The 72,089-nt window shown below is 36.1% G+C and overlaps 1 protein-coding gene and 1 pseudogene across 1 annotated transcript in view; one reads left to right on the forward strand and one right to left on the reverse strand.

Moving 5' to 3' along the window:
- PPP4R3C (protein phosphatase 4 regulatory subunit 3C) overlaps nt 1-104 on the reverse strand; it is a 3,154-nt gene extending 3,050 nt beyond the window's left edge. The window contains exon 1 of the mRNA XM_004063938.5: nt 1-104. This exon is cut by the window's left edge and continues 3,050 nt beyond it. Within this exon, the coding sequence (XP_004063986.1) occupies nt 1-10 (10 nt within the window). The 5' untranslated portion in view covers nt 11-104.
- A 29,678-nt stretch (nt 105-29,782) lies between these two features.
- LOC101153743 (radixin-like) lies at nt 29,783-54,711 on the forward strand (annotated as a pseudogene).
- Nucleotides 54,712-72,089: the final 17,378 nt, after the last annotated feature.

Here is a 72,089-nt window from a genome sequence, read left to right on the forward strand (position 1 = left end):
GGCCTGCCATAGCGTCCTCTGGCCTCGCCACGTCAGGTCTGTTCTCCACGGCACTGCTTCCGGTACAGCATGGAAGCCGCCGTTATTTTCACAACGATGGTGGCCGAGAGGGCACGCCTGATAGAAGACTGCCAATCAATAGTGGCTAGAGGGGCGGAGCCAAGGTTCTGGAGAGGCTAGAGGGCGGCAGGGTTCCCTCCTGTTCCCTCTGGAGGCCGTGTTACCTCTCACTTTCCCCCACGTCAAGCACACTGAATCTTCTCTCCATTGCCCCCCAACACCCCATCCCCTACTGTCTCTTAAAAGCGAGTCTCAGGCCAGGCGCGGTGCGCTCAGACCTGTAATCCCAGCACAGCACTTTGGGACGCCGAGGCGGGTGGATCACAGGAGGTCAGGAGGTCGAGACGAGCCTGGATAAAGAGGTAAAACCCTGTCTCTACTAAAAATACAAAAATTAGCTGGGCGTGGTGGCGGGTGCCCATAATCCCAGCCACTCGAGAGGCTGAGGCAGGAGAATGCTTTGAACCCAGGAGGCAGAGGATGCAATGAGCCGAGATCGCACCATTATACTCCAGCCTGGGCAACAAGAGTAGGACTTAGTCTCAAAAAAAAAAAAAAAAAAAAAAAAAAGCGAGTCTCTTGGACTGTTCTCCATTGTCTAGAAAAATGTCGCTCTGGCAGGAATCTTGTGATTTCCCCAGAATTCTGCCCCAAAAGATTGTGCCTATGTAACCATTACTATACTTGTTAAAAGGAGCTGCCACCCAGCTTACAAATGGAAGCCTAGAAATTAGAATATGATTTTTTTATAAAGGGTTTTGTTTCTCTGAAACATTTTCTCTCATCAGGTATTTGGGAATGGAAACTTAGGAACTTTGATAAAAGAAACTGTAATCACCTGTGTCCTGACAAAGTTCCTATTTCACATTCTATGTCAAGAAAAGGCTGGTCCAAAAAAGCAGCAGGAGCAAGTGGCCTATAGACCATTAGCAAAAATCAGAGAAATGGTATTCAATCTTCCCAATAAGGCTTGGCATGAATCTGTATCATTCACTTAGACATCCTTTGGGGAGGATTGTTTTAAGAAGGAGTTGGTTAACTCCTCTGGTCTGTTAGCTCATCCTAAAGCTCTATCTTTTAGCACAATGGGGAAAACATTTCCCCAAATTTTCCCACTCCATAAGGACACTCGTCATTCGTAGGTAAGGACTGGGCCAGAGGAAAACTGTGAGTTGAAATTAGCCGAGAGAGTATTGGCCATCACAGATCAATTATTTTCTTTTCTTAATAATGATAATAATAACCACAACAACTAATAATACTTGATTACTTATTATTATGAAGAAAGGTAATAACATAACTGATCAAGTCTAATAATACTTGAATGCTTATTATGTTCAAGACACTGACAAGAATGTTGGAGTTACTTTCTTACTTAGTTTACATAATGATCCAATGATATAGGAGTATTAGTAATCTTTTTAGGATCAGGAAATAAACTTAGAGAAGTTAAATAAATTGCCAAAGGTCACACACTAATAAGTTGAGGAACTCTGTGTTCAACATGTCTTTCTGCTTCCAAAATTGGTTTTCTCAGCCATTGAACTATGCTATCCCCTTCTTTTCTTGGCCGTCATTACACTTTATTTCACATTTCTTCCATCTATATAATTTGTAATCAACATAAAATTATCAAGACAAGATGGAAGTCACGCACTTCCTCCTTTAGATCCACATCTGTGTATAGCCAACTGAAAAATAGAAGCTTGGATATGGCAACTCTGTTAAATATAATTTTAATAGTAGCCAAGTTGATTTTTGATGTAGCAGCAAGTTTTGCAGTTTTTTTTTTAAAATATATTTTTCCAAAACATTAACCCTGTTATTGCAAGGGAAAGCTAAGAATTGGGGCACATCAAGCACATTTGGACTTGAAGAGTACCATTTGTAGCAATCACTTCATTTTACATAGCACTGGAGATATGTGATAATTCTCAAGTAGAAAAGAAAAATTTCCACACACCTCTTTTGCAATGTGGCCTACAGTAGAGTATAGTTCAAGAATATTACTTATGACAGTACAGCTAAGGCACTTGGGGAATTGAATACAAAATGACAATTATTTCATGGGAAAATTTAAGTCAATGCCAGGAGACTGCTGGTTTAGAAGCATCTACAAATTATAAATAATATTTAAACATAAAATTAATAAATGACATATGAGAATGATATGTGTACTAAACAAATCTTCTTTCAACACGACAGTATGTGCAAATACACAATATTAATACTGACATGTATGCTAATGGTCTAATTTTTTTTCTCTGCTGTGTTTATATTGAAGTCTCTATCAAAATCAATTATAATACTGTCAATCCCTCGAATATGCCTTCAAGTTCCATTCTCTGAGAGGCATTCAGCACAAATCTCTGTGTCCTCACAATTTCGTCACTGGGAGTTTCCCTTAGGCCAACTAAGGTTCCTTCATCTTAATTAGGTTAACTAAAGTCTCTACAATCTAAAAGTCTCATATTCACATTTCTTAGTGCTATTTCTGCAGTAGTTTCTTTCAGTTCCTGTCTTTATTTGGTGCAATAAGTAGAGCAATGTCCTGTTTTCTTCATCAGTTAACATTATTATTTTTTATTTTTACTGTTTTCTTACAGGGAGCAAAGTAATAAGAATAAAATATTCTAGGAGCTGTGTAAATCCTTTAAATATACATTATTTACTTTTTCATTTAGTCCTCATAAAAAGTGACCTAAGAAAAATATTATTACTACCTTATTAGAGAGGAAAAAGCTTCAAACATTTGAACATTTGGTTCAAACCCCTGTCGTAAGTGATGATGCCAGAACTTGAAACCAGTTCTTTTATAGTTCCAACTCTGCACTTTGCTCTTCCCAATATGCAGTGCTCTCTCTCAGACAGCATATAAATTCTTATAGCAGATGTTTACAACAATGTAATTTTTATTCCAACTATGACTGTTATTTGGTGTTTCTTCATTTTATTATGTGAAGAAAAATATTTGAGGCCAGTTCAAAATAAAAATGTGCAGATTGAGTCTTAAGATTAAGAATTCCTCTTTGGTTTTGCATGCTTGCCCCTCTCACATTTCCTCCCCATGACCATAGGGTAGTAAGATTTAGTTCTTCATGACTCTGTTCTGAAAATAAATAGTTATACAAAGGGATCTTGTAATTCATCCACATCTTAAGACCACTAGGGTTTAATTTTTACACTTGATCTTAGCCAAAAGTCCAAGAAGTGATGGGTTTAATTTTTATATTTCCAGAGTTCTTTAGAAAACAAAAAAAGGAATGAGTCACACATTTCTGAATTTTAGGTACAGTAAAATCCTATGAAATGTTTATACAGTCACGAGCCACATAAAGACATCTAGGTCAACAGTGGACCGCATATATGGCATTGGTCCCATAAGATTATAGTGGAACTTAAAAATTCCTATCACCTAGCTGTCATAACATTGCAGCCCAATGCATTGCCTTGTCTATGTTTAGATATGTTTAGATACATAAATTTTACCATTGTGTTGTAACCGCCTATAGTATTCAGTACAGTGACACGGTGTGCAGATGTGTAGCCTAGGAGCAAAAAGGTATACCATATAGCCTAGGTGTGTAGTAGGCTATACCATTTAGGTTTGTGTAAGTATGCTCTATGGCGTTCACACAATGACAAAATTGCCTAAAGATGCATTTCTAAGAACATATCCCCGTCGTTAAGCGACACATGACTATATATGAAATATTTTGATGTCTAAATATTCTATCTATAAGAGGAGAGAGCATTTTATAGTGGGAAAAACAAAGTGATTTTTGATTTTATGAAATGGCATTAAAATATGGTTATTCAAATATATCTCATCTAAAATTTTCAACTTCAAAATAATTAGTGTAAAACACACCTACATGTTTACTACAAGTTTTCTAGCTAACTTATTCTGTGGAATGTTGCCTTTTATGGCATCTCTTATGGGAATATCTGAAACACAAGGCAAGCAGTGTCAACTCCATCTTTCCTGTGGCTCAGGTAAAAAATATGAAGTCATTCTTGACTTTTCCCTTTTTCTTACTCCCCACATTCAGTCTTCTAATATATACTATCTGTCTGACTTTCAAAACGTGTTCAGAATCCTGCCACTTCTCATCACATTTGTTATCATTATTACTACCAGTGTCAAATCCACCATCATCTCTAGTTTGCAAATTTTTAATAGTCTCTTCTCTTAGCTTTCACCTTTTCCCTACACTAGTGTATTTTCAACACAATAGCTAGAAATGATTCTTTTAAATCAGAAGTCACACTCTCCCACTTCTTCGCTAAAAATTAATGTTTTTACCTTAGAACACAAGCCAACATTCTAACTATAGTCTATCCATCCCAATAAGATCTGGCCCCCTTGATCTACTTGAGCTCTTCCCTGGTAGTCTCTTTCTTCCTTATTCTGCCTCAGTCACACTAGCTATCTTGCTGTGTCTGAAGTACATTGGGCACACTTGCCTCAGGACCTTTGTATCTGTCCTTCTTTCTACCTGGAACACTCTATTTCTCATTATCTATGTGACTAACATGCTCATTTTCTTAAAAAATTATTCAAATGTTCTTGTTTTTCTAGTGACACCTTCCCTAACCCCCTCTTTAAAATTGCAGGGGCCTCCCATTCCAACTCACCCATCACTTTTCTTCGATGTATATTTTCTCCATAGTTCTTAGCATCATGTGATCATTTTGAACTTCATTTATTCTGTTTTCTGAAACCAGACTATCAACTGCATGAAGGCGGTAATTTCCTTATTTTGCACACTGCTGTGTCCCTAGCATCTACCATAGGCATGGTACACATAGTTTCTCAGTAATTATTTGCATTATAAATGCATGAACAAATAAGCATTATGTATAGGATGATTTCCAATAATCCATTTATTTATTCCACAGATAATCCACAGATTGAGAAACCCCTATGGCCAGGCCCTATACCAGGCACTGGAGATGAAACAGTGAATTTGAACTTTATGTTCAGTCCTCTTATGGAATAGCTAGATAGTCTTATCAGGAGATATTTTTAATTTACAAAATACATATGTCATTTCTTCTGATACCTAAATTCCATCTTTTTCGATAGTTTTCTTTCTATTGATGGTAAACTAGGAAACAATACTCTCCTTTTAGTTGCATGAAAACTCGTGTATTGAATAAGGTGGATGTTTTCCTCTAAGTTTTGTCAAATATTTCTTCCCCAACCCTGAGAGAAATCTCAGGTAGAAACTGCAGCTTTTCCATCCACTCTCAAGTGTTGAAAGAACCCTTATTTTCTAGTATTAAAACGTTCAACCCATTTCAAACTTCTGTTTGACCAAATCAAGTTCATGGACAAGACCAGAATCAAGAGGTGTAAAAGTATACTCCACCTAGACAGGGAGATCATAGCAAACTTATATAACAAAGGGCGTGGGTAGAGGGAAGAATGAAGAATTGGGAACAATGTTGTATTCTTTCATAAGCTTGGACAAGTACAACCAAGAACTTCCCTGGGCAAAGAGAGATGTATGACTACTCTATACAGAGAGTATTAGAATATGTGGACAGTTAAAATCTTCTTTTATTCTCAGGTGAAAACATCATCCTGTTATGTGTGCACTGCAGCAGTACTGGTTATTGTCTTCCCAGTGTCTCAGAGGTAAGAATCATGCAAGTATTTTCTTGGATCCATAGGCAGTTTCTGTCAGCATTAGTACATTCTCAGTACTAGTTGTGCGCATGGCTTCCTTGGAAGCTCCAAAATCTGCTCACACCTCATGAATTAAGCAGAGGAAAGAAAAAGGGGAAAATGTTCTTTTAAGCTCATGTAAATTTTAGGCACTGACTTTCAGTGCCATGTTCTCTCTTTTTAATTCTGTTCAAATAGTTACTTCCAGACTCATTTCCAGTTTTGTTTTAAATTCTGTAATTCATAGATCTTTTCTTCTCTATTTGAATAGACTATGTTACTTCCTCTTCCTACCTTGATCATCAAGAATAACATTAGCTCTCTGCTTACTAATTACCCTATAGCCATGTTGTATAAGTACTAGTAATGAGCATAATTTGGAGTTAAAAATGCTCAATTTTTGCCTAGAGATAGAATCATCTTCATTTCTTCAGTACAGTATAAGATATATTTATGTCATACAATATATATTTTCATTTTATAAGGAGCAGTCTATTTCGTCTTAACATTTTTGCCTTAATTCAATTAACATTTAAAGGGGTGCCTTGAATATGTTTGATGTCTGATGAGAAAATTGAATTGAGTCAGAAACAGAAACAAAAATTTCATGATAAATAGGGGAAATCTTAAACACTTTGGCTAGTCTTGATATTGGACACGTTACTACTTGTGTGAAGATCTAGTTCATTCTTCCTGAAAAACAACCTTTTGGCCGGGCGCGGTGGCTCGCGCCTGTAATCCCAGCACTTTGGGAGGCCGAGGCGGGCGAATCACGAGGTCGGGAGATCGAGACCATCCGGGTTAACAAGGTGAAACCCCGTCTCTACTAAAAACACACAAAAAAATTAGCTGGGCGCGGTGGTGGGCGCCTGTAATCCCAGCTACTCGGGAGGCTGAGGCAGGAGAATGGCGTGAACCCAGGAGGCGGAGCTTGCGGTGAGCCGAGATCGCGCCACTGCACTCCAGCCTGGGCGAAAAGTAAGACTCTGTCTCAAAAAAAAAAAAAACAACCTTTTATGTTTTGTTACCGCTTGCTGATCTGCTATCATTTTCTCTTTTTTTTTTTTTTTTTTGAGACGGAGTTTTCACTCGTTGCCCAGGCTGGAGTGCAATGGCTCGGCTTACTGCAACCTCCGCCTCCTGAGTTCAAGCAATTCTCCTGCCTCAGTCTCCCAAGTAGTTGGGATTAAAGGCATGCACCACCCCGCCTGGCTAATTTTTTATTTTTAGTAGAGACTGGGTTTCTCCATGTTGGCCAGGCTGGTCTCGAACTCCTCACCTCAGGTGATCCGCCCACCTCGGCTTCCCAAAGTGCTGGGATTACAGGCGTGAGCCACCGTGCCTGGCCTGATCTGCTATCACTTTCTTAAGCAGGAGGGCTGACATAGTGTAAGAATGTATTTTTGAATTACACATTAAAATCACTCAGAAAAAAATCAAACATTTGTTTACAGTTAATTAAAATTATAATTTTTAAAACTTCTAATATAAGGGGTTTATCAAATACGTAGGTGAGAACAAATATTCTCTAAAAGAGAATTTAGAGGAAAGAGAGTTTATTCCAAAGAACAACTTGCAAACCAGGGAGATACAGCCTTCAATGTAAAATGAAATTGCATTGTAGAAAACAAAGGGAGGATTTAGCTTTCATAGAGAAAGTTCGCACCCAGGTTCCTATTCAGGACCTTTATGCAAATGAAGGATTCCAGCTTGCTTAGTTCCGATTGATTGATCCCTGCTGAGCTCTAATTGGTCAATGTTTGCTGAGTTTGATCCATTGATGCCGGCCATATACTATTGGTAGTTTCAGGCCATGTGAACATAAACAGTCAGCTATGAAAGTCCCAAAGTTAAACAGACATGTGGGTTTTCTGGGAATTCAGAGAGTATGTGTGGGGTCTATAGTGAGCAAATGGCCACTTGGCTCTATTTTAAATTTAGGACTAGTTAGCCACTCAGGATTCCTCTTGATAGATTGGCTCTTTCAGGGCCATATAGGTGATACATACAGTAACATGTAAAACAAAGATAAAAATGCTTAGTACTCATACATATTGCATGACCTTTTAAGTACAATAACTGCATTGATTCCCTATGTTTTAGATGCCTCTTAAGCATTATATTTATCACAAAATGTGACCTTATAAAGTGAATTTTAATGAAGATTTTATGCGTTAAAAATGCCTGTATTTGTGGGCTTGTTGTTTGATTGGTTGGTTGATTACTGAGAGTAGGTAGAGCAGGGTAGTTGTGGTTTACCCATTCGATGTCATTAACACCACATTCCCTGCTTGTGACAACCAAAAATATCTTCAGTCAGGGCCAAATATACCCTGGGTGAAGGAGGCAAAATCACAGTTGGTTGATAATGACTACCAGAAATAATTTTCAGTTCTTATCATCTACTAAGTTTTTAAAATGCAAATAGTAATTCTCAAAAGACAAATTGTATGGTCTTCTTTTCATGTCTGATATAGTAAAACCAGCTTATTTGAATTTTTGTGGTTCAAGATTTCTATTAATCAGGATTTCTTCGTATTTACAGTAAATACAATACGTGATATTTATCATCAGGCCCTTCTCCAGAAAAATAATTAAGAAGTGAATTTGTTGTTTTAGCAATTCCCTTTTGTTTTCCTGCAGTCCGTTCTCACAGCACCCAGAGCTTGCATACTACTTTCTATAAATCTATACTCTTTAGCATTCTACCAGGCCCCACCGTCTCACCCCATCTCACCTTTCTTCCCGCACCTTGTTCCAGCTCACTGTCCTTCGTGCATATCTTTTTCCCTTCTAAGGGTTGCTGACCAGACCTCCATGCCCCTATATTTTCATATCTCCTTCCTCATGGTTCACATTCCATTTAAAAAAGCAGTCCCTCAAAAAATTCTTTGCCCACTAAATCTGAAGCAGCAACCACTTCTCTTCATACTCTAACATTACCCTATTTCAGTTTCTCAACAGAACTTTCTCAATCTAGAATTACCACATTTAGTACTTTTATTGTCTTATTCTGCTCTCATCCCACTCCCCCAGCCCAAAAAAGACAAAGATAGGTTTTGGCCCATCTTATTTTTTTCTGTATTGCATTATCTAGAAGACAATAGGTGTTCAGTGACTATTATGAATGAATGCATCAAAGAATGTGTAAAAATCACCCTTTTGTTATAGTGGAAACATTTCATGATAAAAAGAATTCAATTCCTCCTCATATTATTAAAATCTATCAATTTGGTATCTGATTTCATTAACCTGTTTTTTTTCATGTTCTTTCCTAAACTTATTTCTGGATGAGGATAAGGAGGTTAACAAAGTTGTCTGAATTTCCACAGTGAGTAAATATTCTGAGCTTTGATTTGAACCCTGGTAGTCAGACTCAAGAATCTGTGTATGTAAGCTCTTTGCTACAAGACACATCACCATTCTCTTTCCCTTCTCTTTAAATAGGTACAGAAGCCACATTTTATGTCTACATTATAAAATCATCAAGTTAGACTCTTAAGCATTTGGACAGGCAATATATGTCTCCATAGATCTCTTCTTATCCCCCATCCCCCTCTTTTTCTTCTTAATAGTACACATAGAGGACAATTAGATATAAAGTGCTTCTACTTCATGATCTCTCTCCCTTAAAGTATTTACCCTCAAAGTATAAATATTCTTTTCTTTTAAATTTTACTTTAAGTTCCGGGATACATGTGCAGAACTTGCAGGTTTGTTACATAGGTAAACGTGTGCCATGGTGGTTTGCTGCACCTATCAACCCGTCACATAGGTATTAAACCCCACATGCATTAGGTATTTGTCCTGATGCTCTCCCTCCCCTTTCCCCCACTGACAGGCCCCAGTGTGTGATGTTCCCCTCCCTGTATCCATGTTTTCTCATTGTTTAGCTTCCACTTATGAGTGAGAACATGCGGTGTTTCGGTTTCTGTTTCTGCGTTAGTTTGCTGAGGATGATGGCTTCTAGCTTCATCTATGTCCCTGAAAAGGACATGATCTCATTCCTTTTTATGACTGTATAGTATTCCATTATGTATATGTACCACATTTTCTTTATCCAGTCTATCATTAATGGGCATTTTAGTTATTATGTTTGCTTTAAATAGAGGTGAACTAACTTTAAATTTTATTCTCCTTTTTTTCTCATGCCTCTGACTGTGATAAGCTTTATTTGAAACATTAGTTTTACAACTGTGTGCTACTTTAATTTACCTTCAGTACTATCTTGACCATTTCGCTTTTTGCAACACTTTTTCTTTCCAAATGCATTTTTTTCTTTCTAGATTTTTCCCACTCTGAACTCATAAGAAGTCTTTGTAGACATAGTTTTCATAGCAATTGTTCCTTGCATTCATTGGTAGGGTTATTCTTTGTGATAATCACATTATGGAGCATGTCAGTTTATTCACTCACAGAATATCACTTCTAATGCATAGGAAGAACCATTTCTAAAAATTTTGTATATGAAAAACCGTTTCTAAATTTTTTCATTTGATATTATCTAACTGATAACTTTGTTCTTGCTTTCACACATATAAGCAAATGCCATCCACAGCTATAACTGGATTGCCTAAACTGGTTTTATTATCCTGAACAGTTATTCTTTTTGCTTTAATTTTAAAGACCTGTGGGTATGAAGATGTAACAACTTCCACAGATGGCATTTTCTAATATCCTTCAACTTACATCAGTGAGATTCTTTTTTTTTTCTTTGCCTTTTCTCTTAAATAAACCTTCCTGTTTTACTTTCTTCCTATTCTCTTTTCAATGGCAGGGTCAGAAAATGAGAGCTCACATATATGCTAAATTGCTTTCTTTCATCTGAAGTTAAGTGCCCGTCTTCCCAGGCCAAACATATCTGACCTTACCATGGCATTTATAATTTCTTCGGTAACTGACTATTAATCTACCTTTTTGGGGTTGCATTTTTTTTTAATCTTCACAACAACTAACTCTAGTTTCATATCTAAAAGAGAAATATCATTCTAATATACAGTAATTCTAAATATCTTTACAGAAATCCCCCATTATTCTAAAATTATACATGTCTAATTATCCAATATCAATGTCATGTGTACTTCTTTTGCCTTCAGCAATATTAGCCTGCTTTTCATTTTAATTCAACAATGGAATTAAGAGAGGAAGAATATGCATTTTTTGCAATATTCTTGAGGTTGCTCTGGGCGTATACTTATGGGAGTCTTTGCCATTTATTAAGAATAAGTAGCAAAGGAAAGCAAAAAAAAATGATAAGACATATCCATTCCCTAGGGCTCTAATGTTCAGGCTCAATTGGAGTCCCGAGGGTATTTTAACACCTAAAGTTCTGACTATAAATGTGTCCCTCGGGTATTCTCAGTTATTTCAGGGAAGTGTCAGTTGCTCATTGTACAAGAAGCAATTATCCCCACGCAGAAAATAGTTCAGAGAAAGAAAGGAAGAAACCTAGTTAGTGAAACAAAGGACCGAAAGAAGAAAGCTTACAAGGGAATGAAAATTAAAAAGTACATTGAAAAAAGTGCAATGATATATATTTACTATTTATTTTATATTCAAAAGATAAATACAGACATAGTGGCTTATAGTTATAGTCATCTATCTCTACATTTGCATCCATATTTTTATCCCACCCACATATGCATGCATATCCAGATCCACATTTCTGTCCTTATCTGTGTCTGTGAGAGGATGCAAGCTTGGTTAAGAGCCCAAACACAAAAATAGATACCTTGAGTTGAAACTCAGGCTGTATCAGGCACTAGTAATGTGACATGAACAATATTCTTACTATGTCTTGGCCTCAATTTCTACATCTTTGAAGTGGAACTATTACCTGCTTCATTTAGTTGTTATGGGATTAGAAGAGGTAACAGGTATAAAACACTGGTTACTGGTGAAGTTATTATTTAAACATGTTGGTTCATGTTAAAATCTTACACCTGAATAGCAACAAAAAATGTTCTTTAACATATTATGCTCCTTTTAAAGGCAAATGGGTCCAAGAAATTATAGGCTTTTTGTTCTTATTGGCTCAATGGTTAGGTATTAAATGCACATTTATCAAGTCTGGGATGTGTTTATGCACTGTTTAGAGTTCTGAGAGAGTGACACAAAAGACACGAGTGACTCCTACCTACTTCTCTGGCCCAGGCACTATATGAAGTGAAGGCGGTAAAGGAGAACTTCAAAAAAAAGGGACTCTGAATTGCTCTGGGCCTTGGAGGCTTTGGAAGAGGGGCTGCTCTAAGGTTCCTTTTAGAGCAAGACAGTGAGTGTTGTGTAATAGGAGTCCTCCTCAAGAAATCATGGCACTCCAGGTGATCTTGCCACTTCTCAGTGTCTTATTTTAATTGGTTTTCTTGTGAAAATAGGTCAAGTCACTTGATTTCACTTATAGCTTGGGGCCACAGTCGATTTTTTCATGAGTTACTATTTAAGCAAAATGACTTTAAATTGCTGAGGACACTAGGATTATGTCACTCACTTCCCTTAGAGGTAAGTACTCTACTTTGAGTTGGGAAATTTCCTGCAAGGACATTTTGATCACCAAAGTTAAGTTTCCCAAATCACATGTAATTTTTTTAGTTACTAATTCACTTTTCAAAATTTTATAATTTTGCTAATTGTTACCAGACTAGAGCCAATTTATATTTGAAGATATTTACATGTCTCTTATAAACAAAAGTCACATTCATTTTCAAGGGTCTAACAGTTTTGCAAAGTACATTCTTCCCCCATGAAGGTTAAAGAGCACAGATCAGCAGCTAAGCAATCATATTGGGCTTGTAATACTCAGAGGTTTAGTCCTGGATTTGTTTTGGATTATTAGTGTGTCGCTTGAACAGGTCACCTAACTCCTCTTTTACCTCAGTTTCCTTTGTGATGTGGCTGGAATAATAATAAGACTTCTTTTTTGAAACCATACTTGGAAAATAAAATTTAAAATATTTTTGCATCTAAATTTTGCCATACAAGTACTGAAAATATCAGAAAATGGATTTCATACTCAACTAACGAAATTAATTGCAGTAGTGTTTAAATGCAAACCAACACATTGTCAGTGATTAGACATTTAAAGCTGGAACTGATATTTATGAAAGTTAAATGAAGTTATTTCAAGGATCCAGTGAGTATTTGTTGACTACTTCCTGTGAGCCAGTAAATTTGCTGGTGACTGATTGGTGAATGCAAAGATGAATGCCTACCCTCTGTCCCTCTCAAATCTTATGCCTGGGAAGGGAAACAATTAAGCACATTATAGGGGCACATGGGACAACCTAAACATATCAGGGAAGTCTTCCCAGAGAAAATAATGATTAAGTTGTGACTTGAAGTATAATAGTTAGTATTACAGATGTGTGTGGGATGGGGAGGCGGGTATAAAGGGGACAAGAGGAGAAAGGATTGCAACTAGAGAGGAAAGAAAAACAGGTACTAGATCATAAAAATTATGTAACCGAGACTACTTGAAAAAATGAGTATGGCAGTATCCTATGGGCACTGTGTGGTGAATAGAGAAGGAAAACAAGCTGGGGTCTTAATAAAAAAAAGTTACAGAAATCTTAGTGAGAAATGGTTGTGATCTGAACTGCAATGTTAGCAGTAAGGATAAGGAGAAGTTGATAAATTCAAGAAATATATAAAGGTTTTAATTAACGGAACTTCCTGATTGATTAGAAAGAGGGTGAGCAGGGCAAGTAGACACACAAAACAAAGCAATTACCAACTTGGTGCATGCTGATGCCTTTCAATTAGAAAAAAGGGCATATTTAGGGGGAAAGACTAATTTAGTTTGGATGAGTTGAGATTGAGGTACATATACAGAATATCATAATAATAGAGGTGTGGTTGGGTACAATGATTATTTAATCTTTTCACTCTATGTGAATGTGGCTTAATGATGATCTGCTGAGAGCATTTGGAAGGACTTTAGAAATGATGGACTGAATATTTTCATGCCATGGAGCTGTTTCACCAGAAAAGCTTAAGGTAACTCTTAAGGCTAAAAGGAGAGTTATCAATGCCCAATAAGAAAGAAACACTGCAAAATTGGCAAGTCACTTTAATTTTACCATCTGTGCTGCTTTTTTTTCTTGCAGCATTGCTTTTCTTTCTTTCTAGATTTGTCTCTAATTCTGGAAAATCTTTATCAATATATGAACAGATAAAGACTGTGTTTTATAAGCTGTGAATGGCCAAATTGAGAATTGTTGCACTCATCTTTCTTCTACCGCATACAGTGTTACTTCCTAGGACAAGTTGAAAGTAGGTAACTCATTGAAAGAAGGATGATAGATTTTGTGTTCTCTCATTACTTTTCAATTCCTAGAAATAATGATGAACAAAAGCTGAACTTGTTTCCCCAGATCTCCTGCCTTTCTTTTCCTGAAAGGAATAGATGTATACTATACCACCTCCTGCTTTCATTAAGTAGAATTAAAATGGCATGGTGACTGACCTGGACAGGTCTGGAATTTGATTTCCTTGTTCTGAACAAGAATGATTCTAGGCAAAATGGATAATAGGCTTATTTAGAGTGTTTGTGTGTTTCTCTTGTTTTTGTTTTTGTTTTTTTGAGACGGAGTCTCGCTCTGTTGCCCAGGCTGGAGTGCAGTGGTGCGATCTCGGCTCACTGCAAGCTCTGCCTCCCGGGTTCATGCTATTCTCCTGTCTCAGCCTCCCAAGTAGCTGGGACTACAGGCGCCCACCACCATGCCCAGCTAATTTTTTGTATTTTTAGTAGAGACGGGGTTTCATAGTGTTAGCCAGGATGGTCTCGATCTCCTGACCTCATGATCCACCGCCTCGGCCTCCCAAAGTGCTGGGATTACAGGCGTGAGCCACTGTGCCCTGCCTCTTTAGCTGCCTTACTTGGACTTTATTTTGACTTCTTTCTGTGCAGGCATTTGCCCAGTCCTCTACTGCTAACCCAATGCTCTTTTAAACCCTTACTCTAGAATTTCTCCAAACCCATTTTGCCATCAAACCCTGCATCTACTGTATTTTAGGGGATGATACAGTGTATAGAGAGGGAGGAGGAAACTCTATGGGCTTTTTGGAAGTAATGCGAAATGAGAGGGGACAGTCATTCAAAGACAACTAACAAGCCTAAAAATTGTTCTTCATCTTAAACTTCAAGTAAGCATTCTCTACTATATCTTTCCATTTTTTTTAGAATGAAAATGCCTAGAATATGGATTGTTAGCTCATCAAGTAGGGATATGTGGTCTGGTTGCCATGACCCCATTGATTTAATTGAGTTCACTCCCAACTATGATTCCCAATGAATCGTTAGTCTCATGTGTCCAATTCTGCTATGTCATTCTGTTATTTTGGGGATGGATATTTTTAGGCTTGATATCCAAGAAAGCAGTTTCTCTCCCAGTTTTATGCAGAGCTTAAAATATTGTTAACTCTATACCTCCAGGTAAGGCAGAAATTGCATCCTAAAATAAAGTATTAACACTCACCTCTACTTTGAACAGTAGCAGTTCTAATTATGTAGGATGCAAACGATTAAAGATTATTTTTAAAATGTAAATGTAACCCTCTTGTTTTTAAAGCATATACAAGCTGCAGAGTAGATTTATACATAAAAGGTGCTTTTTAATTTGCCTGCTAAGAAGAAAAAGTTGACTTTCACTAGAGCTATTTAATTGTTTAAGGATAATGAAATATCTGAAGGCATCTCTAGTTAGGTTTAAGAGAAATAAAGAATGTCTCACCCATAAAGAGTTTGGATTACATTTGCTTTCTTTGTGTGAAAGATACATAATTCATAAGCTAATGAGTTGTAAAGGTCTTCTCAAAAGTAAAATTGTATTATCACTCCCAGGGGTAAAATAGTCAAACTATTCTGTAATAACTCATTCAAGTTTATTTTATCATAAAATGTTAAACATAATCCCCTCTTTTTAAATGTACCATGAGAATAATGCCAAGATATATAGAGAACTTAGGAATTATTAGAGCCAAAGTGGAAAGAAATCCTAAGTGATATTTTACATTTTTTGTTTTCTGATGAAGAGGAAATTCAATATTTAAAAAAATAGGAATAAAAACATTGTTTAGCATCTGAAAGATAACTAAAATTAGACAACTTTTACATTTTTTTCAAGAAGTTATTTCCTTTTGCTATTGTGGTCTCATCACTGTGATAAGAGCCTTCTATAATGGCTCCCAGTGATCCTTTCTCCTGGTATTTATGCCTTTGTATAATCCCCTTTATTTGTGTATGGGCTTAACCTAGTGATTAAAGAATAGAATATGACAAAAGTGAGGGGATGTCACTTTCAAGGTGAAGCTGTAAAAGATTGTGACTTTTGTCTTTCTCTCTCTCTCTCTGTTTCTCTGTTTCACTCTCTCTTTCTGGCACTCTCTGGTTTTTCTCTCCTGCTTGTTCTGATGAATCAAGATGCCATGTAGAGGACTATGTAGCCAGAAATTGAAGGTAGCCTCTGGCCAACAGCCAACAAGAAACAGGCCCTCAGTCAAACAGTTCTCCTGAGGAACTGCATCCTGAGTCCAATAATGTAAGTAAGCATGATGGCAGATCCTCCTCTAGTAGAGTTTTCACATAAAGTCACATTTCTCGCTGGCACCTTTGTTTTAGCCTAGTGGTCCTTGAGCCAGCAGATAGATATAAGCTGCACCCGGATTCCTGATCCACAGGTACTTTGAGCAATTAATTGTGTATTGTTTTAAGGCACTAAGATTTGGGGTAATTCGCTATGGAGAAATAGGTAACTAATAAAGTCCTAAACAAATCTTCACTACTATATGCATTTTCTGTGTTTACATTTCCATTATGTGTAAATTTATCAAAGCTCAGTGAAATTTGTTACATAAATTAAACACTTATAAATATGGAATTTGTATATAATTCCAGTAGCCAATTTAAAAGGAAGTGGTATTCATGGTGAATTTCTTTGTTGCCAAAGAGGAAACATAATTTTGAATTTGATGGACAAGTAATTTTCCTCTGCAGCATAATTTTAATCTGAGGTTCCTGGATTCATGGTTAGCATTTTGAATAGGAGAACATTTCTCTGCAAAAAGTTTATATTATCCAGTCCCCTTTCACTATACGACAGCAGTGGGTCTCAGACCTTGTGAAAACAAAAATACACCCAAACAATTCCACACCCACCTAGAGAGGGTCACATTGTTTCTGGATTAGAAGTACAAGAAATCTCTGGATGGCCTATGAGCCAAAAAATCAATGTAAAGTGTTTTGTGCTTATGTGCATTTTTCTGGTGAAAGAGTTCATGACTTTTCATGTGACACTAAACAAAGCTCATGGTCTCCAAACATGTTAAGAGTACCTGGAACACACCACCACATTAACTGTGTTTTAGTGGCTAAACCATTATTTTGACTATAACAACAGTTAGTTGATTGGTTAAATGATTTTTAAATATATTTATTCAACACATTTATTGAGGACCATGCAAGACATTAGAGGTACAACACTAAAAAGACATTCATGATTCTTCTCCTAAGGAGCTTATATTTTAGTAGGAAAATGGATATTAATCATGAAGAGTTCTGAGAAAATTAGAGAATGCTTGGAAGCATATAAGTGGGTGTGCCAGTTATTTGCCTGTTTGCTCTCAAATCCATTCTCTCTCCTTCCTTGTTCTGGTTTACATAACAAAGGTTGATCCTGCAAACAACATCATGCATGCTCCTTTGCTATCTGGCTACTTTATGAGCTTGCCTAATGGAAGGCATGGGCAGAAAATTGGAGAGTCTGAGGCAGAGACAGGCCAGGATAATTTTCTCTCTGCTTCAGGTGGGTCTCTTGGCGGTGGCTCTGTCTCCTCCTGGGCTTTAGCTTCGACTGGGCAGCTACTACCTTTGTGTTTCAGATATCCTTTTGGTGGCCTCAATTCCTGACATCTGGTAACACTGTTACTTCCCTAGACTTTATTCTAGGTCTAGTCATGGTGGCAAATTTCTGCAGGTGCATATCCATGAGTGTTTCATCTTCTATTTATTCTTTCAGCTCATCTAACACCTTCATAACTTGCCTTCTGTATTACATTTCTTCTGTTGACCTACTGGACCCTAACTGATACACCAGGCCACTCAAACTGGTTAGGGAAGGGATGTGTCAGGAAGGCTTTTCTCGAAGATGTTAGATTTGAGCTGAAGTCTGAAATATGAATATGTATTAACTAAGTCAAAATGTGGTTAGACAAACAAGAGAACGTTTCAGGAAGAATGTGTGCTTGTGATTTTCCAAAACTTCAAGGTCGATGTTGTTGAAGTTTGGAGAGCAATTTGGAGAATGGCATGAGAAGAAGTACATAATATGCCAAATTTTACAGGGCTTTAGTCCATGTTAAGAATTTTGGTATTGGCCAGGTGCAGTGGCTCACACCTGTAATCCCAGCACTTTAGGAGGCCAAGGCGGGCGGATCACCTGAGGTCAGGAGTTAGAGATCAGCCTGGCCAACATGGTAAAACCCCGTCTCTACTAAAAATACAAAAATTAGCCAGGTGTGGTGGCGGACGCCTGTAATCCCAGCTACTCAGGAGGCTGAGGCAGGAGGATCACTTGAACCTAGGGGACGGAGGTTGCAGTGAGCTGAGATCACACCATTGCACTCCAGCCTGGGCAACAGAGCAAGATTCTGTCTCAAAAAAATTAATTAATTAATTAATTAAATTAAAGAATTTTCATCTTTATCATAAGAACAATAGGAAGCCTTTCATGGATTTTGAGCAATGTTCAGATGTGTGTATTTTTAAATATGTATTTAAACATTTTTAACATGTGGAGAATGAGCTAGAAAGAAGTATAAGTAGATGCTGGTATAATAGCCAAAAGGCTATTGTAATAAAAAAGTGATGCTAGTTTGGGCAATGTTGGGTAAAATTTTAAAGCTATTCAGATGACTTAGTGATGCTTTGGATAAGGGATAGGTCAGGTAACGGAAGGTGACATAAATGATTGGTCTTTGTCAAAAAGGTGAATTATTATTCATTCACTGAGCTAGAAAAACTAGAGAAAGAATGAATTTGGGAAAAGGATAAAAAGTTCATTTTGGATCTATTGAATTTGGATGTCCTCAGAAAAATAATGGGAAAGTCTATGTGTTAGGATGACTGGATTGGATTTATAATTCATAATAACCTGAACTGGATTTATTTTAATTTTGCTCAGTTGGGTGATCAACTAGCAAAGAGTTGATTTGGACATATTATAGATGTGTCATTTGTGATCTTGTTTAGATGAATGTGCTTTCTTGGTAAGATAAGCATTTCCATTCTAAAATCTTTAAAATGACTTAGTTTTGAAAACTTAGTTGTCTATGAGTTTCTATTATTCACCTTAGTGTTTTTATTTCCCACATTGCTTCACATTTACTAGATGCTTCATAATGTTTAGGAAATTTACATCGAGTTATGCCTTTCTAAATGATACCAAATTTTTCCCCTCCCAGACTAAACTTTTTAATCATATTGCAAATTGAATGAATTTAGAAATGTAACAAATCTTTTAGGTTGTGGTGGTAAATGTGGTCCTATGTTAAAATTTTGATATGACAGAGAAGAGAACATCAAAGTTTTTTACATTTTAGAGGTAATTCAGTGAGTCAAATGCTAATTCCAAACTTAAGTGCTCAGAAAATATGACCTCCATTAGATTCCGTGGAAATGAGCTAATTAAAGCTCATTTAAGAAAGAGCTCTTTTAAAGTTCTTGACATAATTTCCTCTTATCCTTATTCTTCCTTCAAAACTCACCTTTAAATTATGACATTGTAATATTGTCAAAGTATAGGGAATGTAAATGTGGACATCCATCTGAATCAAGTCACCAGAGATATTCAACAACTTCCACAATACCAGAAAGGAAAATCTGATCTTTGAATATGTTGTATTTGGTACTTTGAGAATGCTCCTTTACAAAAAATACTACAAGTTATTTTAGAACAATCTTATTTTTGGTTTTTTGGAACGTTAGAAAGAACTTGAAAATGTAGAGGATAACTTCCCTTGACTGCAAGTTATTAGATAAATTCACATGTCATTTTCACCTCATTAACATTCTAAACTCTTTTCTCTTTCCTTTATGTCAAAAGCAATATCTGTCAAGATAAGATAATCTGTTATTTTGAGATTACCACTCCATATTTACAATAGCTTCTCATTTATGTACCAAGCAAGCCCCCATGCCTGAAAGAGTAATTCAAAATTGTATTGTTTTGTGTTTGCTTGTGTGTTTTTTTGTGTATTTTCATTATATTTGTGTTTTCATTAATTCAGTGGTAACATAAAACCACAAAGAGCTGTCATCTATAAGCTGGCAATTGCTTTTGTAGAGAGCATTTAAAACGACATTGCATTTACCCGAACGTCTTTACTTGTTTCACCCTAAATATTTTATAACACTTTAACATATCAAATTTGGTAAAAATTTATGGATGTCAAATGCAATATCATATCAATAAAAGATAGTGTTCAACCTCAACCTCAAACAGAAGTGAGTAAACTGCCCAACCATCTCTATGCATAAGACAAGATAATAATGTCCTGTTACAAAGAAAAACATGTACATGGGCCTGGAATGTTCACTATTTATGAATACAACATATAATGAAAAGGTAATATTTCAAGTAGTAAATGAATAAAAGTAGTTTACATTTTTGTAAATACTGTGTAATTTGTGATGGGGAAGAAAAGCTTAACTGAATGGCTTAAATAGCAAAAAATTTTAACAAAACTAAGAGGTACTTTGGTGTTAAATTATAGTACATCAAATTAGGAAATTTAGTTGAAAAATTAATCTTTATCAACATTTGAATAGCTTTCTTTCCACTTTACTTTTGTCCAGTTGGGCTTTGTTTACTTAGGTTTAAAGCTTGACAGTAAATGTTATTGTGCACAGTCATGGTTTGGGTGTCTGAGTGGAAGGTGTGGCTAGCTACAAACAATAAAGGTTTCCTTGCTTCCTTCCCATTTATACAACAATTTTATACATTTATTTTATACAGCCATTTATACACCATTTATACACCAATTTTAAGTTTTGAGATGTCATCTCACCTCCACGTAACAGTGTATTTCTCCTTCAAATGGATAGGCCTAAGTCAAGTAGGAAAATGCATAGGGGTTGTGAAGGAAAGGACCTGTGGCCTTCATGGATTTAGAAGCTCTGTTGTTGAATACTCCAGAATAAGAAACATTACTGAGAATATGTTAGACTTTAAATGAATGTATAGGAAAATTCAAGCAGATCTTTCTGATGTTTGGTATTTCTAGATGTTATTTCAAGGGTATAGGCATATTGTTGGCATCTAGGTGCATTCTTTTAAAAATTGTTTTTTGATAATGGTATTAAAGGATTTGAGTATCTTAGCATTGCAGATCACCAAGCATTAGCGATTTCAAATAGAGTTGGAGGATTATTAAACATTACTTGTCTATCAGTTACAGCAAAAAAGCAAAAATGCTGATAGATATAGGAAGGCATTTGTATAGTGTATACACATCTCTTGACAATGCCTGAACTAGTATTCAATAAAATTCAAACATTTAAAAATTATTTTTGTTCTCTTGGTGGTTTTCAGATTAAATTCAAATCCTTCTCCAGTGATTCACAAATCCTTTTATATTTAAAAGTTGTAAAATCTTTCAACCTGAGAAAGCTGATTAAATAATAATAATAAAATAAAAGTTGTAAAATTTTTATAGTATTAACTTGAAAAGATTAGAAAATTTGATCCCTGAAATTACGAATTCCTCATCCCTAAGTTGATGGCCAAAGACTAATATTTCCAAATTGCTAAATAAAATATCTCCTGTATTCTTTATAGATATTAATAATTAGAATCAAATCAGTCTTACTTGGAAACAATGAGTACCTAATTAAATATGGTGAGAATACTGTGCAAGTTATATTTTATTTTCATAAAACATTATTTTCAAATTATGTGTATGTTTTAGATGATTCCCTTTTGTGCAAGAAATATTTCTATATTAGGCACACAGACATACAGTGTGTGCATTATATATAAAAGCAGTTCTAAGAAATCTTAACCTGTAGTGAACTATGTATTGAAGGAGAAAGAAGAGAGGAAACTCGTACAAGGCGGCAGGGGAGAAAGTATGAACAAAGGCAAAATGATTAGAAAGGTACGAATGTAAAAACATTGAAAAAGAATCCAACTGTAAAAAGGATATCAGTAGGAGTTTGAGTTATGTCTTTACAAAGAGAACTGAAATGGAGATATAACCTAATTTGACTAGAAAGGCAGTTTATATTTGAAGGGTTTTAAGTCATGAACACTTAGGATTTTCATAATGAGAAAATAATTGAAATTATTGTGTAGAACCTGCAATGGAAATGATCACACATGATTTCCTTAATTACCAAGGCTTTTATGATATAGTATATTGTGTGTTTGATTTTCACAAGATGACATAGACATAGGTATTCTCAATCTTGGGATTAGAACTGGAAAAGTAAAACTACATTAAAAGCTTTGCTGAATAAAACTCTCGTGCTAATATTTGAGTGCATTCAATTGTTTGCATGCATGTTGTTGCAAACAAAAATTCCACATATTTTAGTAAAATTTACATTATGGCCCTTGGGTACTGGTGAGCTACAATGAAGAAGGGATGGTGAAGAAAACATAACCACTGAAAAGGCAAATTATGGGAGAGGTTCCTTTAGCTAAGTCCTTTCATTCTTAGGTAGTTGATATAAAAATTAATTAGGGTTGAAGTTAAGTATCCTTCTGTATTACATATACCTTTAGTGGTTATATCATCATCTGGGATCCAAATAATAAAGTAAAAATACTTCAAAATGTCTCATTATTCTATAGTATGATTAAAAATACAAATGAACAAGTTGATAAAATAGATTGAATCAATAAACCATTTTAAAGATTAATCTTCTGGTCATCCTTAATTTAGCTTAATCTTTCTACACGAATAATTTTAGGCAATGTTAAATCATAATTATATGACACAAAAAAATCCTAAATTAATTGTTTACTGCTAATCAGAACTGCATGTATTAAGCATTATCTCATATTTTAATATTTGAAGTCACAAAGGGATATGTGGCCAATTAGGAAATATTACAAGGTTTTTAAAAATAATGCATTCTATTAAAATGAATGTGTTGACAGTAGGATAAACCCTCCATTACCTTCATTCAATTGAGCAGGAATTCTTTTTCTCTTTTTTTTTTTTTTTTTTTTAGTGGTAGAAATTCTTTAGCAAAAATCTAGACCGTTATAATAATATCATATTATGTTCCACTGTAGATTTTTTTTTTTTTTGAGACAGAGTCTCACTCTGTCGCCCAGGCTGGAGTGCAGTGGCACCATCTCGGCTCACTGCAACCTCCACCTCCCAGGTTCAAGCAATTCTCCTGCCTCAGCCTCCCGAGTATCTGGGATTATAGTCATGAGCCACCATGCCCGGCTAATTTTTGTATTTTTAGTAGAGAGGGGGTTTCACCATGTTGGCCAGGCTGGTCTCAAACCTCTGACCTCAGGTGATCTGCCCACCTCGGCCTCCCAAAGTGCTAGGATTACAGGCATGAGCCACTGCACCCAGCCAGATTTTTTTAAACAATAAATAAAAGAAGGATACATAGAGTCAAAAATAGGATTTCAATATTTGAAATGAAAGTAGCAGATATGAATGTGTTTCATAACAAAGAGATTTCTAATACTAAGTTTCAGTGTTTTCTCAATTTCATTTTAAGTTTCTTCATTGCTAGTATACAAAAATGCAATCATTCTGCAATTTTATTGAGGTATTATTTATATACCATACATTATCCCATTTTAAATGTTCAGTTCAATGATTTTTTATAAATTAATGAAGTTTTGAAGTCATCACACAAATCTAACTTTTGAACATAGCCATTGTCCCCTTTTCATGTTCTTTTTGTCCATTGTATACCTTCTCGAATGTCTGTTCTAGCCTTTTGCCCACAGTTAATTGGGTTATTTGTGATTTTCCTTTATTGTTGGAAGGTTTTTATATATTCTGGACTCAATTATCTTATCTACTATATGATTAGCAAATATTTTCCCCAGGCTGTGACTCTGAATTTTATTCCATTAATCTATATATCTATCCTAAGGTCAGTTTTATATTACCTAGATAACTGTAGAATTATACTAAATTTTATAATTGGTTAGAGTGAGTTCTCTAAATTCATTCTAGTCTTCAGGATTGTTCTGGTTATTCTGTGCCCTTTATATTGCCATAAGTTTACTACCAACATGTCAAATTTTGCAAAATAGCCAACTGGTATTTTGGTAACAGTAGGGTTGAATCTTTAGTTCTATTAGGATTATTGCTATCTAAACAATAGCGACTCTTCGAATCCAAGAACATAGAATGTCTCTCCAGTTATTTAGATAACCATTAGTTTCCTCTAGTAACATTTTGAAGTTTACAGTGTACTCATTTTGCTATACTTATATTAATTTTACACCAGTTATTCTCTTCTTATTCTTGCTATTGACAAGGACAATGTCTTCTTAATTTCTGTTTCTGATTTTACTTTTGTTTTGTTTTGTTTTTGAGACGGAGTCTTGCTCTGTCACCCAGGTTGGAATGCAGTGGCATGATCTCGGCACACTGCAATCTCTGCCTCCCGGGTTCAAGCGATTCTCGTGCCTCAGCCTCCCGAGAAGCCGGGATTACAGGCAGGTGCCTCTACACCCGGCTACATTTTTGTATTTTTAGTAGAGGTGGGGTTTCACCATGTTGGCCAGGCTGGTCTTGAACTCCTGACCTAAAGTGATCCGCCCACCTTGGCCTCCCAAAATGCTAGGATTACAGGTGTGAGCTACTGCGCCTGGCCTTGATTTTACATTTTTGATATAGAGAAATTGAATTGATTTTTAGCAACTTTATTGATATGTAATTTATATAGCATAAGATTCACTGTTTTTAAGTGTTAAATTTTAATAAATATACAAAGTTTTAAATCATCTCAGAAATCTAATTTTTAACAATACTACCACAGCAAAGAGAAACTTGAACCTGTTTGCAGTCACTTCTCCTTCACACTCACAGCCTTAGCCAACCAGTAACCCATTGTATATTTTCCTTCTCTAGGCATTTCATGTAATTTCTATTTTTGAGTGACTTCAGTCACTTATCTCAATGTTTTTCTGGTAGTTTCATGCTACTTTCCAACTCTAGTGATTTGCCTTTTCTGGACTTGGCTATTGTGAATAAAGCTGCTATAAAACTTCAGGTACAAGTCTTTAACTTGGATAGAAATTTAAGTTTTTCAATTTTTAAACCCTGTCCTAAATATTTAATATTTTATGATCAATTTTCCAAACAATTTTCCAAAGTTGTTGTAACGTATTTCCATTAGCAATGTGTGAGGGTTCCAGTTTCTCTATATCATCAACGATACTGGCTATTTTTAGTGCTTTATTATTACCATTCTAGTGTGTATTATCTGGTATCTCCATGGCATTTTACCTTGCATTTCCCCTCCTAAAAAATGGTATTGAAAATTCCTTCATATTCTTATTTCCCATTTGTGTATCTTCTTGAGCAAAATGTCTGCTAAATTATTTTGCCTATATTTAATTGAGTTATCTGTGCTCTTCCTGAGGCAAAAGAGTTATTTTCATGTTCTGGAGACAAGCCATTTATTTGACATATGATTTGTAAATGCTGTATCTATATTGTAAATTACCGTTGCACTTTCTTGATGTATGCTTTTAAAACACAAAGGCTTTTTTACAAAGTTTTGTGAAGCCAAAATTACCTCTTTGTGTGTGTGTGTGTGTTTTCATATTGTGTTTAAGCAGCCTTTGCAGTGTCAGGGGAATAAAGATGTACACGCATATTTGTCCTCCCACTTGGTGTTTTTCAAGATTTTTTTTGTTTTGTTTTTGAATACAGGGTCTCAGTCTGTCGCCCAAGCTGGAGTGCAGTGGCATGATCACAGCTCACTGCAGCCACCATCTCCCAGGTTCGAGCTATCCTCTTGCCTCCTCCTCAGTAGCTGGGACTACAGGCACGCGCCACCATGTCCCACTAATTTTTTTTTTGTTTTTTTTTTTTTAGTAGATATAAGGTCTAGCTATGTTGCCCAGGCTGGTCTTCAAGCGATCCTCCCACCTTGGCCTCCCAAAGTGTTGAGATTTGTGTGATGGATACACTAAAAATGAAAAGCCCAGGTTTTTAGTTTCAGTGGCATGAGCCACTGTGTCCCACCCTTTTTGAAGATTCTTTAGGCACTTCTGGGACCATTGTATTGCCATATTAATTTTAACATTATATTGTCAATTTCTGCAAAAAATTCAAATAGGTTTTTGTTTGTTTGTTTGTTTTGAGACAGAGTCTCGCTCTGTCGCCCAGGCTGGAGTGCAGTGGCATGATCTTGGCTCACTGCAAGCTCTGCCTCCCGGGTTCACCCCATTCTCCTGCCTCAGCCTCCCGAGTAGTTGGGACTACAGGCGCCCACCACCATGCCTGGCTAATTTTTTGTAGTTTTAATAGAGACGGGGTTTCACCGTGTTACCCAGGATGGTCTCCATCTCCTGACCTCGTGATCTGCCCGCCTCGGCCTCCCAAAGTGCTGGGATTACAGGCATGAGCCACCACGCCCGACCTCAAGTAGAGTTTTAATAGTGATGGTTTTGAATCTGTAGAGCTGCTCAATTCCATTGACATTTTAACAATAGTTAACTTTTTAATCCATGAACATGAATTTGCATTCCACAGAATTATATTCCACTGTATTGATGTACCTTTTAAAATATGTATATAATTTCCAGTTGAATGGCATTTGTTTCTTTTCATTTATTTGATGCTATGAATAATGCTCCCATGACCTTCATGTCCATGTTATTTGGGTGAAGTTTTCACATCTTTTGTGTAGTTTACTAATCCTGCTTTTCCTGTATCTTGTCTGAAATCATTATTTGAAATTGCCAAACTATTTTCTGAAGCAGCTGTAAAATTTTACATTCCCCTCACCAGTGTGGAAGGGCTACTGTGACTCCATATTTTGTCCACACTTATGTCTTGTGTTTTTTATTATAGTAGCTCTTCAGAGCAAAAATGTTATATTCCTTTCATTTTATTTTGCATTGTTATTATTATTTTTTTGAAACAGGGTCTCCTTCTGTTCCTCAGGCTGGATTGCAGTGGCACAATCATAGCTCACTGTCCCCTCAATCCCTGATCTCCAGCCATCCTCCCACCTCAGCCTCCTGAGTAGCTAGGACTACAGGTGTGCACCACCACACCCAGCTAATTTTCAATTTTTTTGTAGAGAGGGGGTCTCACTATGTTTCCCAGGCTGGTCTCAAACTCCTGGGCTCAAGCAATCCTCCCACCTTGGGAAGGCCACTGTTCCTGGCCTTATTTTGCATTTGGTATTAATTAATGACTGGACATTTCGTGTGCTTCTTTGTCATTTATCTTTGTGCTTTTATGAAATGTCTCTTCAAATTTTGCCAATTTATAAAATTTGGTTGTGTTCCACTTATTCAATTGAAAGTAATCTTTTGTTGAGGTGGGGTGTTTCTGACCATAATTTGGCTTTTTAAAAAAAAATAATTCAATGGATGTAGGGGTACAAGTGTAGTTGTGTTACATGGATATATTGCATAGTGGTGAAACCTGGGATTTTAGGTTTTTTTGTGTGTTTGTTTGCTTTTTGTTTTTTATTTTTTATTTTTTTGGAGATGGAGTCTCGCTCTGTCGCCCAGGCAGGAGTGCAGTGGTGTGATCTCGGCTCACTGCAACCTCCACCTCCTGGGTTCAAGTGATTCTCCTGCCTCAGCCTCCCGAGTAGCTGGGACTACAGGCGTTGGCCACCACGCCTGGCTAACTTTTGTATTTTTAGTTGAGATGGGGTTTCATCATATTGGCCAGGCTGGTCTCGAAATCCTGACCTTATGATCCGCCCACCTCGGCTTCTCAAAGTGCTGGGATTACAGGTGTGAGCCACTGCACCCAGCCAGGTTTTAGTTTTTAGTATAGCCATCACACAAATACTAGATATTTCATACAATAGTTGGTATTTCATCCCTCAAGCAACTTCCACCCTCCCACCATTTGAAGTCCCCAATGTCTACTGTTCCTGTCTGCATGATCATGTGTATTCATTGTTTATCTCACTTAGAAGTGAACACAGGCAGTAAATAAATCCAGGCTATATAAAGATTACCTTCAAGAGCTATGAAAATAATCTTCATATAGCCTGGACTCACTTTTATTACCTGTTAGGAGCTTTGCAGATATTTTTTCCCCTGAATTTCTTATCTTTGAACTTCCTTTGTGTAAACTGTTATAGTTCAAAAGTTTTTAATTTTGCTGAAGTATGTTTTAACTTTTGATTTGTATTTTCTTTTATTAAAAAATGTTTTGCATTTAACTTTTGATTTGTACTTTTTTGTTTTATTCTAAATCATTTACTCGGTGATTTTCTTGAATATTGTACAGATATTTTCTTCCATTTTGTTTATGATCTATTTTGAATTAATATTTTGTCAGTGTGAACTGTCCATATTTATCTTTCTGCATGTGGATATTCAAGTGGGGCATTCTTTTGGTTTGTAAAAGACTACCAATTCCTCACTGAATTTCTTTGGTAACATGGCTTTTATTTCAGCAGTCTCAATTCTGTTCTCTTGAGCTATTTGTCTAAATTAGTGCCAGTACCATGCTCTGTAAATGAGTGTAGTCTTGTAGTATGTTTTGAAATCTGGAGTGTTCTTCTAACATTGGTTTTCCTTTTAAAATTATTTTAGCCATTTTGCCTACTCTGCATTTCTGTCCAATGTTTAGCTTGTCCGTTTCTGTAAAACACTGTGGCAGGCATTTTGAGAATGATGATTTCGCAACTGCAAATCTCTTTGAGGAGTATTGACTTCTAACAAAACACTCTTCAAATCCATGAACGTGGAATGTTATTCCATGCACTTAGATGATCTCTAGTTACTTTCAGTGTTTTTTTTAACCTTTCATTGTGCAAATCTTGCTTTTCTGATATCGACTTTCTACCAAATACTTCTCTTCTTTTTCATGTCATTAACAGTGATAATGTTTTCTAATTTTCAGTTTCTGATTTAGCATTGCTGGTATACAGAAATGGAATTAAAATTTTAACTTTATTTAAATATAATTTACATAGCAAAAAATCATCCATATTAAGTGAAAATTTCAACATATTTCTGTAGTATGCAGAGTTGTGCAACCATTGCCAAAATCTGATTTTCGAAAATACCACTATAACAAAGGGAAACCTTGGGCCTGTTTCCAGGCACTCTGTTCTCACCTATAGCCCAGCAAACCACAAATCCATTTTCTCTCTCAATTGCTTTGTCTTTCTGGACAGTTCTTCTAAACAGAGCCATACAATATATGATCATTTGTTTCATGCTTCCTTCACTTATCATGATGGTTTTGAAGATCATCATCCCTGTAGCCTTTATCACAACATTCTTTCTCCTTAATGTGGATGCATACTCCATTGTATGGGCACACCAACTTTTGTTTGTCTATTCACTGGTTTAAGGCATTCCAGTTGTTTACAACTTTTGACTAGTACATATAATTCTTCTATAAACCATCACCTACTATGTTTGGGTGGACCTAAGTTTCACTTTTCTTCTGTAGAAACCTAATTTTGCAATTGCTGAATCCTTTGCTAACTCCATGTTTTTCTTTTTTCTTTTTTTTTTTTTTTTTTTTTGAGATGGAGTTTTGCTCTTGTCACCCAGGCTGGAGTGCAATGGCATGATCTTGGCTCACTGCAACCTCCGCCTCCCAGGTTTAAGCAATTCTCCTGCCTCAGCCTCCCAGGTAGCTGGGATTACAGGCATGTGCCACCACGCCCAGCTAATTTTTTCTATTTTTAGTAGAGACGGGGTTTCTCTATGTTGGTCAGGCTGGTCTCGAACTTCGGACCTCAGGTGATCCACCCGCCTGAGCCTCCCAAAGTACTGGGATTATAGGCGTGAGCCACCACGCCCGGTTCCATGTTTTATATCCTAAGAAAATTACCATCTATTTACCACAATGGCTGTAACTTTTCATTTCCACCAGGTGAGTATGAGAGTTCCAGTTTCTCCACATCCTGAGAAAACACTTGTTGTTTTCTATATTTTTTATTATTAACTTTTTGGTTAGTCTAAAATAACATTTAGGCCAGGTGCAGTGTCTCACACCTGTAATCTCAACACTTTGGAAAGCTGAGGTGGGAGGATCTCTTAAGCCCAGGAGTTAGAGACCAGCCTGGGAAACATAGTGAAACCCTGTCTGCACAAAAAAACAAAACATAAAAAAATTATCCAGGCATGGTGGCATATGCCCATAGTCCCATGTACTCAGGGAGGCTGAGGTGGGAGGATCACTTGAGCCTAGGAGGTCAAGGCTGCAGTGAGCTGTGATCACACCACTGCAATCCAGCCTGGGTGACACAGCAAGACCCTGTCTAAAATAAATTAAATTAAATTAAAACGAGATTGATGTTTTCACATGAACTTTATGGGATAATTTACATAACATAAAGTTTGCCCATGTTAAATGTACAATTCAACAATTTTAAATGAATATGCTCAGTTGTGAAACCTCACCAAGAGGTAATTTCTAGAATTGTTATTGCATAGAAAACCCTACATTCTAGGCCAGGTGCAATGGCTCATGCCCATAATCCCAGCACTTTGGGAGGCCGATACAGGTGGATCCCCTGAGGTTAGGAGTTCAAGACCAGCCTGGCCAACGTGACGAAACCCTGTCTTTACCAAAAATACAAAAATTAGCCAGGTGTGGTGGTGCTCCCCTGCAGTCCCAGCTACTCAGGAGGCTGAGGCAGGAGAATCGCTTGAACCTGGGAGGCAGAGGTTGCAGTGAGCTGAGATTGCACCACTGCACTCCAGACTGGGAGACTGAGACTCCGTCTCAAAAAAAAAAAAAAAGAAAAGAAAAGAAAAGGAAAGAAAACCCTACAATCTATTAGTAGTCATCCTCATGCTTCCCACCCTTAGCCCCTGGCAACGTGACCTCTAATCTATTTTCTGTTTGTATTAATTTGATTTTTCTGCAGTTTGTGGGCTTTTGTTTCTGGCTTCTTTCATTTGCAGGATTTTTTAGGATGTTTAGCACTGTAAGATGTCTCCTAATTTTGTTCCTTTCTAATGTAGAATCTTATTTCTTTTTATGTACCACTTTTGATTATCCATTCACCAGTTGAAGGACATCCCAAATTTTTCCACTTTTTGGTTACTACATATAATGCTTCTATAAACCTTCACTTTCCAAGTCTTTGCGTGGAATTTTGTCTCACTTCTCTTGTATAGAAAATGACGTTTGCGGCCAGGCACAGTGGCTCATGCCTGTAATCTCAGCAATTTGGGAGGCCAAGGTGGGCGGATCATGAGGTCAGGAGTTCAAGACCAGCCTGACCAACATGGTGAAACCCCATCTCTACTAAAAATGCAAAAATTAGCCAGGCAGGGTGGCATACACCTGTAATCCCAGCTACTCAGGAGGCTGAGGCAGGAGAATAGCTTGAACCTGAGAGGCGGAGGTTGCAGTGAGCCGAGATTGAGCCACTGCACTCTAGCCTGGGCAACAGAGCAAGACTCCGTCTCAAAAATAAATAAATAAATAAAAATTAAAAAAAAAAGACTCTTGCTATTGTTCAATCCTATGCACAGTTGATGTTTAATAGTTTAATATCTTAAGAAACTTACAGACTGTTTTCCAAAGTGGCTACGTTTTTCACTTCCACCAGAAAGATATGAGAGTTCTAGTTTCTCCACATCTTTGAAAATACTTGTTATTTTCTGTGCTCTAAGAGTATGTGCATGTGTGCTTTTAAAATAATTGTGCTTTTGTGGTTATGACTTGGCATTTGTCATTGCATTTTCTTAAAAATATATGCTATTGGTCATTTTTTCTTGGGCTTGCTCACAACTGGTATATTCTTAAGTGAAATGTCTACTCAAATCCTTTGCACACAGTTTTAGTTCTGTTCTCTTTGCATTGAAATGGTTCTTTATATTCATAAATTGTTTACCTCACATATAATTTGCAAATATAGTTTTATTTATATTAATTTTATTGCTCTTTATCAATGTGGCCATTAGAAGGTCAAAATGTTTTAATTTTGGAATTCTGATCCTTTTTTTGCATGAGTTGTTTTAGTGTTTTGTAAGAAATCATTGCATGTTTCAGGGGCTCAAAGATGTACTGCTCTATTTTATTCTTACGGTTTTGGAGTTTTGGCATATACCTTTATATGTATTTTTTGTTTTTTATCTATGGTTGTGTCATGGTTAAACTAAAGTTCTATATTCATTCTTTGCATATGGATATCCAGGTGTCCCAGTATCATTTGTGGAAGAGATTGACCTTCTATATTGAATTGTCTTGGAATCTTTGTCAAAACTCAATTGATCAAAAATAAATAGATGTATTTATGCACTCTGTATTCTGTTGCATTGGTTGATATTCCCATCCTAATGTCAATACTATGATGCCCTATAGATTACTGTCCCTTTGTACTAAGTTTTGAAATTGTGAATTTTTCATCCTCTCACTTATTTTTTAAATCAAGATTGTTTTGGCTCTCCTAGGACCTTTGCATTTACATACGAATTTTAATATCAGCTCTTCCATTTCTCTGAAAAAGTGAGGCTGAGATTTTAATAGCAATGTTTTTGAATCTGTAGGTATACCTAAATCTTTTGGCATCTTCACGATATTGAATTTTCTAATCCATTAACATGAATTTGTATTCCATGGTATTGTATTGCATTTTATAAATATACATTTTATTTTTTTGTCTGATCCCCAGTTGAAGGATATGCAGCGGTTTCTCTTTTTAGATGTCATGAATAATGCTGCTGTGATCTTTGTCTACATGTTATCATGGGAATTGTTTTCATTTTTTTGTATGTATTATTAGTTGTGCTCTTGCTGTTTCCTATAAGACAACTTTTTTAGCATTATTAGAAATTGTCAAATTATTTCTATAATTTTCTTCCCCATCACAACTTTGTGAGGATGATATTCACTCCATGTCTTTGACCACACTTATTTCCTGTGGTTTTTATTATTTCAATTTTTCTCTGTGAAAGTGGTTAACATTGTCTTTTAAATTTGTATTTCCTGTGCATATTTTCCTGTGCCTTGGTCATTTGCATAATAGCTTTTCTGAAAATGATGACCTTGAATTTGTACATCTAGTTGAGAGTATTGATATGTATGCCGTGTCATGAATCCATGAATCTGGAATGATACTTCATTTACTTATATCATCTTTTGTTACTTTCAGTAATATTTTGTAGTTTTCAGTGTACAAGTCTTCCTCATTTGATATTAATTTTAAGTCAATTATTCCTTCTCATGCTATTGACAATGGTAATTTTTTTTCAATTTCAGTTTCAGATTATACATTGTTATTATATAGAAATGCAATTGATGTTTTAAAAAACTTTAATGGGATGATTTGCATTATGTTTGCTCATGTTGAATGTATAATTTCATGATTGTAGGCAATATAATATATAGAAATGCAATTGATGTTTTAAAAAACATGTTTTTAAAAACATCAAAACTACAAGAAGAATTACTTGATCATGTAGTAGGTCTATTTTTAATTTTTTGAGGAAGCACCAGAACGTTTTCCATAGTGTCTGTGCCATTTTAAAATTCCATCAACAGTGCATGAGGCTTCCAATTTCTCCACATCCTCACCAACAATTATTTTCTGTTTATTTGTTTGCTTGGATAATGGCTATGCTAGGAGGTATGAGGTGATATCTCATTGTGTTTTTTTCAGCTTTGCTGAGGTAAAATTGACAAAGAAATAAAATATATTCAAAGTGTACAACATGATGTTTTGCTGTACATATATATTGTAAAAGTACCGTAACAATCAAGCTAATTAACATAGCCATCAACAACACATGTAGTTACTCTTTTTGTTGTGGTGAGAATACTTAAGGTCTACTCTCTTAGCATATTTCAAACATACAGCACATTATTATTAACTATAGCCAGCATGCTGTATGTTAGGTCTCCAGAACTTGTTCATTTCATATCTTCAAGTTCGTACCTTTTGACCAACATCTACTCATTTCCCCTATCCTCTACTCCTGGTATCCACCCTTCTACTCTGCATCTGAGTATGACTTTATTAGATTCCACATATAAATGAGATCATGTAGTATTTGTCTTTCTGTGTCTGACTTATTCCATTTAGTATAATGTCCTAGGTTGATCTGTGTTGTCACAGCTAGCAGGATTTCATTCTCTTTAGGCTGAATAATATTCCAGTGTATGTGTGTACACTATATATGTGTGTGTGTGTATATCTTTTCTTTATCCATTCATCCATCAACAGGCTCTTAGGTTGATTCCATATCTTGGTTATTGTGAATAATGCTGCAATGAACATAGGAGTGCAGAAATCTCTTCAAAATAATGACTTTATTTCTTTTAGACATATATTCCAGAGTGGGACTGCTGGATCATATGGTAGTTATATTTCTAATTTTTTATGGAATATTTATACTGTTCTCCATAGAGGCTGCATTAATTTACATTCCCATCAACTGTGTACAAGAGTTCCCTTTTCTTCATATCTTCACCAACACGTGTTATCTTTTGACTTTTTGATAACAGCCATCCTCATAGTTATGAGGTAATATCTCATTGTGGTTATGATTTGCATTTCCCTGGTGATTAGTGAAGTTGAACACCTTTTCATATACCTGTTGGCCATTTGTATGTCTTCTTTGGAAAGATGACTACTCAGGTCTTTTGCCCTTTTAAAGTCAGGTTATTTATTTTTTGGCTATCAAGTTGTATAAGTTCCTTGTATATTTTGGATATTAACCCCTGAATTAGTCTGTTCTCACACTGCTATAAAGAACTACTTGAGACTGGGTAATTTATGAAGAAAAGAGGTTTCATTGACTCACAGTTCTGCAGGCTGTACAGAAAGCATGGTTTGGGAGTCCTTAGGAAACTTACAATCATGGCAGTGGGGCAAAGGGGAAGCAAGCGCCTTCTTCACATGGTGAAGCAGGAGGAAGAGAGAGAGCGAAGGGGGAAGTGCTACACACTTTTAAGCAACCAGCTCTCCTGAGAACTCTATCATGAGTCAGCAAGGGACACATTCTCCCCCATGATCCAATCATGTCCAATCAGGTCCCACCCGCAACACTGAGGATTACAATTCAACATGAGATTTGGTGGTGGGCGGCGGGGCGGGGGGGGTACAGGGCCAAACCATATCAATCCCTTATTAGATATATGCTTTGCAAATGTTTTCTCACATTCTGTGGGTTGCCTTTTCATTTTGTTTATTGTTTCCTTTGGTGTGATAAATTTTTTAGTTTAGTGTTGTCCAATTTGTGTATTTTTACTTTTGTTGCCTGTGCTTTTGATACCATACACAGGAAATCTTGGCAAATCCAATTTCATGGGCTTTTTCCTCTATGTGTTCTTCTAAAGTATAGTTTTGCAAGATGTTAACATTGGAGGAAAATAGGTAAAGGGACCATAGGATGTCTCTATAAATCTCTTACAGCTACTTGTGAATCTACAATTGTCTCGTAATACAAATTTTAATTAAAATAGTGTAATCCACCAAAAAATAAAAGACTTGTGCCTCTATAATCTGTTACAAATACAGCAAGAAATTTAAAATTAAGCAATCAAGGGAAACATCAATATTTAGAAATCAATATACCAATTGGTAAAAATAAGAAAGATACAGATCATTGAAATTATTGTTTCATTTATTGAGAGAAATAAAGGAAAGGAGAGAGAAATAGTATTTAGAAAAGGAAATAATTTTTTATACACTGTTGGAATTTTCACAGATCGGCCATGTAGCATGTCACATAGGGCTTTGACATAAATTCCAAGTAGTAGATATATCAATTTTTGTGACAATGATTATCTGAAACCTGGACATTTCAAGAAAAGAGCAAAATTCAATATATTTGCCTGGGAATTAGGAGAGAAACACAGTCTTCTAATTTACTTTTGGGCTAAAACGTTTATTAAAATCATAACTGCAGAAAAAATTTTAATGAATGGCAGTTAATATTCTACATATAAAAACAAGATAAGTCTCAAAGGAAAGTTTCTTGTATTAACTGTTATTACCTGGGAAATAGCCCTGGTGCAACAGTTGCATCCACATACATACCAGGCTAGCTTTACCAGATGTCCCATAGAAGCAAAAGATTAATAGACCAAATTATGGTCCCTGAATCACATTTTAGTAAATCGATTTAAATAACAGAGTTAACATTGAGAGAAGGGAGTTTAAGATACTTTTGATATGAAATGGGAGAGGAACGACGGCTTTCCACCTTCAGAAGCTGGCTGAATCATGGTTCGTGCAATGTTCATATGCCTTTCTCTATCTCTACTGCATCTCCTTTCCTCTGAAAGTTGGTTATGAGGACAATCAATGAGTTTTGAGTAAATGAGTTAAAAGAAATTTCCTGTGACAAATACATGCTTGCTCTATAGAAGCTGTGTAAGGACAGATACATATACCTGGCCATCAGTTAGAGCTCACCAATTAGCCTTATAAAGAGGCATTCTCTCTCTCTCTCCCTGCCCCCCACACCTCCTCATCCTACCTCCCCCTCCTCCTCCACCTCTTCTCCTCCCCTCCTCTGCTGTGTGTGTGTATGTGTATGTGTGTGTGTGTGTGTGTGTGTGTGTTGCTTAAGGAGATGTCATGTGGAGCCAGAATGGGGCCATATTGGGTGACCGATGGGTGATTGATTTAGGGATGACACATACATGAACTCAAATTTGACATGATTATGACTTTGCCTTTCCATTCCTTTCTATCTATAAGTAACTTTCTTGTTTCCATTATATATTCCATGTGTACATGTTTTACCAGTGTTAGGAGCTCAACTGAGCTGAGAAAGAGAGTGCTGACCATTGAGGTGTCTGATTAGGTGTCCAAGTAGCTGATTAGAGAAATAAGCCCAAAATGAGAGTTAAGCTCTTTAATCACTTCCTGTGATGGTATAAGCAAGAGATCAAACCTGGAGAAATCACCAACTCTCCGTGATTGGCACACCAATCAAAGGTCAGGTGAATAGGAGTAAATGTGGGCATCATCTCACTGTTGAGGAAGCCTGGGACAGAAGGTTCCAGTTTTATGGACCCTGGCATGGGGTTGAGAGGAAGCAAGGAGGAAGGGCTGAGTGGGAAGTTCTGAGTACTGAGTCATAGTGGAGAATGGTGTTTTCAAGATTTCCCTTCTGTATACCCCCATAAGGAGGCCTTGGCAGAGCTGTCTAAAGAAGGTCTTTGCCCAAGGCCTTAGATAAGGAGACCTCCGAATGAAGGCACTGGGGCAAGGAATATAAATATGTGAAAGAGCATGACCTGCAGAAGGGCCTAAACCTTGACTGCAACTACCTTCAAAAATGTCAATATGGTTGGGCACGGTGGCTCACACCTGTAATCCCAGCACTTTGGGAGGCTAAGATGGGTGGATCACTTGAGGTCAGGAGTTCGAGACCAGCCTGGCCAACAAGGTGAAACCCCTTCTCTACTAAAAATACAAAAATTAGCCTGGCATGGTGGCAGGCACCTGTAATCCCAGCTACTCCGGAGGCTGAGGCAGGAGAATTGCTTGAACTTGGGAGGCAGAGGTTGCAGTGAGTTGAGATCGTGCCACTGCACTCCAGCCTGGGTGACAGAGTGAAACTCTGTAAAAAAAAAAAAAAAAAAAAAGATATTGGCTGTGCATGTGCAGCAAGTCTCATGTTGGGAAAGGGGCTTTCCCCAGCAAGGCCTTTCAGGTAAAGCCTTTATAATTGCCTATGGTAGACCTGAAAAATTACAGATGTGTTCTTAACCAGGGGTTGGACTCTTCAACCAGTTACTAAGTTAATATCTAAAGTTAACACATCTTATGCAATTTGCTGATGGCTTATAAGACGCTTATTTATTGATTCTTAACAAATCCTGTGATCTTCACCTAGTTTCATAAGCTACTTGCTTAACTTAAAATCTATGTTTAAAACTTCATGTAAGTTTCATCTATTCCATTTGTTTTCTTGTCCCCTATAGCAGAATTGAATGTTCTCAAACAATACAGAAAACTCACATTGCCAGTGTATTTATTTTCTACAGTTTTGGGAAAGATATTCAAGGGAAATAGAGGAAATTTAACTCTAAATATAGGGGAAATAACTCGGAAATATAGGGGAAACAATAACTTGATATCATCAATGTATCAGTTTCCTTTTGTCTTCTTGGTCCACCATCCTAATCAAGTGAGTTTTGTCTTTCTGATTTCAAGGTGGATACTGTACTTCCATACATTGCATACATTTTCTGAGCAGGAATATGAAGAAAGAGGAGAAAGAAGAGGGTTGTGCCCATATCAGTAAAACAAATGTTTTCTAGAAATCTTCATCTTCTGTTTCATTAGTCAGTTAAGTCCATGTCTAACATTTCCTTTGGTGGAGTGTCTGTTCAAGCCTTTGCTTATTTTCTTGTTAGATTTTTCATCTTCTTACTGTTGAGTTCAGAGAGTTCCTTATATATTTTTTAAATAGTCCTAGTCAGAAATATGATTTTCCAGTTTTTTCCCTGTCTGAGGCTTCTCTTTTAATCTTACTGACAGGATATATGTAGGGCCAAAAAATTTAATTTGGTGATGCCCAATTTATCCATTTTTTTGCTTTTATTGATTGTGCTTTTGGTGTCATGTCTAAGAACTCTTTGCCTAACTCTAGGTCATAATTTTTTTTCTGATGTTCTGTTTTAAATGTTTTATAGTTTTACCTTGTACATTTACGTCTGTGATGCATTTTGAATTAATTTTTGTATAAGGTCTGAGGTTTAGGTTGAGGTTATTTTTTTGCCTAGGGATGTCATACACCATTTGTTGAAAAGATTATCCTTCCTCCATTGAATTGCATTTTCACTTTTGCAAAAAAAAATCAGTTGGACATATTGGTGTGGGTCTACTTTTTTGTTCTCTGTTTTGTTCCATTATCTATGTGTCTATCTCTCTCAGTATCATACTATATTTATATAGCAAGTCTTAAAATCAGGTAGTATGAGTCCTCTAAGCTACTTCTTTTCTCAAACTTGTTTTAGCTATTCTAGTTATCTTTAGCTTATCTATTTAGCTCCAGTAACTATGTGCTTGTGGGTTATCTACCTTGCCATTTTATAAGATTAAATACAAGTATAGACTCCTCATTCGTGGTTTTACTAAAATAACACACTGGACATATAAAAAAGAGAGAATGTAATTTATTTTCTTTAGAGTTTTAACATATTCAGAAATTAAAAAGAATATGATGACATTCTCTTCTTTATTGTATTGTACATAAGGAAACATCAACCTGGTGATTGATGGTGCTTATAAATTTGAATATTCTAGCTTTGCCATGCAAGTTGCAAAAATTAGTGTGTGATATTAATTACATTGTGTTGGGTGGAAAAAATTGCAACATGGAAACACATATAAATCAAATGCAAATTAACGCTAAGTGAATAAAATTGTTTTAACCTAAACGATTTGGTTATCTCTTTAATCAGTCAAATCTGACCCTAATTCTAGCATTTTATAAGTACAAGGATTGTAGTGGAAACTCACATTCCTTGGAGCAAGAAAAATTATTTTTAATCCCAGTATTTGTTACTGACAAATTCTGTGATTTTAGGCATGTCTCCTAACTCCTCTCATATTCAGATTTCGCTTTTATACAAATGATATACTCACTGACTCATAAAGTCATAAGTAATATGGTACACGTGTTATTCATGAATATGCCTGACAAATAGTAGGACACGTGTACTTATTGTTCTTATGCCCATGGGCCAATCAGTCTTATGTCCATGTCCATATGTCTTACGTCTATGGGCCAATCAGTCCATGAAAAACCAAATAAGGGAAACATTTGAAGGGAAATGGATAGAAGTCTTTTTCTGGCACTATCTCATCACTCCAAATTTTTATCGCATCCCCATTGTTCCACTTCTTACCATTGAAAGAAACCACTCATGGAGTGGATATGGGAGGAATGAAAAATTGGACTGACTCATGGTGGCAAACAATCTACCTGATTTCAAGGTGAATATTTAGGATGAAATAGGCCAAAAACTGTCTTGTATTTGAACATCAATAAAACCAGTCCCTAGGTAGAAAGACATCATTGTCAGGATCACTACAACATTTCATGATTCTATCTCTTTACCCCTGAATGAACTGTCAACTCCCCAAATGTGTTCCCTGTCCTTACCTTAAGCTCCATTTTGTTTCAGTTTCTGGCAGAACTTTTTCCTGTATAATGATTTTTAGCATCTTTGTTTGACATAAATGAAGCTTCTACCTCTGCCCAGTGTTACTCCTGACATTAATAGTTATTTTCACTGATATGAAAACACCTCTTCTGTTTAAATAACTCCATTCTCCCAAGTCTTTTATTATAGAGGAAATGATCATCTTAAGATAATACTACTCATGAAATTATTTAAGCAGGCTGAGTACCTTATATGTGAGGTCAGATTTAAATATCTGATGTGTAGGAATTAGGACCCTCACTTTACAGATGAAAAAACAACTGGTAAGTGGTGGTTGACCCTAGATACGAACCCATAGATGTATGACTTAAAAGCTTTTGCTCTCATCCAATACAGAATATGTAAAACTCATGGCTAAATACTTGGCATTGATATGTGATTTGCCAGAATTACAACCGGCAATTCTTATTCAGTCTCTTTCACTTTCTCATTGCAATTTATCTAATTCCTTTATTACTTATTAAAAAGTATTCTATAAGTATACCTACTTACTGATTTCAGTTTATGAAAAGCTATTTCTTATTATTTTTCTTTGATTTCAATACATAGATATATCATCATTTAATCATATTAGGCATATTTATCATTTGATCACACAATAGTATGGTAGGTTTGGCTCCCAGTGATCCTTGTTTCCTGGTACTCATATCCCTGTGCAATCTCCTTTCCTTGAATATGGGTTGGACCTAGTGACTTTCTTCTAATGAATAGAATATGACAAAAGTGAAGGGTTGTCACTAGTCGATTAGGTTACAAAAGACTGTTCCTTCCATCTTGCTGGAACTCTATTTTTTGCTGTTATTCTCTCTTGCCCTTTTGATGATAAAGCAAACGGCCATGTTGTGAGATGCTCTAAAGACAGGTCCACATGTCAGGGAAACAAGAAAAAAACTGGGCCAACAGCTCATGAGGAATTTCAATCCTATAGCCCACAAAGAACTGAATCCTGCCACAACCACACACATATAGTAAGAAGCAGATCCTTCCCAGTTGAGTCTGTAGGTGACTACAGCTTTGAGAGCAGCCTAAAGCCAGAGGATCCAGTTCAGTCATGTTTGGATTCTTGACTCACAGTAATTGTGAGACAATACATGTCGTTGGTTTAAGCCATTAAAGTTTGGGGTAATTTGTCACACAGCAATAAGTAACTTACACAAAGAAGTTATTCATGCTATTTAAACCACTGTGCTCTGGTCATATGCTCTGGTCAGGACCACACATCAAAATGAAATGTGAATTTAAAAGAATCATCAAATAACTGAGGCTAAGGCCTGAAATAACCTTGGTAATTCAGAGGAATATATAGATTAGCATAACCTTTCTTTGCTCTTAGTAGATCAATATTCAAATAAACAGAGCAATGAGAAAAAAATATTTATCATTGAAGATAAAGAAAAATCATGTTATCACACATTTATAAATCAGTGAAAAAATTTTCATTCTCACTTCAAATCTTTGTCAAAAATGAGAACATACCCATGTTAAGATATTTACAGAGTGCAAATTGAGAGTTTCACAACTCTCCACTCCAAAAGAACTTTGTACACCCTGGTCCATGAAAAGATAAGTGTAGAGATATTTTTCTTTACAAACAAGATTTTTTAAATATTGTGTTAGTTTTTAGGGTGGCTGTAAGAAAATCTCACAAACTTGGTGACTTAAAACAAGATAAATTTATCGTCTTAAAATTCTGGAGGCCAGAAGTTCGAAATCAGATATTAGCAAGGCCACACTCTATCTGAAGCCTCTGGGTCAGAATTCCTCCTTTCCTCTTTCAACTTCTGGTAGCCCTAGGCCTTTCTTCACTGTAGCAGCATAACTCCAGTCTCTACCTCATCTTCACATGGTTGTCTTCTCTCATGTATCTGTCTTCAGTTGGCGTTCTTCTGTGTGCGTGTGTGTCCAGATTTCCCTTTTCTTTTTATTTATTTATTTTGAGAAGGAGTCTCACTCTATCACCAAGCTGCAGTGCAGTGGCGCAATCTTGGCTCACTGCAACCTCTGCCTCCCGGGTTCAAGCGATTCTCCCTTTTCTTATAAGTACACTTGTTATATTGGATTAAGGCTCACCCTAATTACCTTATCTTAACTTGATTACATCAGCAAAAACTCTATTTCCAAGTAATGTCACATTCTAAGGTGCTTAGGGTTAGAATTTCATATATCTTTTGGGGGGACACAATTCATCCTATGACAAATAGCATTTTTTTCCCTTTGTCTTATACAATTTTTTTTAAACATCTATCTTTGGCTTTGTTACATCGTTCAAAGTTTTCTATGTCAATCAAAGAAACTCTACTTTCTGTCTTCCCACACTTTTCTGTAATGTAATTGCCTACTATCCTATTTTACCTGAAATATTTGAATTTTTGTACTTTTCAAGATATTATAATCAATGTTGTAGCAGTGTTTTTAAATATAATTCACTAAAATAACAGTTTCATCTCTATCCAAAAGAAGCACTTAAAAATCTCACATGTAAAATCAGAATATTTTTCCCTTGTTATACCTGGTCTTAGACAAACACAGGACATTCTGAATTTTATTTTAGGGGTTCAAGGTGCTGAAAACTCTCTATAATAAATAATGTTAATATAAAGTGATTGGAATATCAGCCAGATGTTTTTGTGTCATCCACATGTTGATTGAAGTGGCACCCCCACTAGAGAATGAGAATAAAATCATATTACTCCTAAAGCGCAAACTATAAAAGTGTTATGTAGTCATTCATCAAATATATATTATTTCCATATTATGTTCTAGTCACTGAATTCATTTGTAGCAGCATTATTAATTAAAAGATTATAGACTTTAGAGTCATACACACTTGAATTTTAATACTTGCTCCATTACATGCTAATAATTCTTCTAAATATCCACTTCTTTCATCTGTGAAATGGGATAATAACAGTAATTACAGAGTTGTTTTGAAAATTAAATATGATTATATTGACACAATCTCTTGATAAAATTGATAAATTGCCCTCAATTCCTAGCAATTATATTTAATAAAGTTCAGATTATTAAAAAATTCAAAGCTTCTAATTTTCCTATATAAAATGAATATAGTGTCTATACTGACAGTTTGTATAATATAATCTACGTAAATATATGACACAGTATATATCCTTAATAGATACAGGGCCCCTCCACCTCAGGTACTGTAAGATACAAAGATAGATGGCAGTTATTCTTAATTTTTGCAACATATAAGTTCATGTAAGCATATTTACTGGTTTGTTCTCATTCATTAAGCTATTTATACATTCAAAATAACTTTATATGTGTTATACAATTTGAATAAAATTATGAGCTATATAGGACCTAGTATACCAATAAGAAATTGAAACTCCAAAGGTTAACTAATTTTCACCACCTAAAACTGCCCTTGAGTTGCAAAGCTAGGATGCAAATCCAGATGTGTATAAGTCTAACAATTTTGATCTATTCACTTCAGTGCTAAATGTACAAGTTTAAGGGATGGGAGAAGGAGCAGGGGCTTTCGAATTGAAACAAAAGAATAACATGAGAAGCAGGAAAAACTAGAATCAAATGGGAAAGCCAAAGATACACTTTTAATATGAAGTAGAAGTTCAGTGAAATAGATGTATACAGTGTCCACTCTGATCAACCAGAGAGAGTGCACTAAGTCCGGATTGACAAACTCATGAGACATGTTAGACTTTACCCAACATAAAGTTTATTAATTTGAAGAAGGAATACAGGACAGACAGCAACACAGCATGGATAGCAACAACATAATCATCATTTTGTGATTCATAAGCACAAATTCCCATGCCCTGGTCACTCCATCCTTAGAACATCTGTGTCCTACATCTGGTTACTGGAGTATTCTCTGTCATAGGCCTCATGGGTCTGAATATTTTGACTTGTTAATGAAGTCATCAAAGGAATAGGCTAAGTCTCATACTAGATGAGATTGGATTGGCACTGACCACTTCAGTTCCAGAAACTCAGTGGCTCTGAAGTCTCTTCGACTTTTGTACCTTGCTAATCACATAGCTCCTTCAGAGTACAAAATTAGTATCTATTTTCTGGTGCAGTTGCATCTCATCAATACTAATTACTCATCACTTGATAAACCACTTTGACAATGAAGTGTAGGTGCTTAGTCTAGTTCCCAGTACTCAGAAGGACTTAATAGAATCCAACACACACCCATAATTCCTTGAATTAATGTTGCAAGTAAGATTGGACTAGCTTCAAATCCTAAGACATTTTTGAAGATGGACAGAGAAGGGTCACACAACCTGCTATTATACCAGGAATACTGTGTCAATAGAACAATAGTTCAAGTGGTTTTTTTCTATCAGATATTAGGTGATAGATACAACATTCTGTCACTAGTAACAGTGGTGGCTTTTCACTGGCCTTTAGGAGGGCTGGAGAGGAGAAATAGAGCATATGAGAAAATCAGAAACTTTGGGATTTGAAACATCTTCCCCGGAGCTGAGATTTCAACATCATGCCATGTACCTGTGTGACTACCATGGATTTCCCTCCTTTCCCTCAGTTGAATATTATTAAACGAAGTTCAGCACCTGACTTTGTATCCATGAGTTATTTGTAAGGATTTGTATAAAACTGCTGTCTGTTTAAAAACCTCTTTCAACTTTGAGCATAGCTATTGTTGTAAATCTGAGATATGAGAACATTTGTCAGCCAATTTGACATTTTGTGACTTATAAATAGTGACTATAATTCTACAGGAAATATTGTTGTAAATGAAAATTTAAAAAATACAAAAAGCAATTGCAGGTTGTCTAATGAACATTGCATTTTTAAAAATTCAACTTTGCATTTATGCCATTTCTGTGAATGTTCACTTATTTCTTCCCATTCTATGTGAATACAGATGTAAATGTCACTAAAATTGAGAATCAAGTAAATCACCATGATAAGATTTACTCTTTTGTTCTTTTGCTTACAACAAAATGTAAGTGTTAGTAAAGGGGAAAACATGAAGACTTCGCTTTAATTACCTTTTTGAACATCAATAAAAAGAGATTGTACAATAAAATAGAGCAAAAAGAAAGTGAATATGTGTATAATGGATGTATTTACTACTTATGGAAGTCATAATAATATCCATAAATAAAAGATCCTTTCAGTTAACATAGAATGAGGAAACATTGGTTCAAAAAATAAATAAGAGGCACTTTTCTTTCTTTTAATTCCCCATGCAAAGCCTACTTAAATATATTTATTAAAATTTGATCAAAAAGCCCAAATTCTATGTGTCCTACATCCAGCTACTAGAGTATTCTCTGTCATAGGCCTCATGGGTCTGAATATTTTGACTTGTTAATGAAGTCATCAAAGGAATAGGCTAACTCTTTCAGTTAAAACTGTTTGTTCCAAGATGCTCTGCAAAATATGCTCTAGGCTTTTCCAAGGCAACTCTTTCATTTTTTTTTCTCTCTTAACTTAAAACTAAAGCCTCCCTGTTGTGCTTAATTAAACATCTGAATCAAATTAATTATTTTGTAACCAGAGTGGTGTGTAGGATGTAAATTTCAAATTTAGCATGGGGCATTAATTGAAGAGGCAGACTGTTCTTTATAAAATACGGTTATCTTTTTATGCCTTCAAAACTAAAATACATAGAAACTGAGAATGGGCATGAAAACTTCCCAGACTCACATATAGAATAAAAAGGAAGGATTCTGTAATATGCTTAACAAAGAGAAATATATATATATCTTGAATATATATATATCTTGAAGTCTTCTTGGACTTCAAGGAGCTGTATTACTATATATATATATGTACCCAAATTTCTTTTTTGAAATTAGAAGCAGTTTTTCTGCTTTTTGTCAGTCATCTTTTGGTTTCTATGTAAGCTGTATACCTGTCTACATAAGGAAATGCCTGATGAATTCTTCCTACTGAATTCTTATTATCATAGAACATCAAGAATGATTATTGTCAAAGAAAGCCTAATTTTGAAAAATGACATCCATCTGCTCAATATTTTATTGGCTTGCTGACAATTCACTTTGAGACAATCTGGGTCAGGGCCTAATACTTTGCACTGAAAAGCAAATTATGTAAATGGGCAAGTGGTTCATAGAATATTATACTTCGAGAGTACTAGCTCTTTCAGTTTTAAAGGAAGATCAGGAGTCAGAAGTAATGTGTACTCTGTGTCCTTAAGTTGATTTTCCTTAGTATCATCACAAGCAGTGTTTTTGCATTCTAATAGAGAAGATAATATTCAAAAGATTCAGCTACTAAAAAACCCCAGATCTTGTAATAGACAAGTGGAGCAAATATGCACAAGAGCTAGGCTCCAAAGCTGTACAAGTTTCTGCTTGTGTCATGTAGAGTACTGTACCATACTGTTTTAAAATGTCAATTACTGTCATTTTACATTAAAAATAAAGCTTGCAAATGAAGTCTTAATCTCTTTAGTGTTGACAGCTTGTGGAGGGAAAGCTAGGCAATTTAACCACCTTAAATAATTCCCAGAGCAGTTTCCCTTTGCAAAGGTAAATTGATTTAATTATCTCATCCTTGGAATCACTAGAATTTTCCCTTATACACAGATTGAAATTTTTCATGTGTACATTCAAACAGCTGTTCATATTTCATATTTCCAAGCATTAGAGGAACAGAACAGTTTGGCTCCATATAAAATCTTAGTTATCACTTATGAAATATTTTACTAAATTGAATAAAATAGAAAAACTGCGTGCTCTAATACGTTAGAAGAAAGTTAAATTATCAGTGCTTTAAAGAAGGTAATGTGTTATGATAACAAACTATTTCTAAACATAAACTATGTGTTCCAGGGCCTTCTATTCAAGATCTGAACTGGAGAATAAGTTCTGGCTCTGCCACTTGATTGCATAGCAACCTTGAGGAAAGTCATTTATATATTTTGTGCCTGAGATTATTTATCCAAAATGTAAAAGTGACGATAATTTTACCTGTCCAAACTATCTAACAGGCAACTTATGTAGATACAAATGGAGTCAATGAATGTAAAAACTATTTGCCAACTGTGAAGTGAAGACAAGAGTGGTTAAAAAGTGGTAGCTTTTCTCTATGCCGGTAGTGAACTATCTGAGAAAGAAATCAGGAAAGCAATTCCATTTACAATAGCAACAACAACAACAACAAAAAACCTCTAGAAATAAACTTAACCAAGGAGCTGAAAGATATTTACAATGAAATCTATAAAACATTGATGAAAGAAATTGAATCCTAACTCTTTGTGAGGCTGAGGTGGAGGATTGCTTGAGTCCAGGAGTTTGAGACCAACCTGGGCAACATGAGACTCTGCTTCCACAAAAACATAAAAAATAAAAAAAATTAGCTGGACATAGTGGTGCACACCTGTAGTTCCAACTACTCAAGAGGCTGAGGTGAGAGGATCGATTCAGCCCTGGAAGTTGAGGCTGCAGTGAGCTATGATCATGCCACTGCACTACACCATAGGTGGCAGAGTGAGATACTGTCACAGAAAATAAAGGAAATGATGAGAACACAAATGAATAAAAAGATAACCCGTGTTCATGGATTGGAAGAATTAATATTATTAACATGTTCACATTACCCAAAGTAATCTACAGATTCAATGTAATCGTTATCAAGATACCAATGACAGCTCATGCCTGTAATCCCAGCACTTTGGGGGGCCGAGGCCGGTGGATTGCCTGAGGTCAGGAGTTCGAGACCAGCCTGGCCAACATGGTGAAACCCTGTCTTTACTAAAAATACAAAAATTAGCTGGGTGTGGTGGTGGGCACCTGCGATTCCAGCTAATCGGGAGGCTGAGGCAGGAGAATCGCTTGAACCTGGCAGGCGGAAGTTGCAGTGAGCCGAGATAATGCCACTGCACTCCAACCTGGGCAACAGAGTGAGACTCTGTAAAAAAAATAATTAAATAAATAAAATAAAAAAATAAAAAAAGACATTCTTCACAGCAACAGAAAAAAACAATCTTAAAATTCATGTGTAAATGCAAAAGACCTCAGACAGCCAAAACAATCTTGAGCCAAAAAAAAAAAAAAAAAAAAAAACAAAGCTGGAGACATCACACTACCTGACTTAAAAGTATATATACTAAGCTACATTAAACAAAACAGATCAGTACTGGCATAAAAACAGACACACAGACCAATAAAACAGAGTGGACAACCTGGAAATAAATTCACGCATTTACAGCCAACTTGTTTTTGACAAAAATGCCAATAACAGACATGGAGGAAAAGACAGTCTCTTCAATAAATGGTGCTGGGACAACTGTATATCCACATGCAGAAGAATGAAACTAGACCCCTATCTCTCATCATACACAAAATCAACTCAAAGTGGATTAAATACTTAAATGTAAAACCAAAACTATGAAACTACTAAAAGAAAACATAGAGGAAACTCTTCATGAAATTGGGCTGGGCAAGGATATTTTGTATAAGACCTGAAAAGCACAGGCACCTAATGCAAAAATAGACAAATGGGATTACATCAAACTAAAAAGCATCTTCAGAGCAATGGAAACTATCAACAGAGTGAAGAGGCAACCTACAGAATGGGAGAAAGTATTTGTAAACTATGTATTTGGTTAATATCTGGAATATATAAGGAACGCAAACAACTCAATAATATAAAACTAAATAATCTTATTAAAAAATGAGTCAGGGTGGGCACGGTGGCTCACACCTGTAATCCCAGCACTTTGGGAGGCCGAGGTGGGTGGATCATGAGGTCAAGAGATCAAGACCATCCTGGCCAACCTGGTGAAACCCTGTCTCTACTAAAAATACAAAAATTAGCTGGGCGTGGTGGCGTGCGCCTGTAGTTCCAGCTACTCGGGAGGCTGAGGCAGGAGAATCACTTGAACCTGGGACATGGAGGTTACAGTGAGCTGAGATCACACTGCACTACAGCCTGGTGACAGAGCAAGACTCAGTCTCAAAAAAAAAAAAAAGAACAAAGTCCTGCATAGACATTTTTCAAAATAATACATTCAAATTTCCAACAGATGCATGAAAAAATTCTCAACATCACTAAACATAAGGAAAATTCAAATCAAAACCACATTGATATATTACTTTACCCCAGTCAAAATGATTATTATCTAAAACACAAAAAAATAGCAAATGCTGGTGGGGCCATTGAGAAAGGAGAACTCTGAATCACCATTGGTGATGGAAGTTCCTCAAAGAATTAAAAATAGAATTACCACATGATCCAGGAATCCCACTACTGGGTATATATCCAAAGGGAATGAAATCAGTATGTTGAAGAGATATCTTCATTCCCATGCTTGTTGCAGCACTATTCGCAATAGCCAATACATAAATGCCCATCTATAGATAAGTAAAGAAAATGTGTATATGTACATATGTACATATACATGTGTATATATGTATATGTACACATGTGTACATATACGTGTATATATGTACATATATGTGTATATGTACACCTATATATGTATATGGTAATTTCCCTCATTTGTCATACACACACACACACACACACACACACACAATGGAATACTACTCAGCCATAAAACAGAATGAAATCCTGCCATTTGTGACAACACAAATGAACAATGGAGGACATTATGTGAAGTGAAATAAGCCAGTCATAAAAAGACAAATACCACGCAATCTCACTCATATGTGGAATCTAAAAAGGCTGATTTTATAGATTGAGAGAGTAAAATAGTGGTTACTAGAGGCTGAGGAGGGTAGAAAGGAGAGGGGGAATGGAAGAGGTTAGTCAATGGGTACAACGTTACAGTTAGGAAGAATATTCTGGTGTTCTATTACACAGTAGGGTGACTACAACAAATAATAATATAGCATATATTTCAAGATAGATAGAAGACTTTGAATGTTGCCACCACAAAAAATTTATGTTTAAAGTCACAGATATGGTAATTTCCCTGATTTGATTGTTATATAATATATACATGCATTGAAGCATCATACTGTACACCATAAATATTTACAATTAATTTGAAGCTTTTTTGGCATGAGCTTTTGTCACTTTATTGTTAACCAATGAATATTATCCAAAATTAGAGATGTAATTTTAACTTAATTGTACAACACAAAATTATGCTAATGGTCAAAGCCTACTGGGATTTACCAAATACTCATAAGTGTATTTTTACATTGACTATATGAACATGTGCTCGACTGCTAATGATAAGGTATAATTGGTTTAATCTCTTTGAAAATCCATATTGCAATTAGCCAGGCGTGGTGGTGCATGCCTGTAATCCCAGCTACTTGGGAAGCTGAGGCAGGAGAATCACCTGAACCCAGGAGGTGGAGGTTGCAGTGAGCTGAGATCGTGCCATTGCACTCCAGCCTGGGCAACAAAAGCGAAACTCAGTCTCAAAGAAACAAACAAACAAAAGGAAATCCATATTGCAAATGGTTCTTGTTTAGAAAAATTCACACAGCCTTAAAAATGGATTAAATCCATTTTAATCCTAATCTACAAATAGATCATAAACAGCAAAATATATCTGATAATTTTTCAAGCTATGGTAGTGCACATAATTCAAAATGAGGAAATCCAATGAAAGTTCAGGTTTTTATCTATTATGGCAATTGCTTTAAAGTGAACATTTATGTTTCAAAACGTGAATAGTAAGGGTCCACCATCCATTCCTTTGATGTACTGCAAGTAGGAACATTCTCTTCCATAGGATTCTGAAGCATGTGCACAACTATGGTACAACAGTCACTTCAAGGTTAACCAGCTACGTTTTGTCCTACAAAGTTCAAAAAATATATTAAATGCAACCTTTCTTTTTCATAATGTCTGCCCAGATTAATCCTTTTAAAGTCAGCAAAATCAAAAAAGTACAAGAGTTATTTTCAGACACAACTTGAATCTACTGCGTATGAAAATGTTTAATAAAATGGCAATTTTAATAGATAAATGTAAATTTGAGTGTGTAACACCAAATGGAAAGTAGCTGAACCACACAGAGTAAACAAGGCTTTACGTTATCTCCAAATTTAGCTGTTTTACAGTAAACAAAGTATTAGAACATGTGAATATTAGAGCCTCCTAACTGGAAAGATTTCTTCAGTAAGATATAATTGAAATTAATATAAACTAAAATTATAATTTCTAAAATAGAATTAACAAACCAAATTTAAGTATTTTTAGTTAGATACTGGAAAAAAATAAGCACAGTGATCTAGAAACCAAATATACTAAAATGATTATGTAACTATCATATCAAGGTACAGACATTCTTCATATGCTACAAGATTAACATCTCTCTCTCTCTCTCTCACACACACACACAGACACACACACACACACACACACACATACTCTCTCTCTCTTATTCTCTCTCTCACTCTTCCTCAGCCATACGACACCCCTCCAGGATGATAGTATACCAGTGAGGAGCTTACAATTTTAATACAAATCAGAATCTCACAGTTTGGTTCAATAAAAAGGCAGTTAAACATTTAGCACTTTAAGATATTCTGAGGGAAAATGAAATTTCAAAAGTATTTCTCGATGATTGAGACTATCGTTATGAATTATAAAACATATAGCTTACACACTCCATTGTGTTTGAACAACCAGTCATCAGAGGTGTAGTAGTGAGGTAGTATTGTCGTCCCCTCCTCAGGACTGACGTTTTTATATGCTGCCCTTCCAGAAAGGTCCAGGTTTTAAAAAATAATTAAAATCAGTTACCAACAAATGTATACTTTCTTTTATTAATAATCTGTTTTTCTAAATCAGTCTATAAAAGAACAAGACTTTTAAAATCTTGCAGAGACTGTTTCATCAATAAACTCTCCTAGGGAACTACTACTGCTGTCCAAACCTCTGTGAAATGGTAGGCAAAAAAAGCCATCAAAGGATTACAGGAGATAATACACCAATCAATGTAGCTGTTAAAGATGACTGTGATTAGATAACCAAATGTCAAATATCCAATTAGGTAATTAAATTTGGATTAAAAAAACTAACCACCAGCTGTACATACATTATTAAATGTTCTAATCTCTTTCATGATTCATAGCCATATTCTACATAATGATCCAAGACTGTCTACTGTGCTGCTTACCATCATTATAAACACTGCCTGATCTGTATGATGGTGGAATTATGGCTATGGGCATGGCAGATATGAGAAGGGCACACTGAGAAAATGTGAGCGAGAGAGAATGTGGAAATATATACAGATTAAATATGGAAGAGGCAAGGGAAATCCATTAAAATGTTCACCATTATCATTTAAAATGTACATAGAACTGAAACCACACATACGCATTTGTCAGACATGCTAATTAGTGTTAACCTTCAACAGAAAAAAAAAGAAAAGAAAAGAAAGAATGTGAAAGGAAGCAATGGAACACCATTCTCCATTCCCTGGACCAAAAGAAAAAGAAAACCAAGCATGATATCATACTGCCTTAATGTTGAAGAGCTCCCCTTAAATTTGTCTTTTAGCTAGCACAGTCAAACTGGCATAAGTGCTTTGGCGAGGTGGGATGCATTCCATCGTATCCGCAAAGGCCTGCTTTTCTCTGTTGGTGGTTCAGCTTATGCAGAACATATACGCAAAATAACAGCTCTCACATTGCTTCAAACTCATCGATACACAGGTTTGTATTGTCTTGTCGAATCTGTCGCAGAGTCTTGTACTTATCACGGCCTGCTTTAACATTCTCAGCATGAAGAACATCATTTTGTGCCCAATACAACTGGCAAACAACTTTTTGACCAGGTGGTGAAAACAGTTGGTTTGCGTGAGGTCTGGTTTTTTTTGGCTGCAGTATGTAGACAGCAAAGGTTACCCTACATGGCTTAAACTAAATAAAAAGGTGACACAGCAAGATGTTAAAAAAGTGAATCCTTTACAGTTCTAGTTTAGAGCTAAATTCTTTCCTGAAGATGTTTCTGAGGAATTAATTCAAGAAATAACCCAGAGACTCTTCTTGCAAGTTTAAGAAGCCATCTTAAAGGATGAAATATATTGCCCGCCAGAAACTGCAGTTCTTTTGGCTTCCTATGCTGTCCAAGCCAAGTATGGAGGTTATAATAAAGAGATTCATAAGCCAGGCTACCTGGCTAATGACAGAATCCTACCCCAGCGTGTTTATTGGAACAACACAAACTAACAAAAGAACAGTGGGAAGAAAGAATACAGAACTGGCATGAAAAACATAGAAGAATGTTAAGGGAGGATTCTATGATGGAAAACCTGAAGATTGCACAAGATCTAGAAATATATGGTGTCAACTATTTTGAAATGAAAAACAAAAAGGGGGTCGGGCGTGGTGGCTCATGCCTGTAATCCAGCACTTTGGGAGGCCGAGGCGGGCGGATCACGAGGTCAGGAGTTCAAGACCAGCCTGACCAACATGGTGAAACCCCGTCTCTACTACAAATACAAAAAATTAGCCAGGCTTGGTGGCTTGCACCTGTAATCCCAGCTACTTGGGAGGCTGAGGCATGAGAGTCGCTTGAACCTGGGAGGTGGAGGTTGCAGTGAGTCGAGATCGTGCCACTGCACTCCAGCCTGGGCGACAAGAGCGAGACTCCATCTCAAAAAAAATAAAATAAAATAATAAAATAAATATAAGAATAAAAATAAAAAGGGAACTGAATTGTGGCTAGGTGTTGATGCTTTGAGTCTGAATATTTATGAGCATGATGACAAGTTGACATCTAAAATTGGTTTTCCCTGGAGTGAAATCAGAAATATTTCATTTAATGACAAAAAAATTGCTATAAAGCCAATAGACAAAAGGGCACCTGATTTTGTTTTTTATGCACCTCATCTGAGAATCCATAAGGGGATTTTGGCCTTATGTATGGGAAACCATGAACTATACATGCGAAGAAGGAAGCCTGATACTATTGAAGTACAACAGATGAAGTCTCAGGCTAGGGAGGGGAAACATCAGAAGCAGTTGGAAAGGGCACACTTAGAGAATGAAAAGAAGAAAAGAGAAATAGCAGAAAAGGAAAAGGAAAGAATAGAACGTGAAAAGGAAGAGCTAATGGAACGTCTAAGACAGATTGAAGAACGGACAATTAAAGCCCAGAAATAACTAGAAGAACAGACTCAAAAAGCTCTAGAACTGGATCAAGAATGAAAACAAGCAAAAGAAGAAGCAGAGCGGCTTGAAAAGGAGCGTCGAGCTGCTGAAGAGGCGAAGTCTGCCGTAGCAAAACAAGCTGCCGACCAGATGAAGAATCAGGAGCAGCTAGCAGCACTTGCTGAATTCACTGCCAAGATTGCACTTCTAGAAGAAGCCAAGAAGAAAAAGGAAGAGGAAGCTACTGAGTTGCAACACAAAGCTTTTGCAACCCAGGAAGACTTGGAAAAGACCAAAGAAGAGTTAAAAACTGTGATGTCTACCCCCTCTCCACCTCCACCACCAGTCATTCCTCCGACAGAAAACGAACATGATGAACATGATGAGAATAATGCTGAGGCTAGTGCTGAATTATCAAATGAAGGGGTAATGAACCATGGAAGCGAGGAATAACGTGTAACAGAAACACAGAAAAATGCGCGTGTTAAGAAGTAACTTCAGGCATTAAGTTCAGAATTAGCCCAAGCCAGAGATGAAACCAATTTGGGGCTTTTAATCTGATTTTTTTAAAGATAAATACGAACAATTATCATGTCATCTATAAATTTCAAAAAATAATGAAAAAGGATGTGTGAATAAATTTTTTCTTATGATATTTTAATTATATACTTTTTTTGAAATATTAAATTGGTAAAACCAAATTGTCAAATGTAGGATGCATTAAAATATTGATAAATTAGATGAAAGATAAAATTCCAATGTTTATGTAAAATTTGGTTTTTAAAAATATACCATTCTTCCCATTTAGTTACTATTTCTCTATTTTATGTATTATATTCACTTGGAAAATTCTATCAATACAACAAAACAAATGTTTAATGCAAAACTTCAGTCAAATTGACCATTATTTTGTCTTCAAAAATCAATTTATTTAATTTAGTCAATTTTTTAACTTCCTAATAATATTTTTTAAAAGAGATAACTTGATTTCAAGGTTTAATTTTGGGAGAAGATTAACGTCATGAATATTAAACCCCAATATTCATTATTTAGCAGGTTTATATTTAGAATTACATTGAGAGATTTAAAAAGCTGTAGAGAACATTAATGTAATCAATGGCAAGTGCAGAGCTAAATGATTTCTGTCAAATAATATTAGTGCATTTTGAAAGTTTCATAACCTTAATGTAATCAATGGCAAGTGCAGAACTAAATGATTTCTGTCAAATAATATTAGTGCATTTTGAAAGTTTCATAAATGGCTAAATTAAGGTAAGAATCGTTTTAACTCTTATCTTTCATCAAATATCTTCTATTTTCAATCAGTACTGCTGTGTTACGCCTTTTAAGTTGACAGAATGAATAATTTCTTCTGTCTTCAAATAAAAAATGTCCAAAACATTAATAAAATACAAAGGTCCATTTCTGACCTTGCAAGTGTATGATAGGCTGTATATAACAATATCCTATCTGTTAAATAATAAATACTTCTTGCCCTGATAAAGTTAGATGTTAAGAAATTGTGTCAATAGCTGAATAATACATCTCTATTGTTATCTATCTAAATTCAGAAATAAAGGTGTCAAGAATTGTAGGCCATTTTCTTCCCAGAAATTTCTGGAGAGAATGTGAATTTAATCCAGTCAGATTTTGTTCTCAAAATATGAGAACTTTCAGGCAGATATGTGCATTTCTAAGAATATATTGGATTTGTCAGGGGAAAACAGTTTATTTCCATATGAATATTTTCACAATATCCTGTAACAGTTGGCAGTGTAAGTATAAGTTTCCAACAGGTACATTCAAGTGTTTTATGAAATTATTAAGTTATAAAAACGATAATTGTAAACTTTATTAAACTCATTTGTTCTTATATATACACATGAATTCAATTAAGATTTAATACAAATTAAATACATTTCTTTACATAATCTTCAGATGGCCATTACCACCATGTGACATCAGGTAGACTTGCTGCCCATATTTTTGCCTTATTTCCAAGTTTCAAATAATTTTTCCGTCACCAGAATTCTTTCAAAAAACATCTTCTAAAAGAAATTTGGATATACTGTATAAAGAAAAACTCTTCTGTGTCTGTTAAGTTGCCACATTCAACTTCAATTTTCAATCCTGTGCTTTGCCATACATCTTTAGAAACAGCTTATGATTTTACACATCTCTGTCTCTTCCAAGCTATTTCATTCTCTGCTGCTTACTCTGAAGTTCTGAAGTTAAGCTTTAATCTCCATAAAGCATTTCAACAGAAGGTAAAAGAAGGAACACTTCAACAGTTGCACAGAAAACTATGGAGAACGCTGTGAAATATTGGAATACGTGGTTTCACTATTTAGTTAAAGATTGATGTTTTGTGGAGTTTTATAAATATATTCAAGTATACACCATGAAAATATTTATGTATAAATTGATTTTTTGTCATCTCACAATTGTAGGAAATGAAAAACTAATGTCTTATTTTTGACATTCATAGCTACACATACTTTTGTTATTTTTCACAAAAACCTCTAAAAAGAGTAAAACTTTAGAATTAGAAAATGTGTCTATATTTATTAGATCGAAAAAGGTATATATGTATATACTAAGCATCCTATTTGCCTTTTTTGTAAATTAAATGGATTAATGTTGCTACTGATACATGCAAGATAATAGATTTCAAGAAACCTCCTTGTAGACATGTTTTGCTGAAAAGGGGACATATGTTTGGGAAATATTTTATGCAAATTTGCCAAATAACGCTTCTCTTCACCTAACAAATATTTCAGAAGCATTAGTGTTTGGAACTCAGTGTGTATTTTTTTTTTTTTTTTTTTGAGACAGAGTTTTGCTCTTGTTGCCCAGGCTGAAGTGCAGTGGCGTGATCTCGGCTCACCACAAGCCCCGCCTCCCGGCTTCAAGCAATTCTCCTGCCTCAGCCTCCCGAGTAGTTGGGATTACAGGTGTGAACCACCAGGCCCAGCTAATTTTGTATTTTTAGTAGAGATGGTTTTTCTCCATGTTGGTCAGGCTGGTCTCAAACTCCTGACCTCAGGTGATCCGCCTGCCTCGGCCTCCCAAAGTGCTAGGATTACAGGCGTGAGCCACCGTGCCCAGCCCCCAGTGTGTACTTTTGTATGTGTATATGTATGTGTATGTATGTGCATGTGTTTTGTTTTTCCTCTTATTTCATTTTGTCATACTTTATTGCTCTTTCTGTTATTGTTATAATTTTTTTATTGTGGAAGGAAAACCACATAACATGAGAGTTACTCTCTTAACAATTTCTAAGTGTTCATTACAGTACTGTTAACTATAGGCAAATGTTGTGCAGCAAAATTCTAGAACTTCTTCATTTTAAATAAACTGGATTTTAATAGCCATCAAAAAGCAATTCCGCATTTCCCCCGTTACCAGACCCTGGAGACCATTATTCTACTCTGTTTCTATGAATTTGACAAATCATACATCATTTGTGCTTCTGTGACTGGTTTATTCCACTTAGCATAATGTCCTCAAAACATGTCATCCATGTTGTAGTACATGACAGAATTCTCTTCTTCTTGGTAGTCTGTAGCATTTTTCATTTTATTTCTTCTTTTAGTAGAATCCATTGAGTACTGACATGAAGCAAGTAGATAAGCTTAACCTGTACTCAGGGAGCAGACTCATGACTGATGTTTGCACTTACTAGCCCGTTCATGTACTCATCGACCTTAACAAGTGAAAAACATAGAAGAACAAGGCTTTTCAGTGTATTTTCACTGAATATACTAAAGACATCCTTTATTTTAAGAAAATTTCAAAGAAAAATAGGCATAAACTGCCTGTAGGATTTGCATAAATAATAATGATATTAGCAAACAGATATTGAATGCTTCCTGTGAAATCATTATTTTTCTAATTGCTCCTTACGAAAGTGAAATGAAGGATGTTATGATACAAAGTATACAGATAAGGAAATTGAACCACAAGAAGGATAACAACACAGCTAAGACTTAATGGCATCAGAATTGAACTTAGGCGGTTTGTTTCCAGATGCTCTGCTTTTAAATCTTAATAAATGTTGCTGGACAAGACAGCCTTTAAGATGATCTAAATTATGCTTACAAATTAATATACAATATATAAATGTGTAATGTATCTCTGTCAATCATCTAGCTATCTAGCTAGCTTTCTGCCTACTGAGTGTGTGTGTGTGTGTGTGTGTGTGTGTGTGTGTATAGCAATGGGTTAATTATCCAAAGGCTAATGATTTGTTTAAAGAAATTGAAAAAGATCAATTTTGTATGATAAACATAGTCCTTAGAATCTAGAGTCTACAATAACTAAAGCAATATAATTTCCCATCATAGATATATTTAACATTTGATGGTTAAATGTTATAGTGCTTGGAATTTTTTTTTTATACTTTAAGTTCTAGGGTACATGTGCACAACATGCAGGATTTTTGCATATGTATACATATGCTGTGTTGGTGCGCTGCACCCATTAACTCGTCATTTGCATTAGGTATATCTCCTAATGCTATCTCTCCCCCGTGCCCCCACCCCACAACAGGGCCTGGTGTGTGATGTTCCCCTTCCTGTGTCCAAGTGTTCTCATTGTTCAATTCCCACCTATGGGTGAGAACATGCGGTGTTTGGTTATTTTTCCTTGCCATAGTTTGCTGAGAATGATGGTTTCCAGCTTCATTCCGTTTGCCAGTATTTTACTGAGGATTTCTGCATTGATGTTCATCAGGGATATTGGTCTAAAAGTCTCTTTCGTTGTTGTGTCTTTGCCAGGCTTTGGTATCAGGATGATGCTGGCCTCATTAAATGAGTTAGGGAGGAGTCCCTCTTTTTCTATTGATTGGAATAGTTTCAGAAGGAATTGTACCAGCTCCTCTTTGTACCTCTGGTAGAACTCGGCTGTGAATCCATCTGGTCCTGGACTTTTTTTGGTTGGTAGACTCTTAATTATTGCCTCAATTTCAGAGCCTGTTATTGGTCTATTCAGGGATTCAACTTCTTCCTGGTTTAGTCTTGGGAGGGTGTATATGTCCAGGAATTTATCCATTTCTTCTAGATTTTCTAGTTTATTTGCATAGAGGTGTTTACAGTATTCTCTGATGGTAGTTTGTATTTCTGTGGGATCAGTGGTGATATCCCCTTTATCATTTTTTATTGTGTCTGTTTGATTTTTCTCTCTTTTCTTCTTTATTAGTCTTTCTAGTGGTCTATCAATTTTGTTGATCTTTTCAAAAAACCAGCTCCTGGATTCATTGATTTTTTGAAGGGTTTTTTTGTGTCTCTATCTCTTTCAGTTCTGCTCTGATCTTAGTTATTTCTTGCCTTCTGCTAGCTTTTGAATGTGTTTGCTCTTGCTTCTCTAGTTCTTTTAACTGTGATGTTAGGGTATCAATTTTACATCTTTCCTGCTTTCTCTTGTGGGCATTTAGTGCTATAAATTTCCCTCTACACACTGCTTTGAATGTGTCCCAGAGATTCTGGTATGTTGTGTCTTTGTTCTCATTGGTTTCAAAGAACATCTTTATTTCTGCCTTCATTTCGTTATGTACCCAGTAGTCATTCAGGAGCAGGTTGTTCAGTTTCCATGTAGTTGAGTGGTTTGAGTGAGTTTCTTTATCCTGAGTTCTAGTTTGATTGCATTGTGGTCTGAGAGACACTTTGTTATAATTTCTGTTCTTTTACATTTGCTAAAGAGTGCTTTACTTCTAACTATGTGGTCAGTATTGGAATAAGTGCGATGTGGTGCTGAGAAGAATGTATATTCTGTTGGTTTGGGGTGGAGAGTTCTGTAGATGTCTATTTGGTCTGCTTGGTGCAGAGCTGAGTTCAATTCCTGGAAATCCTTGTTAACTTTCTGTCTCGTTGATCTGTCTAATGTTGACAGTGGGGTGTTAAAGTCTCCCTTTATTATTGTGTGGGAGTCTAAGTCTCTTTGTAGGTCTCTAAGGACTTGCTTTATGAATCTGGGTGCTTCTGTATTGGGTGCATATATATTTAGGATAGTTAGCTCTTCTTGTTGAAGTGATCCCTTTACCATTATGTAATGGCCTTGTTTGTCTCTTTTGATCTTTGTTGGTTTAAAACCTGTTTTATCAGAGACTAGGATTGCAACTCCTGCCTTTTTTTGTTTTCCATTTGCTTGGTAGATCTTCCTCCATCCCTTTATTTTGAACCTATGTGTGTTTCTGCACGTGAGATGTGTCTCCTGAATAGAGCACACTGATGGGTCTTGACTCTTTATCCAATTTGCCAGTCTTTTAATTGGAGCATTTAGCCCATTTACATTTAAGGTTAATATTGTTATGTGCGAATTTCATCCTGTCATTATGATGTTAGCTGGTTATTTTACTCGTTAGTTGATGCAGTTTCTTCCTAGTGTCAATGGTCTTTACAATTTGGCATGCTTTTGCAGTGGCTGATACCAGTTTTTCCTTTCCATGTTTAGTGCTTCCTTCAGGAGCTCCTATAGGGCAGGCCTGATGGTGACAAACTCTCAGCATTTGCTTGTCTGTAAAGGATTTTATTTCTCCTTCATTTATGAAGCTTAGTTTGGCTGGATATGAAATTCTGGGTTGAAAATTCTTTTCTTTAAGAATGTTGAATATTGGCCCCCACTCTCTTCTGGCTTGAGAGTTTCTGCCGAGAAATCAGCTGTTAGTCTGATGGGCTTCCCTTTGTGGGTAACCCGACCTTTCTCGCTGACTGCTCTTAACATTTTTTCCTTCATTTCAACTTTGGTGAATCTGACAATTATGTGTCTTGGAGTTGCTCTTCTCAAGGAGTGTCTTTGTGGCATTCTCTGTATTTCCTGAATTTGAATGTTGGCCTGCCTTACAAGGTTGGGGAAGTTCTCCTGGATAATATCCTGCAGAGTGTTTTCCAACTTGGTTCCATTCTCCCCGTCACTTTCAGGTACACCAATCAGACGTAGATTTGGTCTTTTCACATAGTCCCATATTTCTTGGAGGCTTTGTTCATTTCTTTTTATTCTTTTTTCTGTAAACTTCTCTTCTTGCTTCATTTCATTCATTTGATCTTCAATCCTGATACCCTTTCTTCAGTTGATCGAATCAGCTACTGAAGCTTGTGTATTCATCACGTAGTTCTCATGCCATGGTTTTTAGCTCCATCAGGTCATTTAAGGACTTCTCTACACTGGTTATTCTAGTTAGCCATTCATCTTATCTTTTTTCAAGGTTTTTAGCTTCTTTGTGATGGGTTCGAACTTCCTCCTTTAGCTTGGAGAAGTTTGATCATCTGAAGCCTTCTTCTCTCAACTCGTCAAAGTCATTCTCCATCCAGCTTTGTTCCATTGCTGGCAAGGAGCTGTTTTCCTTTGGAGGGGGAGAGGTGCTCTGATTTTTAGAATTTTCAGCTTTTCTGCTCTGTTTTTTCCCCATCTTTGTGGTTTTATCTACCTTTGGTCTTTGATGCTGGTGACGTACAGATGGGGTTTTGGTGTGGATGTCCTTTCTGTTTGTTAGTTTTCCTTCTGACAGTCAGGACCCTCAGCTGCAGGTCTGTTGGAGTTTGCTGGAGGTCCACTCCAGACCCTGTTTGCCTGGGTATCAGCAGCGGAAGCTGCAGAACAGCGAATATTGCTGAACGGCAAATGTTGCTGCCTGATCGTTCCTCTGGAAGCTTCGTCTCAGAGGGATACCCAGCTGTGTGAGGTGTCAGTCTGCCCCTACTGGGGGGTGCCTCCCAGTTAGGCTACTCAGGGATCTGGGACCCACTTGAGGAGGCAGTTTGTCTGTTCTCAGATCTCAAACTCCATGCTAGGAGAACCACTACTCTCTTCAAAGCTGTCAGACAGGGACATTTAAGTCTGCAGAGGTTTCTGCTGCCTTTTGTTCGGCTATGGCCTGCTCCCAGAAGTGGAGTCTACAGAGGCAGGCAGGCCTCCTTGAGCTGTGGTGGGCTCCACCCAGTTTGAGCTTCCAGGCTGCTTTGTTTACCTATTCAAGCCTCAGCAATGGTGGGCGCCCCTCCCCCAGCCTCGCTGCCACCTTGCAGTTCGATCTCAGACTGCTGTGCTAGCAATGAGCGAGGCTCCATGGGTGTAGGACCCTCCGAGCCATGCACAGGATATAATCTCCTGGTGTGCTGTTTGCTAAGACCATTGGAAATGTGCAGTATTGTCGGGGAGTGACCCGATTTTCCAGGTGCCATCTGTCACACCTTCCCTTGGCTAGGAAAGGGAATTCCCTGACCCCTTTTGCTTCCTGAGTGAGGCGATGCCTCACCCTGCTTCAGCTCATGCTCGGTGGGCTGCACCCACTGTCCTGCTCCCACTGTCCGACAAGCCCCAGTGAGGTGAACCTAGTACTTCAGTTGGAAATGCAGAAATCACCTGTCTTCTGTGTCACTCACACTGGGAGCTGTAGACTGGAGCTATTCAGCCATGTTGGAACTGCCGGATTTTTTTTTTTTTCCGCTCATGTCACCCAGGCTTGAGTGCAGTGGCACGATCTCAGCTCACCACAACCTCTGCCTCCTGGGTTCAAGCAATTCTCTTGTCTCAGCCTCCCAAGTAGCTGGGACTACAGGTGCCCACCACCATGTCTGGCTAATTTTTGTATTTTTAGTAGAGACAGGTTTTCACCATGTTGGTCAGGCTGGTCTCAAACTCCTGACCTCAGGTGATCAGCCCATCTTGGCCTCCCAAAGTGCTGGGATTACAGGCATAAGCCACTGTGCCAGGTCTAGTGCTTGGAATTATTAAATTCCAATTTAATTAAATTAATTATTTAATTAAATTATTAATTTTATTAAATTATTAAATTAAATAATTAATTTTATTAAATTAATTATTAAATAATTAATTTTATTAAATTAATTATTAATTTGATTAAATTAATTATTAAACTAAATTAAATTATTAAATTAAATTATTAAACTAAATTATTAAACTAAATTATTAAACTAAATTACATTATTAAACTAAATTAAATTATTAATTTAATTAAATTAATCATTAAATTAAATTATTAATTTAATTAAATTTATTATTAAATTAAATTATAATTAAATATTAAATTAAATTATTAAATTGTGGTTCAAAGCAGTCACTTGCTCCTTCTGATTAAAAAATGAAGAATGGAAATGTAATTTACTACAAGAAACAATGTATTGATTGAGAAATTATTGAGCCTGTTGCTCATCTTTATTATTCACCTTAGCATATTCTCTGTTTACTATGCTCTTGCATATACCAGAAAGTATGTTTCTCACACAGGAAGATGGTATTAAACATCATAGTATTTTGATTTCTAAAAACATTAATTTTGACAATATTCTTCCTCTCAAGGATTCTTATAAAATTCTGTTTTACATATATATGTATGTGTATATATATATATATGTGTGTGGTTATATATACACACACACATATATGTTTATGGATATGTACAAGTTTAATGTTTATAACTTTAATGACAATGAAATTGAATATAAACTAAAGTGAAAAATATCTTATGTCTTAGCAATAATAAGTTAGCACCCCAGTAATCAACAAGTACTATTCTTTATTTTTCAGGAAATGACACTTGGATCTTTTAACAACACTGTTTGTTTTTCCAGTTTTTGAACTGCATTGCTTCATTTTTATCAACCTAGTGACTACATTTAACCTCTCATCACCTTTAAATAAACTGAGCGTCATTCAGTTAGGTATAATACTATGTAGGATTGTGTCAATGTATATGCAAGAATTTGAGTTTGAAAACTGAATTCACTAGTGGAAGAAAGTGCTATAACAACTAGTGCTTTTGTAATCGCTAGTGCAATTGTATCCTATTACCTAATTTCTGATCCTGTAGTAGGTTCACTTTCCTGCCCTATGATTACGTGAGTTGTTGTGGTCAATGAAATATAACAGTGACATGTGACACTTCAGTGTGAAAGCTTGAAGGGCTAGGGAATTATAGGCCGCATTATCTTTCTCTTGCTAAAGTGATCATAAAAGTACATGATGCCTCTGTCATATCAGGTCCCTGTTTAGTTACAATAAGCCAAGACCCCCTGTCAATTTACATTTGACATATATCATATGTAAGAAATAAACTTTATTTTCTTCCAGTAGCAGGGATTATTGTTATTGCAGTATAATCTTGCCCATCCTGGATGGCACTGAACTACTCCAAAGAGTATGACTCTCCTATAGCAAAACCCCTAAAATAGCCTACATTCAAGACAGTGAAGGGCTAAGAAATTATTACTGAAAGAAAAAAGGAAGCTGATTGATAATATGCATCAGTGTAATATTTGGCAAAACTCTCAACTGCAATAACATAAAAATTAGATCAGGTACCTAATGAACTTACAGCCCCAAGGAAAGAAAAGAAAGAATAAAATGTTAGTAATGAGTGTTGGTTGCTGTTGGTTATGTTTACAAGGTGTTTCAAGAAATTGGTAAGCACACAAAATAATCAGATGATTTGCAAGCAAGAATGAAAAAAAGTATAGAAAATCCTTAAATTTAAGGACATGTAGGGTTGAAAAGTCAAGTGATTCTCAAAACCAATTAGTGATAGATATTTTTAAGCAATACTTTGAGCAACAAAGGGCTGATTAAAACTCAGAAGTGAATTGCATGAAGGATTAAATCAAGAATTGGTCATCACACAAATTGTTGAAACATATGAATTGTTCAAATTATATCACAGTAAGTATCTGAACCTCACAATAAAGATTGTGATACAAAGAAACTCCCTTCAGCTAAACAAAATATCTTGGGAAAAAGAGAATAACATTGTAGTCTCATGGTACACAGAATTAAGTTCATGGGTCTAGGGACAGAGTCTAAAAATCAAGGAACAATAACAAATAGAAGAATTTTGTTAAGCAAAAAATAGGTGTGACCATTGGCACACACAGCTTAGTGAAATTAAATAGAAGTTTGCTGATTGTTTTTGGAAAGAGCCTGGAATAAAAGAGACTAACAGACAAAATCACATTTGGTTCTCCAATTTTATATGAAAAGAAAGCAGTCTGAAAATAACTGGACAAAGAGAACATATTCTTAGATGCCCAATGTAGGTGTGAACAAAGTGAATAATAGAAAAGGAAGGGCCTCTCAGGGGAAGAACCAATTGCTGGGAAGGACAATATCCTAAGGAGAAGAATTGGAGTTCAACAAAAAAAACATTATCTACCCAATATACAGAAGTCCCTTGCAAGATCTTCCCAGCAAGATCATAGAACTAAAATGGATAAATGATTGCTGTATACTCCCCCCCAACCCCCTGCCATTCTTCTGTTTTCTATACAGGAGAACTTATTGTATATATCTTGTCCCTGTTCCACAAGTATATATTGGTTGAGTGTAGAGCAGATAATCCTACCTTTGGTCATAAGTTTTCAAATCAAGAGGAGCAAGCAGATTTGATGTGGGCTACTGCACATCATCTGGTGTAGTGGAGATTACTGATCTTCAACCAGAGGTAATTGTATTTAAGTTTTACTGGACTTGAAAAAAACTCTTGTGTGGTGCCTCAAGGAAAGAGTATATTCACTTTGCCTACAGGATGGAGACAAATTGATGTTTTGTCCAGAACGTGGATTGTGGTAGTCACCTGAGCAGTTCAAATATTTCCTGCTGCCCGCCTTACAGGTACATTGTAGAATTACACTCACTCATTGAATTGAGGTACGGTCATATTATTTGCTTTGCAAATGAAAAGTAGGTGAAAGTGATATATGCTACCCCTGGGCAGAAGACAAGAAATAGTCTATCATTCTAGACATTTTCTCCTCCCTGCAGAGGTGATCATGAAAGCTTAGGATGAGAGGGAGAGTCTTGAAGTCTGGTTTGCTTAGTGAATGCAGACTTCCCATTTCTCCCCTGATGACCAGTATTGGCCATGTATCGTAAGCAAGAACCAAAATTTCTTATGCTAAATCACAAAGATTTGTGGAGTTTTTGTTACTGTAGCATAACCTGACATGTAGTGGCTGATTCTGAAAGTGTGTAAGAATGAGCATGTATTAGTCTGTTCTCACACTGCTAATAAAGACATATCGAAGACTGGGTAATTTATAAAGGAAAGATGTTTAATTGGCTCACAGTTCCACATAGCTGGGGAGGCCTCACAATCATTCAGAAGGCGAATGAGGAGCAAGGTCATGTCTTACACGGCAGCAGGCAAGCGGGCATGTGCAGGGGAACTCCCCTTTATAAAACCATCAGATCTCATGAGACTTATTCACTATCATGAGAACAGCACGGGAAAATCCCACCCCACTGATTCAATTACCCGCCTTGGGTCCTTCCTATGACACATGGGAACTCTTACAATTCAAGGTGAGATTTGGGTGCAGACACAAAGCCAAACCATATCAGAACACATGTGTTGAATTAATCCCATTAAAATATGGCCATATAGAAAATGTTCTTTTAATACACCAACAATAAAAATTGGAAATATAAAAGCACTAGAAACTTTGAATAGTTTGTGCAAAATAATCTGTAAATAAGTGTATTTCCTTGATTTCCTGGTGCCAAAAACTGTCTGAGAAATAGAGAACATTATACCCACAGGAACATTGCTTTAATCAAAGGGATATAAACAAAAGACAAGGATAAACAATCCAGTATTTGAGGGGCTATATCTGTTTTCCATCTATGTGTTTGAGAATAGATTCTGGTCCTTAAGGCCATAAAAAGTGTACAAGCCATAATGGGAGGCTTATTTTCAAGTTACAGTTCATACATTCAGGGATATATGCTAGGGATAGATAACAGGCATTGTGTACCTAGATGTCTCTAGGCACCATATATCGAAAAGGAATTCTAATCACAAAGGATGAGCCACTAGCTAAAAAGCTTTGAACCTTGCTAAAATTATCATGAGATGTTATATTGCTAACCTGATCAAAGAATTGAAAGTTAAATTATAAATACATGATTTTAATACAGATAGAGGGATGGATAGATAAATTGATATCGATATATATATATATATATTTCCTAATAATTTTCATTGAGTGAGTCTAAAGCAATGACTGCTCTAGTGGGGCAATAAGCACACCCAGGGTAGTAGCAATGAGTGCACCTACAGTAATATCTTGGTTTCTAAATACTATTCTTTACTAAAAGGAATAAGAGCTCCTTAGATAAATGGCAGATTGCAGGGCTGGAACTGGGAAAGTATAAGATGAGCCTGGAACATCACGCTGTGCCATAAAGTAAATAAATGCTCAGAGAATTGAAAGGAACATATCAAAAGGACACAGGCACCAATCTGAAAGGGCTTCCACTAGCCAAATCTGAGACAATTTGAGAGGCCAAATAAATGGTGATAGCAGTGAATTATAAACCATAGAGAAAAATAACCCATGAGTCCTATTAATGGAAGAGTAAATGAATAAATGACTGAGAAAGCAAAGTTCTTTGTTATAAATATAAGAGATGATGGAAGTAGAAAATCACTATTTGGCAGCTATCATAGCAGCACTTGTTTCTGTTAGGAATTATCAACAGATACCAAAATCAATGAAGGAGCCAGGTGCAGTGGCTTGCACCAGTAATCCCAGCTACTGGGGAGGCTCAGGCAGGAGGATTGCTTGAGCCCAGGAGTTCCAGACCAGCCTAAGCAACATAGTGAGACCCATATTTATTTATTTATTTATTTATTTATTTATTTATTTATTTATTTATTTATAATTAGCAAAGCCAGGGCCCGGGCTTGGTGGCTCACACCTATAATCCCAGCACTTTGCGGGGCTGAAGCAGGAGGATCACTTGAGGTCAGGTGTTCAAGAACAGCCTGGGCAGCATGGCAAAACCCCATCTCTACTAAAAATACAAAAAATTAGCTGGGCGTGGTGGCACGTGCCTGTAATCCCAGGTACTTGGGAGGCTGAGGCATGAGAATCACTTGAACCTGGGAAGCGGAGGTTGCTGTGAGCCGAGATTGAACCACTGCCCTCCAGCCTGAGTAATAGAGTGAGACTCTGTTTCAAAGAAAGTTAAAAAGAAAGAAAGGAAGAAAGGAAGGAAGGAAGGGAAAGGAAGGAAGGAAGAAAGAAAGAAAGAAAGAAAGAAAGAAAGAAAGAAAGAAAGAAAGAAAGAAAGAAAGAGAAAGAAAGAAAGAAAGTCAAGCCTGGTGGTGTATGCCTTTAATCTCAGCTATTCGGGAGCCTGGGGCAGGAGGATCACTTGAACCCGAGAGTTCAAGGCCGCAGTGAGCTATGTATGATCATGCTACTGCACTCCAGCATGGGATACCCCATCTCTACAAAAAAATTAGTGAAAACATTTTTAAAATTAAAAAAATTAGATTAGTAAAAATGGGGAAATGTATTTACATAGTATTAAGATATTTATTAATTACAAAATATCCACCTTATAATAAAGAAGCCAGGTGCATATCACTTTCACCAAATAATTAATGTTAACCTTGTCATTAGTGAGTCAAATATGCATTATGTACTTCATGCTATGATACACTGACAGTGATATATCATATCTGGTGTATTCTTGACAAAAATGCACAAGGTCAATTTAAACAAGACAAAAAACCTGAACTGATTGACATGGTATAAAATAGTTTATACTCTTCAAAAATATCAACATACTTAAAGCTTGAGAAACTCTTCCAGATTAAAGGAAATGCGTGAGACAGAACAATTAAGTTCAAATTGTAATTCTGAATTGCATACTGGACTGAATTTTATTTTTATAATGGATGTTAAGGAACAATTGGCAAAATTTGAATAAAGAGTGTTTACAGGCTGGGCGTGGTGGCTCAGCACTGTAATCCCAGCACATGGTGGCTCAGGCCTGTAATCCCAGCACTCTGGGAGACCGAGGCAGGTGGATCACTTGAGCTCAGAAGTTCAATACCACCCTGGGCAACATGGCAAAAACCCTTCTTTACAAAAAACCCACAAAAATTAGCCAGGTGTGGTGGCACAGGCCTGTAGTCCCAGCTCCTGGGGAGGCTGAGACAGGAGGATCACTTGAGCCCTGGAGGTGGAGGTTGCAGTGAGCCGTGATCACACCACTGTGCTTCAGCCTGGGCTACAGAGAGACCCTGTCTCAAAAAAAAAAAAAAAGTGTTTTTGCATTGATGTCAATATCTCGACTTTGATAATTGTACTTTGTTTATGTAAGAGAATGTTCTTGTTTTTATGAAAACACATTGTAAGTATTTAGAAGCATCATAACTGCAACTTATTCTCAAAAGTCCCAGATAGTTCAAAAATATGCAGATAGATACATATATATGTGCATGCATACATACTTACAAATAAGTAGAGAATAACAAAGTAGTTGTTATTCACCAAATTTAACATTTGGGAAATCCAGGTAAAGGTGGTTTGGGTAACACATTCTTTTTGCTCTAAGCCTGAATTATATGACAAAATGATTCCAAGTTCAAAGTTTTATCTTCTGCCTTTATTTTACTTGACTTCTCTTTCACATTTGACATTGTTCACCAATTCTTCTCTTGAAAAACCGTATTTCTTGAATTTGATGATACTGAATTCTGTGATATTAGAAGCACTTCTTCAGGCGATTTCGAAGACACTGATTTTCCCTAGGGTTTCTGGTCTTTTTGGTCTACACATTCCCTAAATAATAACATCTGGTTCTGTGGCTTACACTACCACATAGGAAGTTAAGGATTCCCAAATTTATATTTCAAGTCCAGATTTTTCCCTGTGCTCCTTACTCTTTCAACCAATTTCTTACTGGATGCTTTCATCTCAATTTTCCATAGGGAGTTTATACTGAAATGTTCAAAGCTGTACATATTATTTTTCTTTTGAAACCCAATTGCTTCTTTTGTGTTCCTATACTTATTGATTGCATCAGTCACTGCAGTAAAAAACACAGCAGCATCCTAAGTTGTATTCACCAAATTCTATGCGGAAAATACTTTAAACTCTCTAGTCTTTACACTAACATTCATTCATTCATTCAACAAATATTTATTTTCTATGTATTTGACACTGGGACTAGAGCAGTGAACAAGACGTATGTAGCTCAGTCTTTTTTCTGTTAATATTTTTAATTGGCAAATCATAATTATATGTATTTATGCTCAGTCTTGATTATGCTTGCTTTCTATTGGAAAAAGTAGACAATTAGATGTAAGTCATCTTTTTCACTCAAAGAACACATCTATTTATATTACCAAGTAACAGATTCAGTGTCAAAAATCTGAGAACTCTAGGGTAAAAAAGAAAAATTAAATAATCTCTTATCACATCGCCATCATAATTATGACATTTACTGTTACCATTTACTGCCACTGTCACCAGAGTGATGGCTTTAAAAAGCAGTTCTGATCATGTCATACCATTTCCCTGATTAAGATTCTTCAGTAGCCCACTACTGGCTATAGGAAAACCTCTAACACCTTGGCAAGGCTTCACGGCTGTTTACAGCCTTGCCTCTGCTTACCTAAAGGTACATTTTGCTTTTTTGTCCTACTCTCACCCCTCCTCTTCCTCATATTCTTCGGAGCCATCCTGAATAACTTCATGGTGCCAGAGTGCTATACTGTTGTATGTTCTGCTGAGATACCATTGGACCTGGTGCATGTGTTTACTATAAAGCAAATAACATCAAATTTCAGATATTTATTTATCTTTCTTTACTGAGCTCACGCAAGTAAAAGAGACTTATTGATCTTTAAGTTTCCAATATTTACCATACCTGAGGCATAGTAGGAGTCCACAAATATATATTGAAATAATGAAATAAAAACACAGTTATGTATTATTCATTAATATAAAGAACAAATAAGATGTAGTATTTTGAACTGTAGAATTTTGTCATTGCAATTTGTTACTGGGAAAAATTTGCATTCTGTTCTGAGGGACATATATAATTACTGATCTCCAATATCATCATAATTTAAACATTCTTACTAAAAGTCGTCTTTGTCATTGGTTTTATGCTATAAAAATACTACCTCCATAAATATGGCATCCCAGATAGACTATTACCTTCTATAAAAATGTACTTATCACCTTTTAAATTCTTATTCATTTAACATTCTATTTACTTCTACTGAGGAACGAAACCCAACTAATTAATAAATAAATGAGCCAATAAATTAATTAACTATGTTTTTAAACTCTCTACTTTGACCAATGTACTTCAAGCTTGGCCCTTGGCCAGGACTGTTTATAAGGTGAACTAGGTTTCTAGTGTTCTTCTTTTGGAATGGTTAGTTACTGTTTGAAGCTAAGAGTTAAAATATAGCTTTTTAATACTTCTTAGTTCTTTATGGAAATAACAGAATATAAAAAAATCCACCACTTACAGAATCACCTCTAAGGAGGATATAGTACAGGCCACCTTATTTTTAGTTGTTATATTTTGAAATGAAAATAAAACTTTTGTTGCAGAACTTTACTCCTTAGATCAGCTAACACTGGGTTCTTGTCACACAACCATGAAAGACTAGGTGTGTGGACACATTGAAGGGTGAGTAGAACAGAATTGACTGGGCAAAAAGGAAAAATAGGAAAAAAAAACCTCTCAGCAAGGTGAGAGGGGATCCTGCCAGTGGGCTCCCATCTCACAGACTGAATTCCAGGCCACCATACATGAACCGAAGAGGCCCAGCTCAAGCCCCCTGCACAAGGCATGAATGTCCCATGGCTCCACCCCGTTCTCCTAGTGCGCAGGCGGGTCAGAGATTATCTGGGGACCCTCCACCTTATCTGCCACCTGCATCTGTCACTTTGAGGGAACCCTCATGCCTTTTCTTTCCATGTAAGTACTTGGGAATAAAAACCAAAACTGTTTATTGCCTTTCTCATTTGATAAATACATATCAAACTTATGATTATTTCTCGTACCCTCTCCCAAAATAAGAGGTTTTTTTAATTGCTATTTGCAAACTGTAAACATTTTTATTGGCAGGTAGAGGTGTTCTGTAAATGGAATCAATGTGACAGTTTGTATAGTTG

Source organism: Gorilla gorilla, chromosome X (genome assembly GCF_029281585.2).
Source record: "Gorilla gorilla gorilla isolate KB3781 chromosome X, NHGRI_mGorGor1-v2.1_pri, whole genome shotgun sequence".
NCBI lineage: Eukaryota > Metazoa > Chordata > Mammalia > Primates > Hominidae > Gorilla > Gorilla gorilla.